The sequence below is a fragment of the Gymnoscopelus braueri genome (genome assembly GCF_963280865.1).
Source record: "Gymnoscopelus braueri genome assembly, chromosome: 9".
In the NCBI taxonomy this organism is placed as follows: domain Eukaryota; kingdom Metazoa; phylum Chordata; class Actinopteri; order Myctophiformes; family Myctophidae; genus Gymnoscopelus; species Gymnoscopelus braueri.
The window spans coordinates 40,922,080-40,994,168 of record NC_137610.1 but is presented as its reverse complement, the minus strand read 5'-3'; the positions used below and the strand labels follow the sequence as shown (position 1 = coordinate 40,994,168).

General features: G+C 41.8%; 6 protein-coding genes across 7 annotated transcripts in view; 4 read left to right on the top strand and 2 right to left on the bottom strand.

The window, feature by feature from the left end:
• The first annotated feature begins 2,584 nt into the window (after positions 1-2,584).
• pthlhb (parathyroid hormone-like hormone b) lies at positions 2,585-5,093 on the top strand. Its single transcript, XM_080437745.1, has 3 exons — positions 2,585-2,843; positions 3,162-3,280; positions 3,997-5,093. Exons 2-3 carry the CDS (start codon positions 3,177-3,179, stop codon positions 4,409-4,411), a joined length of 519 nt encoding a protein of 172 aa, XP_080293871.1. The 5' UTR covers positions 2,585-2,843; positions 3,162-3,176; the 3' UTR covers positions 4,412-5,093.
• A 2,532-nt stretch (positions 5,094-7,625) lies between these two features.
• On the top strand, positions 7,626-8,558 carry LOC308092320 (galanin receptor 2a; the record flags this gene model as incomplete). The annotated part of the gene is made up of 1 exon (XM_080438170.1): positions 7,626-8,558. A coding segment is annotated over one exon (933 nt), but the record flags the coding sequence as incomplete, so codon positions are not given.
• Positions 8,559-17,508: 8,950 nt separating this feature from the next.
• Positions 17,509-22,077, bottom strand: LOC308092319 (cytosolic carboxypeptidase 3-like; the record flags this gene model as incomplete). The annotated part of the gene is made up of 10 exons (XM_080438169.1): positions 17,509-17,646; positions 17,752-17,821; positions 18,016-18,113; positions 18,194-18,294; positions 18,408-18,534; positions 18,786-18,945; positions 19,049-19,837; positions 19,937-20,087; positions 21,134-21,244; positions 21,855-22,077. The coding sequence occupies 10 exons, from the start codon at positions 22,075-22,077 to the stop codon at positions 17,509-17,511; spliced, it is 1,968 nt and encodes a 655-aa protein (XP_080294295.1).
• Positions 22,078-29,085: 7,008 nt separating this feature from the next.
• On the top strand, positions 29,086-32,631 carry LOC308092631 (shaker-related potassium channel tsha2-like). Its single transcript, XM_080438645.1, has 2 exons — positions 29,086-30,782; positions 32,261-32,631. The coding sequence occupies exon 1, from the start codon at positions 29,316-29,318 to the stop codon at positions 30,750-30,752; it is 1,437 nt and encodes a 478-aa protein (XP_080294771.1). The 5' UTR covers positions 29,086-29,315; the 3' UTR covers positions 30,753-30,782; positions 32,261-32,631.
• Positions 32,632-35,823: 3,192 nt separating this feature from the next.
• LOC308092630 (potassium voltage-gated channel subfamily A member 1-like) lies at positions 35,824-37,296 on the top strand (the record flags this gene model as incomplete). Its single annotated transcript, XM_080438644.1, has 1 exon — positions 35,824-37,296. One exon carries the CDS (start codon positions 35,824-35,826, stop codon positions 37,294-37,296), a length of 1,473 nt encoding a protein of 490 aa, XP_080294770.1.
• A 20,957-nt stretch (positions 37,297-58,253) lies between these two features.
• cnot4a (CCR4-NOT transcription complex, subunit 4a) overlaps positions 58,254-72,089 on the bottom strand; it is a 19,933-nt gene continuing 6,097 nt past the window's right edge. Inside the window, exons 7-14 of one of the 2 annotated variants that reach the window (XM_080438702.1) lie at positions 72,016-72,033; positions 71,513-71,637; positions 70,616-70,825; positions 70,439-70,499; positions 69,423-69,681; positions 67,187-67,684; positions 65,218-65,451; positions 58,254-60,341 (exon numbers count right to left, since the gene is read on the bottom strand). In XM_080438702.1, coding sequence (XP_080294828.1) covers positions 60,010-60,341; positions 65,218-65,451; positions 67,187-67,684; positions 69,423-69,681; positions 70,439-70,499; positions 70,616-70,825; positions 71,513-71,637; positions 72,016-72,033 — 1,737 coding nt within the window. In that variant the 3' untranslated portion in view covers positions 58,254-60,009. The remainder of the gene's footprint in view (positions 60,342-65,217; positions 65,452-67,186; positions 67,685-69,422; positions 69,682-70,438; positions 70,500-70,615; positions 70,826-71,512; positions 71,638-72,015; positions 72,034-72,089) is intronic. The other variant, XM_080438703.1, reaches the window with a different exon arrangement.

The window sequence follows — 72,089 nt, the reverse complement described above, 5'->3', positions numbered from 1 at the left end:
CATTATTATAAAACATAACCACTTCAAACCTATTCTTTTGGTATTTGAAAACAGCCGATTTATAAGCTTACAATGCGTTGCGACGTGTTGTGAGCTTGTAGATCTGCTATTTTCAAAAGATTTGTTATACATTTAGAAAACTTGAAATGGGACATTTCTGCAAAATTCATATTTCTACATTATGGTATTGATACTTTTACTTAAGTAAAAGAAAATTGAGTACTTCTTCCAAAACTCAACTGCTGTCCTGTAATTAATTTACAAATGTACTAATGATTTAGGAACAAAATACATTTCTGACCTCTACGGTTGTTTGGAACAGGTCAGCTTTATGTCCCCAGAACGAAAATGTGGAGTACCAGCGTTTAGTTTGTATGTACCCATTAAGACCTGCGGCGATTCAACAAATGCCTTCTAAATCAGTAGTTCTCAAAAGTTTTAGTGCCAAGGACCCCCAAATTGATATGTATTTGGCCGCGGACCCCCCACCTGAAAATGTTTTGTGCCAGGGACCCCCCCCCCAGAAGAGAAGATTTGAGTAAAAAAAATGAAAATCATTCAAAACACTTTAAAGATTTTTTTTTTTTTTTTTTCAAAAATAGCAGATGTGGCATGAAGTGACGCGCTGTGAGCTCGTATATCTGCTATTTTTGAGAACAACTGTTGTAAACTGTTGTAAAATAGTTTTTTTTTAAACTTATGTTGCTATACACATAATATCAAAGCTTTTACTGAGGTTTTTGATTCTTGAGCTGTACTGTAATTATATTTTCTTATTATTCTGGTTTAACTCATTATTTCTTATGCTTTTAACTCTTTAATAACAATTTTTTACTGTATTCAAATGTCCTTTTATACTGTGTTTAGTGTGTAAAGCACTTGCCTTGATGTTGAAATGTGCTGTATGTATGAATAAACTTGCCATGCCTTGCCTTGCCTAAGAGTATAGTGAATTAATATGAAATCACAGAAGAGGAAGGAGTAGGATTTCATTGAGTTGCAAGTTACTTCAATAACTCATGAAACACAAGGTCCAAAATAAGACCAAATAAAAGCTACTGCTCATAAAACGTTGACAAAACATTTGTATTATGTGTTTTATAAAATGTCATGGCAAATAGCTCATCACTGATATATTAAAGAGAAGATCCAATAAATAGGATCTTTGTACGGTCCAACTGCCAAATGTATCATAAATGTTGGCTAACAGTTGGACTTTAAAAAGGATGAAACATGTTATTTCTCAATACATTTTACTCAAGTAGCTATAAATATTGTACACCGATTACGCACACAAAAAGGATGTGTAAAATCCCATGGTTTGGACAGAACACATAAGCTTTAGTGGTGTAGCTATGCTGTGGTTTATGTGTGATTGCAGCCTAGCCCTAAATGCATCTTCAAATGATTAATTATGCTGGATAATAATAATTAAAAAAAGGTTGTTTTTTGTTTAGTGATTCAATTTACTGCCCAATTGTAACCAGCACATGGTCAAATTTTCATTTATTTATCCAAGGATCATATACTAGCTCGGGGTCGATGCATAACTGCCACAGTTATTAGCGGAGTATAGGAGATACCTCAAAGCCCACTGTAACCATTCCGTGGTGAGCTGGTTTGCTGAGGCAGAGTGGAATTGAATTGAATGGTCTGCAGTGAGAGCCTGTGGGTTGGTTTTTTCTGAGGTTATGGTCATTTTCCCCTGGGAAAGTGGTGAGGCCCAGCTGTTTACCTTGGAGAACCCCTATCCGCCCCTTATGTAGCCTGGGCTTGGTACCCTGTCATTGCATCCACTGGTGCACACACCTGTCTGCAGGGTTAGATTTGCTGGGGGGGGCGGGTGCTTCTGCTTTTGATACCCCCCCCCTGGCCGGTGGGCATATGTTTTATCCATGCTATTGGTCAGACTGAATTAAATACATACGTTATCTTTTGGGAAATGTCTGTCTCATATGTTTGATAATATCACATGGTCCTATTTTGGGCAAATTTTCTAAATGCATCAACGTTTTTTTCCCCTAAATTTCAAAAATAGCAAAAAATAGCTGATCTAAAGGAACGCGTCATGTCATGACAGCTTGTGAGCTTGTAGATCGGCTATTTTTTTCCCCTTTTTTTTAAAACCCTGCCTGTCTGTTCTGACCATTATACTTGTAATGTACATTAGATTATGCATGCAAAGTTATACTGGCACTTAAAATGTGTGTAAAATAATTTAATAAAATAAACTGCACGTTCTTGTCACTGCAGGTGTGTGTTAGGGTTTGGGAGTGGGGGGGGGGGGGGGTGGGGAGGGTGTCAGGATCAGAGTTAATGGGCAGGGGCTTAGAGAGTGCCTGCATCTTCACCCAAAGAGGAGTTCCACTTTCTCTCTCTGCCTCACTCAGACAAACACAGATTTGTCTCACAGTGCAAGACTGCTAGGCAAGCTAGACACATCAACTCCCATGCAAGAGCTGCAAGAAATGATGCTTCAGTATCCTTCTTCCTGAGACTATCCCGGGGGCCAATTGGTGTGGCAGCACTGTAGCTGATGGGCTGTTGCTGCTCTTTCTATCTTTATCTCCTCAACTCCCTTTTCATTGGGACGTTGGGGAGAAATAAATAGCTCAACACACACTGTTGGGAGGCAACTGAATGGAACAGACTCACCGGGGGTTTCCCCTGACTGCTATCACACCAATGGATTTGGATAGAGTTTTTAAATTTGCCAAATTGTTGTCGCCTGTGTAATTTTTTTCTTAGATTTTTTTTTTAAATGTACATTTGCAAAGGGATCTACTCTTAGGGATTTGTGGACTGAACATTTTGTGGATTCTCTTTCTAAGGAGTCGACACATGTAAGTCAACTATTTCTAATTGCCATTTTTATTGTGGGGCTGGGAAATGCATAATGCGAGTGTCTTTAAATTCCCCTTTACTTTTCATTCATAGTCTTATCAACACAGTGGGAGAGCTGAGATTTGTTAGTAGGAATAGAAGTGTGATTTACTGTCTGACTACATTAGGCTGCAAGTAATCCAGTAAATCCAGTAAAGTTGCAGATTGGCAGGAAATCATTTCCTTCTAAAGCAAAGTCTTGATTCATGAATGGATAGCAGTACAAAGTTCTTGCCACTGAAATGGATGTTAGAAGTATGGTTCTTGTATTTTTGCAGATCTTTGGCTCCAGGATGTGTTCTATAGGCATGCTCCATCAGTGGAGCCTCGCTGTGTTCTTGCTGTGCTCTCCCGTGTCTTTGTATGGGAGGCCAGTTGATGCACTGAGTAACAGAATGTGAGTGCCTTTAATTTTTATTTAAACTCCCCCCCCCCTTTTTTTTTTTTTGTTTACCCCTGAGCACCTTTTCTTAAAAATATGAACCTCTTTTATTCTCTTTCATACCTAGTAACATCCATTTGGTTCCATTTGTACACTCTCTCAGTTGAATTAACACTGAGGATTTGACTGTGATTACTGTAAAGTAATTTTTTGATTCTTAGGTTGTATAGCATTGCACAGATGAGCAACTAGAACTCTTAAATTATGAATTATAAATATAGATAGCCCAAACAGTTTTATGGCACATATAAAAGTGAGGGACACAAATTAGTTGCGTTGCAGGGTCATGAGTCTAAGCTACTAATAGCTCTCACAAATGTTGTTTATGCTGCCATCTACTGTACCGAGGTCTCCTGGAACCTGACCTTGAATTTCTCTAGCCAACACCTCTAAAATAGTTTGAGACAGAACTTTTCACTGCGGCTGGTGTCACGTGAAATATCACAATAAAGGCATATGAAAAATGACCTAAAGAGAAACATATAGATCTTGACGATATACGATCCACCTGTATTTAGGTTGCCCCGTTAAGATTAAGAATATCTTTTTCCAGGGATATTGTGTCTAAAGGTCTTGTTACCAAATGAGGCCTTTGTAGAACGTGGAGAGCTTTTCATCTTCACAGGATAGACAGCATAATGACCCATGACTTTTCTGCTCCACCCTTGCAGGAAAAGGTCAGTGAGCCATGCCCAGTTGATGCACGACAAGGGGCGCTCCCTGCAGGAGTTCAAGCGTCACATGTGGCTCCAGAAGCTATTGGAAGAGGTGCACACGGCCGACGAGCGAGCCCCGCCCCTTCAGACCAGAGTTAATGGCCATAACTTGAGCGGGGGCGCCCTGCGGCAGAAACCCCCAGGTGGCACCAAAAACCTCCCCCTCCGGTTCAGGCTGGACAGGGAGGGGGGAGCAAACCTGCCCCAGGAGACCAACAAGGCATTGGCCTATAAGGACCAGCCACTGAAAGTGGCCACCAAAAGGAAAAAAAAGGTAAGGTTAGGCCGGCGGAGGGAGACCGAAAAGAAGCGGAGAAGGGCACGATCTGTCACAACAAAGGAGTCACAAAGGACGCAATACCCTGGTTGACAGGTTCTGAATGGCTGTTGGGTGGTGCCCTACAAAGACACTGACTGTGGTCTGAGACTCAATCCATGGCTTGATCAGTCAATTCATATTATGGCCATGGGGCTTTGCTTGTATGATTACTGTATAATCTGCCATGTTGATAATTCTGTGCTTTAATACAATTTCATACAATTTTATACAATTTTATGAAATATCAAACTAAGTTGGTTTTAAATCCATATTTGGGCAATCAATGAGCCTTTGTAATCTTGATTTACTTCAAAAACAATGCCATATGGTTTAAATCTCTTACCAAGTGTGTGCATGCATAGGGCACAGACAGAAAATATTTATTATCTGTACATAGTGTAATTTCACAAGATTCACAAGTGGTATGCTACTTAGAGGGCTCCTCTTGTATTGACTGTTGTGGATATACAATTGTTCTGAACTGTTCACTGAATACATCTATAGAACTGTTCTGCCATAATTTATTTCATTTTATAGTGTGTATTTATTTGTGTGTGTGAATGTATCATGGCGCTGCTGACTAAATTCCATAATGCACTTTAGTTATATCCTGTACATGTTCTCTTGTGGTTGATTTTCAATTAAATGCTGATGATACTTTCTTTTCCCACATTTTATAATTTTTTCTTTTATAACTTATTGTGTGTTCCATCAAACCCACTCTACTTTCACATTATGGTTTATTTTTCATAGAATTAAGCCCTAGTTGGGAACTTTTCGTCTCATTTAATGTTCATCACTTGCACTGAGGGCATAATGTACATGTTTCCAAATAATCCAAAATTAAAACTGTAGCCATTAGAAACAACTTGATTTGTGGTGTCTTTGTTTACAAGTATCAGGTTGGCTGAGGACAACAAACATTTGACACAACCTAGCAACCTAAACTATGTAGCAATCTAAACTATGTAACAATCTAAACTATGCAACAATCCAAACTATGTAGCAATCTAAGCTATGTAGCAATGTAGCGTACAGGTATAGCAGTCTAAATGTGTCTTCCGTCTCGTAACAGCACTCTGTAAACTGCACTCTGTAAACACCATACAAAAACATGACAAACATTTGACCGAGATACGTACACGTTAATATGTAATGACCTATTAACTTATTTACTGGATCCTTGTCTATCAACGTGAACGTGCAAACATTTTTAAACATACTGTACATGCGGCACTGCTATGACAGCTGGATTTCCCTTATGAGTTCAATAAAGGTCTATCTATCTATATTCAAAAAATATTCTCATAGACTAATTAACCACATACTGTGTTGACCTTGGTCCCCCAGGGGTCTGTACTTGGGCCCATGCTTTTTTCCTTCTACACCAAAAGTCTCCACTGAAAATAGCCGATCTACAAGCTCAAGCTTGTAGATCTGCTGAGCTTGTAGATCTGCTATTTTCTAGGGTTCATGTGGTTAAAAGTGGTTTCAAATGTATGAATTTGGTTGTTGTTGATGTTGCACTTGAGAACGTGGTGTTTTTCACAGCCACTGACTGAACCTTATAGACATGGTAATGGAAGGAGAGACGAGAAAGCAAATGCATCAGTGGCAGCTATATCCTGTACTAAGAGCGGCAGTGTAGGCCATTAGTCGGCATGATGTCATAAACACTGTGCAACAGCCTGATAAAGGCCTACCGCTCACACCAAAATCAATCTAACAATGGGAGAGACATTAATAACTCACAGAGCAGGGGACAAAGTGGAGAATACAATCAATGAAATGGTCATTTTTATGGTGGTTAAAGATGCTGATTGTTCATACAGTACAGGTGCATCTATACACGCCATCTCTGCAGCAAAGGAGACTTTTCAGTCTGATTTCAGTATGAGAATTTTCAGTAACAGATCAGTAAAACGTCTCGCATCTCAACATAGTTGCAGTCCAACTCCATGAGGTAGGTGTGACACAAAGCAAAAAAAACAAAGCACAATGTGTAGAATACAAACACGAAAATCCTAAAAGCACAAATTCAGCATAACATCAGATCACAAGTTAAACACAATATAGAAGCACTCACCAACATTGTTATGAAAGGGGCGTCACTAATGATGGGTTTTACACATCTCAGCCACTGTGCTATCTCTTTAAACCTAGCCAACCAGAATAAATCTGACCCAGGTGATGTTTGCCTTGGCTTTCTCCCCTCCACATTTAGCAATCACCGTGCTAATGAATCCTGAGAGGGCTAAGACCTCACACACAAGACAATTCTCTGGACAAGTTTGTAGGATGAGATTGCACAGATTGCACACCATTCAAAGAGAATGAACGAGCGCGAAGGTACTTCAGTGAAGAAAGACCATGGTGAGTATGTTCAAATTAAGGAAGTGCCTTTTAAATACCACCATTAAATCTGACTAGAGTTTGACAGGTGGTTTGAAATGTACATTTCTGGCAAAAATGTAAGTTGTTTTATCTGGATGGCCTTTCAGGTTTTTAACAGATATGCAGTTTGTTCATACAATATGACTAAGGCTTTGAACGTATATGCAGTTTGTTAATACAATATAAGTAGCACATCTGCAGTCAGTGGTTAGAGGTGATCTTCCTACTCTTCTATTGAGAAATTTAGATCCTGGTGTTGGGTAGGACACCTACTAGTTGACAATGGCAATCAAGTTATTTGAAGCAGACAGTGCACTGGATTGGATTCTAGATGCGCTGCCATCTTTATTGTAGTTCAGACATCGTTGCAATTACCTCTCTCCATCGGGAGAGATATAAAACCTACGGACTGTAACCTTTAACAGATTCGCAGCTTGACAGTCCATCAGCTGCAGGGTGCAATGTTCACAGCCCCTGTTATTTCAACCTATGACAAAGTATAAAACGCTCCAAGCTTCTTTTAAGAAAATGCCACTATCGATACAAGACTTTCTACACCCGGATTAAAAGCCTAAAAGCAGGTGCGTAAGTGAAACGGTGAACATCAACAATAAAAGATAACCCACACACTACCACCGGCGCTTTATTAAAACAACGTTTCGGTCACACACGACCTTCCTCAGGCCTGAGGAAGGTCGTGTGTGATCGAAATGTTTTTAATAAATTATCCTACGTGTACCTTGATAGTGGCAGTGTGCGGGTTATCTTTTATTGTTTATGTTCAAGAAAATGCCACTAAAACTCTTCTATTTCACAAAGAAGGCTCAAGAACATGATGATTCTGATGTGAACATGTGGTGTTTGGGGTGGGGTTGTCACACAGGCTGTTCCCAACACATACGGGCTGATCTTCGCTTGCACCTGCGGGGTGATCCTGGGCATTGGGTTCTGTGCAAACATACTGGTCTTCTCGCTGTTCGCCAAGTACAACACCCTTCGCAAGAACCGCCTGGACGTCCTACTGCTAAGCATGGCTCTGGCCGACTTCCTCACCCTCCTCCTCATCCCGCTCACCCTGCACTCTGCCGTCAGTCACTCCTGGCCCCTGGGGGACACCTCCTGCAAGATCTACCAGTTCCTCCTGGCCTTCAGCTTGGCGGCCAGCACCTACTCCCTGTGCGCCGTCTCAATGACGCGCGCCATGATAATCACCAACCCATACCAACCGCCCACCATGGACCTGGTTATTCTCATGTTTGTCGTGGTTTGGGCCCTCAGCTTTTTCATCAGCCTTCCGCTGCGCATCTTTGCCACTAAGGAGAGCCTGGGCCCGAGCCTGGCCGGCTTCACCTTCTGCCTCCCGACCATCCACGAACATCACTACCAGGTGGTCTTAAGCCAGTTCATACTGTTCTACTTTGTCCCGATGCTGGTGATAGCCTTCAACTATATCCGCCTGGCGCTCTTCCTCCACAAGAGCCCTGTGATGTCGGTGGCCAGTGCCAGGAATACGCGCCGCGCGTCGGTCATGGTGTTCCTGGCCGCGGCCACCTTCTCTGTCTGCTGGCTGCCTGGCTACGTGCTGGAGCTGTGCGTGTACCTGGGGCTGTACCGCCACGGCCAGGCATGGGAGATGTTCTACTTCGTCTGCACTGTGCTCCAGTACCTCCACCCTTGTGTCAACCCAGTGCTCTATGTGCTGCTGTCCAAGCGCTACCGCCACAGGAGGGCAGCGTGGCTCTTCAACTGGAACAGGAACAGGGTGCACCCGCAGGTCATAAGCGTCACATCAGACAGCTGCTAGAGTGACTATGGCACCAGTGTTCCGGTAGGGTTTTAAGCACTTAAACCGGTTGACCGCGGTGTCCCCCAGGGGTCTATACTTGGCCCCTCTCCTTGTTTCCCTATACACCAAAACGCTTCGCCAAATATAGCAGATCTACGAGCTCACGGCACGTCATGACGTGTAGTGAATTTGTAGATCGGTTATTTTTCGGTGAATGTTCACCTATTATAAACACTAAGGTTCATGTGCTTATACAGTGTTTTGTTTTTGATTCATTCGACTGTTTGTGCACAGTATTTGTTTTAAGGTTTAAAATACTGTGTGTACCATGTGAATAATATACTGCTTATACTATACCGCATATACATATATGTACATAATATAACACTGAAAATCTATCTGCTGAGCATAATATGATGCTGTAATAACACTGAAATTGTATCATTATATAGTCAAAAACCTAGTTATACTTAGTACTATTTTGAGGCACTAAGTGTATAGTGGTTCTCTGGTTTAAGTCTTCTTTTTATGCCCCAAGTACCTTAATGCTTTGTTTCTTTTCAGTGCTCCATCTTTTTTTTTCTTCGTTTGTTTCATTCCTTCTTCCTCATTGCTTTGTGAAAAAAGGACAAAATTGCTCACAATTACTTGCTATTGTTTGATATACATGGTTAAGAACTGTACTATAATATTACAAATACAATTACTATAATACAACAATAATGATTAAAATATGTGCAACATAATTTATATTTTGTGAAATGTATGTTTTCTATCATTATTAACCAATTAAGAACTTTTTCTTTCCTTCTTTTTTTACATTTTGAAAATATTTGCCTAGATAATGACCTTTCCCAGGTTGAAAGTGGTTAAGGACCTCTTTCAGAGGATTGTTATGCCATCTGTTCTCATACTACACCTACAAGCAGCTCACCTTGGAAGATGTTCATCTTCTCCAGTCACCAAACTAGTGAATAAGGGACATGAGGGGAGAAAAACCCAGTCCATCCCTGCTGAGCTGGTACTGATGGGTACAGCAAACTCCCTCACAGGCTCTAAAACCTCCAGTCTTTGAATAGAGTACAATGCATCTTTACAACCAAGCAGTGGTGGAAAATGTACTCACATTTTTTACTTAAGTAAAAGTATCAATACTGCAGTGTCCGGGAATCAAAGCTTACTTGAGTAAAAGTACAAAAGTATTGACATCAAAATGTACTTAAAGTACTCATTGTGCAGAATGTCCCGTTTCACAAGTTCAAAATGCATAAACATCTGTAGCAGATCTACAAGCTAAAAGGCATCGCATTGCGACGCATTGTTAGCTATACAGTAGATCGGCTATTTTCAAATGGCCGAAAAGTATATAGGGCTGGAATGGTTAATGTATGTTTGTTTTGTAATAATAATCTAAATATACAAAGTAACTAAAGCTGTCAAATAACTGTAGTGGAGTAAAAGTACAATATTTGCCTCTGAGATGTAGTGGAGTAGAAGTAAAAGTATTGAAAATGGGAAATACTCCAGTAAAGTAAAAATTCCTCAAAAGTGTACTTAAGTACAGCACTTGTGTAAATGTACTTACCACTGCAACCAAGTGAACCAAACACACAACTACTACAACCTAGTAGTAGTATGTTCCACCCATTCATTCACTGTCTGAGTCTTTTATCTTGTGAGGATACATGGACTGAAATGTGTACTCTGTACTGTGCCAGAAGGGCCTCATGTTTGCTCATGTTTGCACATAGTAAAACCCTGAAGTGTTAATTTAACTCTGAGAAGTGTTGAAATGGACCTGACGGGTCTGAGGATTTTATGGTGTATATTGTGCTGTTAAGTCCTTGGAAAAGAGCTCTACTTAATCAGCTAGTTGTACTTTTGGCAAAGTGCAGTGACACTGGTGCAAGCATCTCAGGGAGATTGGAAAAAGACAACAATCTTTGGAACATTCATCTAAATCCACCATGACACACAGGCACGTGATACTGTAGATGCCCCTTCATTTACATGTGAGATGTAACCTTTAAGTGGAGTAAATAGCGGGTATATCTCTGGAGATCATCTGATGAGATAAAAGACATGGTTCGACTGGCTCCAGTCTTCCTGAACGTAAAGAACTCGCTGTATTTCAGTTCTGTTCCAGGAAAAACCTGATATTCATACCGTTGACCCTGACATTGACAAGTGGTTTCTTTGATTGACAGACATTAGTTGCAAAAACAAAAAAAAAGCAAATGTCAAAATTGCCTGTATGATATTCCTGTTCTTCATTCTGAGCATGAACAACTCCTCCTCGAAACAGAGGTTAACCCATTCAATCCGGGAATGCATCCGTGTCATTTTAAGATTTATTTGGCTATTCAAAAATAGCAGATATGCAAGCTCATAGCGTGCCGAGTGCCACGCTATGAGCTTGTAGATCTGCAATCTTTTTTGAAAAAACGTGGAAAATGTGTGCAAATCTTGAATATATATATTTTTTTTTAAGCGAACATTTTAAACTCAAATCTTTGTGTCTGGGGATTCTACAAATGTCTTCTAAATCCTAACAGGTTTTTTTCCTTAAAAGTATGTTGATATAATCAGTGGTTCTCAAAAATGTTCATGTCAAGGACCCCCAAAATGATATGACTCCCATCTCAAAATATGTTCTTCAAGGGACCCCCAGAAGCACAGACCAGAGTTAAAATTGTTTGCTTTAAAACATACACACATAACACACATGAGCTTGTAGAACTAGCAGTAGCTATTTTCGAAAATGTTGAAATTGTTTGTTTTTAAATGTTTTGCCTATAATGCCCAAAGTAGGGACACCAGGTTGAAACTGGTCAAAGTCTGCAGCAACCAAGTATAGCCCAATTTATACTTTTTTATACTATAAATGAAGCACAAGTGTCCATGTCTCACCTGTTGGACTTAATCTGCAAACAGTCTGGGGAACAGTGGGACGGTTTGCCTGTGGATGCAACATAATTCAAGAGTAATGCAACACTGCATAGCACTATTATAGACTTAGGCACAAATATCAAAAGTCACGTCATGACATTCACAGAATCTGCTGAGGACTATTAAAGACGAGCTGTAATGGTATTTTGAGAGTATTTAATTTCCGTTTCGTGACGTATTTCCTAGCGAAATGGGAGCTATGCACGTCTCAGCCAATCACAGTGATGGGGGCGGGGTTGGACCGCACCGGAGCTTTCCAGCCTCCAGACGCCGGCTGTCTGCACGTCTTCCATCCAACTATGAGCTGTGATTTTGGCCATTGGCAAGTACCATGACCCGCCTGGGCGTCACGTCGGTCCACAAAGTAAAACAATAACAAAAAATGGCAGTGTTGAATCAAGTTTCTGTCACTGATTGAATATTTCTCGCCTCAAATGTTTTCAGAAACATATTTGAGTGGACTGCTCACATTTAAAAAGAGATCTTTTGCAACGCACGGCAGTCATGTTTTGTTTACATTCAACATGCAGCACTGCCCTCTGGTCTAGCATAACAAATAGCTCTGTGTGGACAGGTGCATGTCATGATATTTGGTACAGGTGCATGTCATGATTATTGGTTAAAACTGGTTAGTATCTGCTAATGTAAGCATGTATGACATTCTTGTTTGAGAAGAAGTTATTAAGACTGGACTTTTGATATACAAATTCACAAAATAAATATATATATATGTTTTGTATTATTGTACTATGTCTAAACTAACTAAACTATGCCTCCATTATAACTGCAGATAAAAAGGGTGAAAAACGTTTTTTCCAGCTCGTCTTTAACCACTTAAAGGCCAGCATCCGTATTGTGGGGAAAGCTTTCACAGAAAATAGCAGATCGACAGGCTCACTTGTCGATCGTCTATTTTCAACGAAAGCTTTCCCCACAATAACAAAAAATACACTAATATAGAGCCCTGAGGGACTACGGTCAACCATATAGGGTCTAAGTGATTAATTTGGAATAATAATAGTGGGATTTTAGATGGACAAGCATCTGAGACGCTTACACTGGACATGGGACAGCATTTGGAGGGACAGCTCCTGCTGTCTTGTCAGCTGCTCCTTGGGGGGGTGAGTAGGGTACAGCGTGGGCAGAAGAAGGGCGGAGGGCATACAGTGGGGAAGCAAGCGAGCATCGCTGTGGGATTGGGAAGACCCCCGGGCATTGTCTGGAACACACACACACACACACACACACACACACACACACACACACACACACACACACACACACACACACACACACACACACACACACACACACACACACACACACACACACACACACACACACACACACACACACACAATAATTGTACTTTACTTGAGTATTTACTTGAGTATTTCCAATTTCCAATACCACTGGTAATTTACTTGCCCAAGGATATAACCACTTAAACCCGATAAACTTCATTGAGGGGTCTGTACTTGCTTCCCTCCTTTTCTCCCTCTATACCAAAATCGCCCGAAAATAGCCAATAGAAACCTGCCTACAAATGACAAAAATCATCGGCCTACAAATCCTCGACGGGATTCCAGACTAATAGATACTAAAGCCGTCTCTTACTGCAAAGTTAGCATGCTGAAATAGAAGTGCAAGAAGTTCTTGCGTTAATTAAAAACTACTAATGCAGTTTCGTTCAGAAACCTGCCTGCCTGGCAGGCAGTCACTCAAGTGACTTTATTCACAGAGGTATAGTGACTCTTTAGTCTGGAAAGCTACTACTTTATGAATGTTCTGAATGAAACAAGGTATAAAGAATCTGTGTTCATGTGAATAAAATGTATTTCTCCATGACTAATGTGTGTTTGTGATTAAAATGGTATTTTATCTCTTTATTTCTATTTTATTTAATACTCATTTGTACTAATTGCTGGTTTACCATATGTGAAAAATGAAACGTTTATAAAATGTCATTATTAATCATAAACAAAAAACACGGCTACACGGACAGGCAAGATGTGTGAGATCATGAACATTCACAGATAACAGGGTTAAGTTGCTACTGAGCCTACCATTGACAGTCCGCCCCAGGCTTAACTGCATCCTGCTCCGCATGTACTCTTCCATTAGATGCTGCAAGCGTTCTGGCTGCGGGCCAAAGAAAAGCAATCATACACTTAGCTTTATGTTTTGCATCATTCACAATGTGCACCTATTTATTTAACTGCACTATGGAGGGACAAAGTTCAACTGACTTGAACAAAAAATTAAGGAATTAAAATCAAACTCAAATTTCAACTGCAAATACCAAAAAGCAGAGTACTCAGCTGTTTACATGCTCATCACTCATGGACAGAAGGAAGAATATCTCTGTCAAAGTCCCAATCTCTGTGTGCATCAAAGACCAAGTAAGGGAGAGAGAGAGAGAGCGAGAGAGAAAGCAGAGAACACCAAGACATTGCATGCAGAGATCATGCATTAAACATGATCAAATGATGCCACTGAAAACACAACAGAACACACTCTTTAACCACTTAAGCTTGAGCTTAATAGATCCGCTATGTGTGTTAGTTTTGAAAATGTGTAAATAGAATAAAAATACAAAACTTTTATTCTTACAAAACATTAACCAAAATAGGCACAATTATATATTAAAAAAAAGAAAAAAGAGCTGATCCGCTCCGGCCGAGCGCACAGCGAGTCTTGCTAGGCTTATCACACACATTTGCATGAAGGTAATTTCTGTGGCCAAACTATAACCTAAAATGGAATATTCTTTATTAATTTGTGTTCAGTATGTCCTGAGCTTTAAAAGGAGTGTAAAAATGCATACATTTATATAAATATACAACAGTTAACAAACAAGAATTTTAAGGAACCACATAATCTCTTCAATCGGACTGTTTTCTATCTAAATAGGCTTCCTCTTTGATCAAACGGATCCTTAAGACCTAATCACTGAGAACCTGTTTTATCTTAACTAATGTAAACATCTTTACCAGGATGTTTATACTTTAAAGGAAAATAGCTCTGTGTTCAAATCTAATGATTAGATAGGTCTGTGGCCTACAGTAACTTATGCTATGAACATCAGATTACATCACCGCTGTTGAGTGTTTAACTATGTCCATTGTCTATCTAATCCTGAGAAGTTTTGAAAGAATGTGTCTTAGTGAAGAAAGCACTTCAATTCAGAGAAACAGTTGCTGGTTAAGTTCCAGGCCAATCACTTCGGGTGCTGTTATTCTGAATGAAATGACTATGTTATGTAAAAGCCCATGTATATCAATTTTAGCATATATGATGGTCTGGGAGATACTTCACTAACTAATGAATAAAGGGAGTGTGTTGAGAGTCATTTTGTGGGTGCGCAGAACTCCTGCGCTGTACTATTGTTGACAGATGGATGATGCCCACTGTAAACAACAAATCTCTGTTTGGCTTCTATAAACCAGGGGTTCTCTTTTTTTTTTCATGTCAAGGACCCCCAAACTGGCCGCGGAACCCATCTGAAAAGATTTTGTGACAGGGACTCCAATAAGAGTAGATTTGTGTAAACATTTTCAAAACAATGCAGATTTCGCAATTTGTCTAGATTTATTTATTTTTAAATCAAAAGATTGTAGATGTAAAGTATAAAAGTATAAAAGTATAAAATAGGGTTAAAGTGGTTAAACCGATTGTGATGGTATGCTATATTAACTAATTTTGCTGGAGATCCCCTAGAACCCCCTCAAGGACTTGTGGGGTCCCCGGACCCCACTTTGAGAACTGCTGTAAACAATGACAAAGTTTAGTACCTTCTTAGCAACAGCATTGGGCCCTGTGGGGGATGCCCTACCATCCCTGTTGGGAAGCTCAATCCCAGGAAGGTACTGAGAACCTGGAGGCGCCTTTGGCTGCAGCACAAAAACAAACCAAGAAATAAAAGTGAGAAATTAAGATAAGACAATACCTTAATTGATCTTGCGGGGGAAATTCACTCACCAAAGGCAGCACGGCAGTTAAGATTCAGTTTCAGGGCAAGAAAAAGTACTGTAGAATAGATACAGTTGGGTAAAAAGAAAACATCACACTCAAAGAAACACCACCAGTAATGAACAAAATATACAATATACAACTTATACACCCTCAACAGTGCAGGATGAAAGAAATACAAGAGAACGCCCAGTAAGCAAGAGAGAGTAAGAAAGAGAAAAAGAAAGAGAGTGAAAAGATGTTACTGTAGTGAGTGAAACACGTTGGTGTAGGCGAGGACGCGGGGTTGAGTGAGTGTGCGAGTCGAATAGTGCACGAGAGAAAGAGCATGTCAGCAAAAGACAGCAAGTGTGAGGGAGAGAGAGAATGTAAGCGAAGCGAAGGAGAGAGAAGGAGGGAGGGAGGGGTGAAAGTGACACCATCTCCATCACGCCCTGCTGGGGAGCGTGCGTCTGCCAGCTCTGGTTTCCCCTGACATGCATTGCTTTTCATCAGGCCTGTGAAAGGAGGGAGCCCCGTGGAAAGCCTCTCCTGTGTCGCGCTAAATTGCTCCTAATGGCCATGGATACTTGGGCCTAACAGATCACTTTGAAAGTGAGAAAGTGTGCTCGCCCCCTCCCTCCCTCCCTCCCTCCCCTCCCTCCCCTCCCCTCCCTCCCCTCCCCCCTTGTGTCAAGGCAGAAGCTCTGTTATTATAATGTCTGTTATATTTAGAAGTTATGACAGAAGTTGTGTCACTATCATGTTTCCTCACTGTTGTTTTGTCCCAGTAACAGCATAACTGTGAAACCGTAGAGAACGTTAGGAGGACCAGCACTGTCTGGTTACTGACTGACTGTGGACTACTAACCCTCACCCAGCATGGACTCTTTCACCTGGACTACTAGGATGTACATTGCCGAACTGACAGATGCCCGTTAAGGATAACTGTTGAGAGATTGTAGTTATATTCATTCATACTGTTGATAGTTTGTACATATTCATCCAGACACTCACTGTTCAAGGTCTGTTGAGTGTTGACAGCGCATGTGTGTGTGTGTGTGTGTGTGTGTGTGTGTGTGTGTGTGTGTGTGTGTGTGTGTGTGTGTGTGTGTGTGTGTGTGTGTGTGTGTGTGTGTGTGTGTGTGTGTGTGTGTGTGTGTGTGTGTGTGCATGTGTGTGTGTGTGTGTGTGTGTGTGTGTGTGTGTGTGTGTGTGTGTGTGTGTGTGTGTGTGTACACGCATATACTGTTTCCGCTCTACACTAAATATCTTTGCAGACAATTGCTGATTTAAAAGCTCACAACGTGACACATTGCAACGTGTTGAGTTTGTAGATCAGCTATTGTCGGAGAATGTTAGTTGCAAGTTGATAGTCTGTACATAATTTATATATATTCATTGTTGATAGACAATGCGCATTCATCCACCTGTATGTTCATTGGTGATAGGCTGTACATATATTTATTCTGAATTTGCTCAGGATTTATTGAAAGGATAGTCCCTTGAGATGTACTGAGCATCTCAGTTTCAAGGGGGTCCCATAGATACAAGAAAATTACAGAAATACGAAGAAATCATTACATAACCTACACTACAACTACACAGACAGCATTCATCTTCAATAGCAATAGACGTAGTATATTAATTCATATATTATTCACTGTACATTTATATTTATTTATAGACTGTACATGTCCGTTCATTCATTCAGAGATCTAGTGTAGATTTCTAGGGCCAGCAACTAAGTATTTTATATTATTATCATCATCATCATTATATTTATGTACCACCTGTACCACTCATTCTCACTGCTGTTGCTGCTATGACACCTGAATTTCCCTCCGTGGATCAATAAAGTTTTACCTTATTGTATCTATCTTCTACAAATAAAAAGCATGTGTCTGTCAAATCAATTTACAGAAAAACGTACTTGTAGATGGTCATATGGCATTGTGCCACTGGACTCAGGTGTCAGTGTGTTGTTCTCCAGTGTCCCCTTGATACTTGCGTACTGTAACAGAAATAGAATATCACATTTACTAAGAGCAATAAAAACAGTCTAACATTAGCGTTTTGTGAGGGCAGTATGAGAGTTAGATAACAGCCTTCGCACCTTGCTGTCCTGCATCTCTAGCGTGTTCAACAAGTGAGTTCTCCTTCTCTTCTTCTTCTTCTTGGTCTTCGAGTTTTTCTGTGCATTTTTCTGAGGAATACAGAGTCAGTCACACAGAAACCAAACCTCATGACAAACACTGTTAAATGGGAATTCAGTTAAGCTAAGTGTTAGAAATACAAAACTGTCAGTGACCTTGGCAAACGAGTAGAGGTCAACTGGTTGCTCATCAGAATCTGAGCTATTTCCACTAGATCCGCTGGTGCTGAATGACAAAAAAAAGAGAGAACAAAACAAAAATCCAAGTTTTAAAATGCAATTAAAAGCCTGGTGTTGTCAAATGGTCTTTATAGAAATGTTAGATTATCAGAAATTGTAAAAGACAAATATGAAAAAAATAATGATTCATTCAATTTGATTAAACTTAAATTTGAAAAACAACAAAAACTGTAGACTTACCTTGCCTCATGATCAATATTGGCTGGTCCAGAAGACTGATCAGCAAAATCAACACAAGACCTAGCAATCTCCTGCAGCTCTCTAAGACATGCAATATACTGCAAAAAATAAGTTGTTTAAGCTTTGTGATCCATCTGTAAGATTTTGAAACAAACAAAAACATTCAATGGAAACCCACCTTTGACCTGTTGGGGTCACAATAATCTAACAATGTATCACAAAAATGAAATCCCATCATCTCCAAGTCCTGTGTGTTGAAATGAGTTCCTGTCCGTTGACCTGCAAAGGGATCAAATACAGTAAATCGTCCACCTTAATCACTTCCAGTGATGAAATAAAACAACTCAATGTGGAGTATAGTGAGTTAAACACAGTCATGCTGGTCTCTGCACCAGTGCTGGATCCACAGAAAGAGATCTCCAGGGTAAAGCTGTTGAGGACCCCAAGTCTCCATAGAGCCACTCTGCCAGTCCCCTCTTTACTGCGTTTGATCTTGAACTTACAGTCCTGGAAGGAGAACTGAAACACAAATACAGACCTGTTGAGTTTATTGAGGTGTACTCACTCTACAGAACATGTCTTTTTGACAGTACTGCATGCATGGGGGGGGGGCTATAGGAATTTCTCTGACTGTTAGAATTTACAGTATCCATTTGTTCATGATAGGGACAGGGACATTTTTTTTCAACACTGATGTTGTTGAACGTATTGTATTACTCAACGTATTACTTTGTGGAGGAAAAGGTGAGCGAGAGAGTAGATAAACATACCAGGTCTGGGCAGTTCTTGCTCAGCATCAAAGGGAAGATGCGTTCATGTGGGGGATTCTGGACCAGCCCCAGGTTCTCGCAGCCATATGTGAAAATATTCTGCTTGCGACTGTGACCATGGAGGTCACAGTATAGCAGCACCTTACCCTTCTCACACAACCTGGAGAACAGTAAAAAAATAAATAATGCTGTGGGTTTCTGAACCAATTGTAACTTTGTTCTGAAAGGCAAAGCTGGTTGTCCGATTGTTCAAACATTAGTACCTTTGGACCATGGAACGTGTAGCCCACACAGTGGGAAACAAGTCCTTAAAGCTGGACTTGTATTTGCGGTTGAGATCTCTTCCTATCAGAGAACATCTGTTATTTCCCACAATCACACCATCTGGGTTGAGCATGGGCACCACTTTGAACACGAAGGTGTCTCGGAGCATGGCCGCATCAGGAGAGTCCTCCAGCAAGAAGTTGAGGATGCCCTTCATCACCCAGGAACTGTTGGTCTCCCCTGGATGGATCCGGGCTGTCAGCACCACCGCTGGCTTCAGCGTGCTGCCATTGCTTTCCTTTTGGCTGGAAGGGTTTGTCACAGTCAGCACTGGGACCAGGTTCCCTGCCAGAGTGCGACACAGGGTCCGGACTTTACAGTAGCGTGAGCGCCTGGCGTCCCGCTCAATTTCAGAAAGCTGGGCCCACATGTTGGAATAAGTGTAGGGGTAGCAGTTGGCCAGGTAACAGGTGTCCTGGTCATAAGGAAAGCGAAGGCACCAGGAGAGGGAGTAGCAAGGCCGGTTGAAGTTCTGGCGCCCATTGCGGTAATAAGAGACACTCTGGCCCACCCTGTGCCAGCCAACTCCCTGACTTTTGGCCTTCTCTTCAGAGTACAGCAAAGGCAGCTGGCCCAACTTGTACAGACTGGTCATCTTCATCAAGTTGGTAATGGTGAAGCGATAACGCACATGTGCTCGGGTGTTCCTGACCTGGAAGTAAAACCACTGAGTGTGCTTCTTGGTATAGAGGTCAGTCCGTAGAAAGAGTTCATAATCAAATTCACCTCTGAAAGAGAATGAGTTTACAGTAGGCTATATGAGACCAAACAGACAGATATTGCAGTGCCTATGAGTATACTGTGAACTGCTAGCTACATCATCTTACAATTTGACAGCCTTTAAGAGGTTGCCACTTTCAAAACGTCCTTCAAACAGCAGGGTAGTGTCATCAGGCCCAGTTAGGGGTACAGCACCAGGACTCAGAGCTGACTGACGGCTCCCACCAACACAAGCCCCCGAAAAGTAGTTTTCCTTCTCTGTAAGACAAATACATCAATTACACAGCGACATGATAAGAAATGTGTCATATGTCTTCAGGGAATTACTGTGAGGTTGTGACCATAAAAAGATGACAAATAATTACTAACAATTTGATTCTTAAGATTGTAAATGCACTGGAAAGCTTTTTTCACCTACAGGTTACAGCAGGAATAGATATACAAAAAATAATAATGATATGTTATATGTGCTAAAAGATTTGATCGCATACCCAGCCTTTATTTTCCCTGGGTGAGGGCCGAGGGTGATAAAAGGGCAGAGAGCTTGTGCTGATTGGGCAGCTGCCATATCATCCCAAGGGAAAATACTGACCAATCAGGGCACGATAATGTTGCATTATTCCTAGGGCTGATACGGCAGCTGACCAAAGAGCACAGGCTAAGGTACCACCACACGCTGAATTGTCACCGTGAGAAAGACCTTGCTGATAAAAGAATTTAAGCCTGAGATATACCGGTACTTAATTGCACTCAGGTGTCACACACTGAAAATAGCTGACAGCTTTACCATGTTACACATGGATGAAACTCAGCCACCAAACATGGCTGTTGTGGATTGTTTTGTCAAATTCATGGCTCAAGAGGCACAGAGGAGCCACAACAGAGTGGAAAATAGCGACCTTCAACATTTTGCTGCTTTATGGCAAGGCCTGCCATGTTTTCAGCCAACTCCGTCCCCACACTGTTGGGAAAGCCTAGCAAGACTACCATTCGTTTGCAAGGGCATTTCCTCATTGCCAGTAAAGATAAGCCATTTAATAAATTAAACTTTTGACCAAATATCATTTTGTCATCTTGTGAATTAATAAGGCATTGGGTATGTGAAAAATAAAAATAATAATAATCACCTGGAATTCGTTGTTGCATTGAGTATTCAACCTGGGGCAATGACGAATGCCGAGTGATTATCACACTGCATTATTATCTTTGGTGTTTCTTTATAGCAATATGTAATCTGAAAGTACTACACACAACACATTTTGCCATCAGGCTTTGTCGGGTTTTCTCAGTCAAATGCTGCATACCTTCTTCTGTATTGTAGACAATTATGCCGTCCATGTTTGTTTCTACTTGTTGCTCAGTAATAATTGTCTTCACCTGTTCATAAAGAGGCTCTGGGATGGAAGGGGCCCACTCTGGAAAACAGGAGAATAAAGTCCTCACAGGAGGTGTGTTCAGTGATGCACCAAACCAAACCATGGTACCAAACCATGGTACCTATGGCCAAGACTCCACTAAAAATAAACAATCCTGTCATTTTGTCTTCAGTCAGACTAACAAACAAACAGATCCCAACAGATACAAGCTGCATAGTTAAACTATTACTTAAACCAGTGGACCTGTGGGTCGGGACCCCCCCACATGATTTTGGGGGGTCCCCAGATGATAGTAAAGAAAATAAATGAAATGAAAAAAATACATAAAAAGTAATCAAACTATAGCCTACTATAAAAACTGGTCAAACATTGGCCAAATTGTCAAATAATATAAGAAAGAGGCAAACATTTTGAAAATAGCTGATCTACAAGCTCACAACGCCTCGCAACGTCAGGCGTTGTGAGCTTGTAGATCGGATATTTTCACAATATTTATTTGTGGAACCGAGTCAAACTAAATGTAATGCCTCAACTCCTACAATTACAAGTGCTTGTCAGGGTGGGGGGTTCCTTTTTGGGGGGGTCGCAGCCTGAAAAGGTTGAGAACCACTGACTTAAACCACCAGATTTCCTTAATATTGTGTCTCACCAATGTGATGAATCTGCCTGGGTATGACCACACACTCTTGAGGCCAGCGCGGAACTGTTTGAGACATGTGTCCAGACACACCGTACAGATGGCGGGGTTCTCGCAGTCGGGCCACGGCTCTCCCTGAGTGGGTCTCAAACACCACCTGGGTGGTTCTGGGTAATGACTGAACACTGCGTAATGCTGTGTGGAAAGATAAGCTACAGTGAGTGACTGACTGCATATTCGAGATAATAGTTTGACTGCCTAATTGATGCCCTAAGGAATATTTAGTGGAGTGGAGGGGTGGGCTGATGATATTGTTAATGTAACGTATTAGCAACTAATTGTTGGAAATGTAATCGGATAATGTTCTACACCGCACTACATAAAACAACCAATTAATGAAAATATGACATAGGCCTGCTGTATATTCTGCACATACCTTCATTTTTATGTGATGACTGATCCTGATTCTCGCATATAGATGACATCAGTACCATTCTTCTATCTCTGACGCATGTGACATTGAGTGCTTCCACTGCAGGTCGGCATCATATGATATCCTTGTCCTTGTAACTGTTGGGAGAAATGAATATTCTGGCCATCATGCCTAGACACTGACAGCCACCTTCAGATTTTGTCAATCCAGCGTATTTGCTGGGAACATTTCTGCAATGATGCGTCTTTCCACCTCAGGCCAGGCTTGTTCCAAGTCTTATGAGTCAGGGAAAAAAAACGAATGTAAAAAACTGTAACAAGGGCCTATTTCCAGAACACATGCAGTGGTGCTGCCAAGAATGCAATCCATCCAATTACCCTCTGTCACTTAAAACTCTGTCACTTAACACTCATTGACCTGGTCACATGCATCTAGCTTACTATGCTTCCCAGACAGATGTAATTAATATGATAGACACTACTTCATAATCATTGCCTGTAACCCATAGATAACCAGACAACCTTGTTTCCATGACACAGACACACAGATTCTTAACTAACTACCACCAGATGCACTGTAATGCCATGCTGAAAGTAGATCCTGTACATTGTCAGCGTCTGAAATGTTGTTATGGTATTCATAATAGACTATAGCCTCTGTCAACAACAGGTGTCCTGCATTCAAAGCACCATGGTAGCTATAGCGTTATTGTTTTCTCATCATCAGCCTCGCATGTTATTATGTGTAGAACACATTTAAGCCAGCGGGAGCTCTGTCGTTAACGTTATGATTTACATCCTTACATGATATAAATATCGTATGTATGCCATAGCTAGGACTTGTGTTGCCAACCTTAGCAGGAGAGCTACAACCACTCAATTTAGGTCTTATGTTTCAGGTGTGTAGCCATGCTCTTTATACAGTAACCATGACAACCCAGCCTATCCATTATGTTTCAAATATAGGTGACTACTCAATTATTGTCTTTGCTTTTCTATTAGTTTGTTTTTTAATCATTTTTGCGAATATTTTTTAGCATCTGTGAAATTAGCTATAGCTATTTCATTTGTGCTTCTTCCATAAAACAGCAACACAATTTGGATTTACTCACATGTTTGGTGGGCTTCTCCGACGCCTTTAAAGTTGAATAATAATAACAAATGCATGAAAAACAACAACACAATTTGACGTTTACAACAGACCTACATTAAATAAAAAGGCTAAAACCCAGAAACAGTGCTTTCTCCTGTCGTCCTTTCGAGAAATGTCTTGGCCGACGTTAGTAGCTCATCACCTGGATTCAATTAGGCTTCTGGCTGCCCGTCTCATCTCTGCGTCCGCATCAGATGCAATCTACTGTAACTTCTCAACCGTTTACCTCTAGGGGGGGACATTCATTATTTAAAGGCTCAGGGATTGTGAGCAAATTAGGGTTAAATTCACATAGGAGATAGGATTTTGAAAGAAATTTAAAATAAAACTTGTATTTCTCAGATGGAAAATATGCTATTTGGAACTTTCTTACCCCATCATAAAGAATACAATAAAAATATTCTATTTTACTGGCCCCAAATACAGCAGATAGCCTACAGTTAATTGACAAATAATTTATCTTTAAGTGTTAGTGCTTCTATTAAGAGCTGAAGAGAATTAAAAAATGTCTCCACCGTTATGTATTTACTTTAGATGTTGGGACTATGATTTTTTATCACTGGTTTGGCCTTCAACAATAAACAACAACAACAACAAAGGCCCATTATCATTTGAATTTGGTTCTATGGCCAACTACAGTTATATTTTGCTACAATATAGCATTTATTGTAGATGATATGTATAATACATTTAATAGGCTATCTTGCTGATATGAAAGCATTTGAAGTAATATTAGTGATTAGCCAACCTAGCCTATGCTATAACAGTTACAGGCCAACCTGACAGGACCTAATTTCTTGCCAAGTGAAATGTGAAAACAACATTGTATAGCTAAGTTTTGAACCTACAGTAAAATGTACAGTCTATATGTACAGTATACTGTTAATAACCATGTGTCATTCTGAAAAGTAGTGGTGGGTACACACTGTAGATCAGACGGTTGTTGCCATGAGCTAATCATTCCATGTGCCATATAGCCAAGTGTTGAAGGAGTGTTGCCTGTTTATTTATAGGAGTCTCTAAGGTTCCATAGCAAAGGGTTGCTCTTTGAGCTGGTTTCAATTACAGGTCTGGTGAAAGCTGAAAATACAACCTCTATACACACAGGCATATAAATCCATGAAGCGGGCTTTATAGGTGGGGTTTCGTGAGAAAGAATGCACTATGTCTGGGACTCTAAGGACATGTTGGTGATGAAATGTGATCTCCGGAAAAATACATGGGTCAATGTACAAAATGACAACACTGATAGTTATTGAGATGTGTGCAGACTTCTTATTCCCTCCCTCTGAAAACGTTGAAACCCAGGCTTCAACTATAGAGACCTCATGTTGACAGTGGCTGGAATAAATAATATGCAGAGGGGTTTAATTTATAACCTAACAATGAAAAAAGCTATAAGCAATGATATTTAGTTGGTTAGTGCTGTTGGTTAATCTACTGCTGTTGGTTAGTCTACTGTTGGTTTAGTCTACTGTTGGCATTACACTCAGTGCGTCTGGTGGTAGTTAATTAAGAATATGTGTGTCTGTATTATGGAAACAAGGTTGTCTGGTAAGGTTATCTATGGGTTACAGGTATAATGATTATGGAAATGGCTTATTTTTGGCAATTAGAGTACACACTGTATAGTACCTAATGTCATACATCTAGAAATGTTGTATTCTGGCTGAGGTTCAGCATGAGTATGAAGACTGTTTACGCAGGTGAATTGATACTCACAATTTGCTTCTCACAGATTAGCTCCTCTCTTCTGCAGCCAAACACCTACTGTATCTGTATTACTGTCACTAAACTTCGCACAGCTATTAGAATTAGAGATACTATACCATGATAAAAATGAAAGGTTCGTGTTAGACCTTTGATGTCATGCTTTGATTAACAACCCATGTGTGGCTCTCCTTTGACACCGATCCCCCTGCGGTTGCCGCAGTGTGAATTTCGGACGACGCTGTCGACTAAAAAAGGGAAAGGCTTGATCAAGGACTGAAATGATTATCGGGAAGGGGGCGTGGGATTGGACATGTAGAGGTAATTCCAAGGAGGCCTAAACCTCCAGAACTGGGGTATCCAGTTTCATGTCTCACATGCCTGCTTTACCTATCAGCAAAATATACGAACATCAACTTCAGATGACAGCAGTCTAAAATTGGTGGCTATCAAGCTCTAATAACTGGCATAGTGCTTGGGTGGAGTATCTTATACTAGGGTGGAAGCCCTGGGTGAAGGCACTCCTGGGTGAAGACACTTCTGGGTGAAGATGCCTGTCCACTGCTCACATGTACACTGTCTAATGGGAATAGAATAAACACATCTAAGGCTTGTTTAGCACAACAATCTTCACACTCTTAATTAGTTTGGATTAGTCTGGCTTCTCACATTTCACATAGAGTACGATGAGTGCTGACTGAAATGTATGGCACAATCCTTGAATGGTTCACCTTCATATTTCCAAGTTTGTAATTACTGTGTCACTGCAGGCTACTGTGCACAGTAATTACAGCTACTGCACATAGTAGCCTAGCTGCTACTTTTTGTGCACAATTTTACTCAGAGAGTGTACAAATGGACCCATTCACCCTTATGGGGCAGCAGTAGCTAGGTAGAGTGGTTGCTTGGGAATCAGAAGTTTCCTAGTTTGATCCCCCGCTGGGTTAGTGTCCAAGTGTCCTTGAGCAAGGCACCGAACCCCAACTGCCCCTCAATGAGCAGGTTGGTGCATTCCATGGTTTCCTCCATCATTGGTGAGTGAATGTGTGTGTGAATGGGTGAACCATTTACCCAATTCACCCAATAATTTATCCAAAGCGCTTTATAGTGTGCATTACATTCAGAAAGTATAATGAAGGTGCTAAATAAATGCACCATTTGCCATTCATGGGTCCATTTGTACTCTCGCTCAGTGTACACTACTCCAGATGTTGCAGTGAATGTCAAATTCTTACACGGACGGTGCAATGCAAATTTTGCTCTCTGTTGAGATTTGTTCTTGGTAAAAATGCCACTTGTAATAACTGCTGGTGATGGTGTATGTAAATATTTTATATTATAGACCAATGTGTTGATGGAAGAGCCGTCTGCCATACAGTTTGCCCTACATCTATAGGTTCATTCCACACACTGAGACGCTGTCAACACTAACCCTACAGAGCATTCATCAGTCCAGGTCAAATCCCCCCTATTCCATTTACAGCAGCATAGTTGGCACCACAGTGATGGGATCCAAAAGAGCTGTTGACTAGCTGGACAGACCTTCTAAAAATCTTCTTTCAATTATATATAACATACACACATGCACTGCACATGTGTTCATTCACCAAACACACTAATAGCGACTCCGGATACACACTTACAGAAATACACACGCTTTGTAAATACTTGGCCTGGGTGTTTGGAAGGAGGTGAAAGCCAGAGGGAGTCCACTGAAACACGTTACCACTGTGGTGACCTCATGTCTGTAACGGGTAAGGACGGAACCTCGGCTTGTCTATATTTAGACAAAGACAACCTCGGGGGATGATGCACAATAAGAACGCATTTGACTGTGCTTAATTCTTTTTTAATATATAATAATCATATATCATACCACAGTGTGGTGTTTTACACACTATAATCAATTACTAAATTATGATTGATAACAAGGCACAATTATTTCACAATAATAATATAATGACATTAGATCATTGCTTAGTATATTATCTGCTATTTGTAGCTGATGATGTGATATACAGTGATAGCATAGATTTCTGATAATGCTGTGATCAATGCCTTGTGTCATAGACATTTCCTTTTGTTAGTAAGGATGAGGAACCCCAAGATTTATTACCTTGTGTGAATGACTTAACAATATCTTGTTGCCATGGGCATGCCCCGGATTCAAAGGTCATACACCCTGCAGCTTCAGACTTGTAAAACGTATGTTCTAGTGACTATATTCAATTATAATACTTTAAACAAATACAACATCCAAAAGTATGGTCCAAATATTAGGTATTATTGACACGCACTGCTAACCAATGGGAAATCATGACGACTGAAAAATGTAAATTCTGTCTGGGTCGTGAATCTTGAATTCTAAGAGCCTTTTTTTATTGTGACTCATCTGTCAACGTGATGTGGACATTCCTCTCTCTGTTTGTTATTGTTTGTTTCCTTGGATACGGTCAAGGCCTGACACCTTAGCTTGACCCAGACATTCGTTTGGTCACTGCTGATACATTAGCAGCAGGACGCCCGCTGCGGGAAGCACCATGTCCTGATTGACACTGACATTTGATTCTGACATCCAGCCCAGCGGCGAGATCAGAAGGTTGTGGTCTTCTGTGGGCCAGCCGGTTGATAAATCTAAAAAAAGTGAAGAAAGAAAACCTTGTTTGTTCAGATAAAAGATCTGCTAGTAAGTTATGACAACAGAAGTCTGCTGACAACCAACTAATAACTGATAGCCACACCATGTATTATCCATGTATTATTATTAATATGCTGCTTTGTCTATAACAACAAGATTTAGGGAACCGATACTGCTTGATCTGTAGTGGCATCGTTTTTTCTTTATAGTTAGTTTTAGTTTGTCTATATAAGTGGATCTATATATGTAGACACATATGTGTCACATATTTGTATGGATAGAGGTTTATATGTGCACATTTGTGTATATGGGTAAATATGTAGTTATTATATTTTCTTAATCTTTTTCTCTATTTGTGTCTGTGTCACCAGGTGTATAAAATGTGTTAATTGGGACAAACCTAAACTGGACAATTTATGAATGATTTGCAATAAAAGTGTGAAAAAAGTGTGGAAAGCAGAAAGAAACTTGTTTGTTGCCACAGTGGTATGAAATAAATCAGACCTTGAACTTGGGTGGGGATAAAACAGAAGTACCTGCTTTGTCTAGTCTATATTGTGTGGGAACTGAACAGAATCCAACTAGGATTAACATATAATTGACTGTAAGTGTAGCTGTTTTTTACACCTCAGTATCTCGGTGACCCCAGGCCTAGGTTACATGTCTTTGGGGGCCCCCATGTTCCAAGTTGTAAAATCGAACCCTTTAAACGCTGTGAACGGGGAGTGTTATTTTGGCAGTGGCTCCCTCAAGAAGACACTCTCCCTCCATGCCTACTCAAGTGTCAGTCAAGCCAGCAGTTTCCACTGGCATGGTTCAGGAGGGCCCCAGGTTATATGGCTACATGCTTCAAAACACATTAAGAAATCACTGCATACTCACCAAGACAGCTCCAAGATAGCCACATAGCCTACTAATTTGTAGGGTGGATCACTAATGTGGTATTTTATTCATGTTAGACCTGGGATTTCCCCGGACTGGAAACCATTAGTACCTAACAGGTGTTAACAAGAGTGAGACTGCAGGGGCTCACTCACTGTTAATAATATTTAAAAAAGCTATGCCATTCAGGGAAAGATTTCAGTTCATTTTCACTCAATGCTTAGGCCTACTTAAACTGCACGCCACAAACAGAGTGCACTGACTGAGCCACAGAGGGACAGACAGCAGCAGCAAGTGTCATCACGTCAGGATCGTCAGCCAAGTTGGGGAGGGCTTTGGAGTTTAAACTGGTGTGAATATGATAGCCACCTCTAGCCACTGGGTAAGCTTATGCAAGTGGTGGTGATCCATGCATTTCAAAGTTGATCATTCTAAAGGACTAACCCAACAAGAGGAGAGTTATAAAAACTAGAGCAACCGTTCTGGACATCAGTCAACAACTAACGGTGGCAACCTGTTGGGACTTTCAGAGCAAGGATTTTGCTTTCTAATATATATAGCGTCGGCCTGTTCCAGAAAGAGTGGGGGCGACGCACAGTCAAAGACCAAGGGTCGGGGACGAGGAGGTGAGTGAGGGATTACCCTCGGTGGGTCAAAAATGACCGTGGTGTCCCCAGAGAACCACGACGAGCCTGTAGTCCTCGATGTGGCCGATTTGGAGCGAGCAGGCCAAGAATGCAGCGAGAGGGTCGTCATCAACATCTCAGGTCTACGTTTTGAAACACAATTAAAGACACTCTCTCGCTTCCCGTCCACACTGTTGGGTGATCCGCGTAAAAGGATGCGCTTTTTTGATCCTTTGAGAAATGAATACTTTTTCGACAGGAACAGGCCCAGCTTTGACGCTATCCTTTATTATTACCAGTCAGGGGGGAGGCTCCGGAGACCTGTCAACGTGCCCACTGACATATTCATGCAAGAAATCAAGTTTTATGAGCTCGAGGAGGAGGCTATAGAGATCTATAAAGACGACGAGGGCATGATGAGGGAAGAAGAACGTCCAATGCCTGATATGGAGTTTCAGCGCCAGATATGGCTGTTGTTCGAATACCCCGAGAGTTCAGGACCCGCGAGGGGGGTCGCCATAGTATCTGTTATGGTTATTTTGATATCCATTATCATCTTCTGCTTGGAAACATTGCCCGAGTTCAGAGAAGTTGCCACGTGGAACGACAGCCCCGTAAACAGCTCGAGTCCTGGGAAAAAACCCAGCCTGTTCTCAGATCCATTTTTTCAGGTTGAGACACTTTGCATAGTGTGGTTCTCCTTTGAATTTTTGATGAGGTTTCTCTCGTGTCCCAGCAAACCGGCCTTCTTTAAAAACCTCATGAACTCGATAGATGTCGTGGCAATTGCACCTTACTTCATCACACTGGGCCTGGACCTGGCGGACCACCAGGGCGGCAGCGAACAGGCTGCGTCCTTGGCCATCCTGAGGGTGATCCGTCTCGTCCGAGTCTTCAGGATCTTCAAGCTCTCCAGACACTCCAAGGGTCTCCAGATCCTCGGCCAGACGCTCAACGCCAGCATGAGGGAACTGGGACTGCTCATATTCTTCCTGCTGATAGGAGTTATTTTATTCTCTAGCTCCGTGTATTTCGCAGAGGCCGAGGACCCCGAGTCCACGTTCTCCAGTATACCCGATGCGTTCTGGTGGGCCGTGGTGACCATGACCACGGTGGGATACGGGGACATGTGTCCCTCCTCCATTGGGGGTAAATTCGTTGGATCTCTGTGCGCCATCGCCGGCGTACTGACCATAGCCTTACCTGTCCCCGTAATTGTGTCAAATTTCAATTATTTCTACCACAGAGGAAACGAGCAGGAGGAAAGCCATGAGTACGTACACGTGACGTGTGGGCATCAGCAGCAGACCCCCTTTATTGGTGAATTCAACTCAAACTCTAACGGCAGTCACTCTGACTCGACTGTCGCCAAGCTGTCACTCATCGACGATGACGACGAATGTGACCGTTTGAAATACGTTAACTTCAGTCCATGTGAGCAGTACGCAGGACAACTGACAGATGTATAGAATCACATAAAGCACGTACATAGTGTCTTGGTGAGTGTTCTGGAGAACATAGACAGAAGCTGCTGAAGGTCTCTGTTGTAGGCCTACAGCCTAGATGTGTAGTGTACTGCAGTGGTTCTCAACCTGTGGGTCCCCACATGATTGGGGGGGGGGGGCTAGATGACAGTGAAGTGACAGTTTAAGGACGTTTGTTTAAGACACATTTTTAAAAATGAAAGGAAAAGAAGACCATTACTGCATCAAAAGTAATCAACAAACTATAGGCCTACTATAAAAACTGGTCAAACATTGGCCAAATTGTCTAATAACATAAGAGGCAAAAATTGTGAAAATAGCAGATCAACATTGTGAGCTTGTAGATTTGCTATTTTCACAATATTTCTCTGTGGAATCAAACTAAACGTATTGCCTCAACTGCTACAATTCCAAGTGCTTGTCAGGGTGGTGGGTCCCCAGTTAAAATATGATTTATTATTATTATTATTTTATTTTTTGGGGAGGGGGGGCGTCCCCAGTTCAAATATGACTATTTTGAGGGGTTCCCCAGTTCAAATATGATAATATTGGGGGGTCCCCAGTTCAAATATGATTATTTTGGGGGGTCGCGGACTGAGAACCACTGGTGTATCGTGTATACTGTAGAGTTGTACTGTATGCTGCGAAAATTATAGGCCTAATGCACGTTTTTCTTATTTTCTCTAATCATTGCCTTTATGATAACAAACTTCTCTCGGCATTTCTTCTTGTTGTTGGACCAATGGTTTGTGCTACGCCTGAATATGTGAGCTTCGAGCGCCACGGCGTGGTTGATTAAAAACGATGCAGACCCTTATATCTACTATTTGCTCGAGATTAACAACAGTGTGTGGAATATTAACATATAATATTAATTCGTAGCCTACTACTTTGTGTTGTAACTGTAGCGCTGAGGAGTGTTGCTGTTGATTGTGCGTAACTGTGCGTAATAGATGCCTGGCTGCCTGCCAGTAGTGGAAAAAGTACTCAAATGTTTTACTTAAGTAAAAGTATCAATACTGCAATGTATTCTGTTCCAGAATTCAAAATTTACTTGAGTAAAAGTACAAAAAAGTATTGGTATTAAAATGTACGTAAAGTGCCAAAAGTAGAAAGTACTCATTATGCAGAATGTCCCATTTCACAAGTTTTCAAATGCATAACATTTATAAAAATCTTTTGAAAATAGCAGATCTACAAGCTCACAATGCGTCGCATGGTGACGCATAAGTTTTCAAATAATTGTAGTGGAGTAAAAGTACAATATTTGCCTCGAGGTGTATTGGAGTAGAAGTAAAAGAACAGAAAATTGGAAATACTCCAGTAAAATAAAAATACCTCATTTTACTTAAGTTAAGTTACTTTAAGTACAGTACTTGAGTACATATACTTAGTTACTTTCCACCACTGCTGCCTGCATTAATTGCACTTGATGAGATGTTATATATACTTATATTGTACAATAGTGAGCTTTGTTTTCTCCCTATTTGCAGGAGGCACAGGGTAAAATAACGTCAGAAGCAACTCCCCAAAAAAGTATCTGCCTGTAAGAAATGGAAGTGGACATTGCTATATCATGGACAGTGCCATCAAAACAACATTCTTTTTCTTAGGCCCTATAGATGACCATGCTTTCTTTCTATAAGTGGCCTGGCCTTATGTACATAATGGTGCTTTTTGTATGAATTTGATATTTTTTTCCGTGTTGAGCTTTTTTGATCTAATCACGTCAAGTGGTTTAGATTGTGTTAACTTAATTGTAACTTGCTGTTCTAGCACTAGTTTTCCCAGAAGACCTTTTTGTTATGACGTCTGCATGAAACAAACCAATTGTAAGTCACACAAATGTAAGGAAAGATATATATTTTTCTAATATGAAGATGTATGTGAACTTTTAGTCCATATTCTTTTTTTTTTATAAATAAATTATTTTCAGAAAATATTGAATTTCTTATTCCCCCTCTTTATATCAATCAGATTAGACCCACACGAATCTATAAAACGAATTTGCCTAAAATAAGCTGAAATGCCGTTTAATCAGTTCCATATGTAGCCTACCTTGTTTATGTTATGTGTATGTTTTAATTGGGCTACAAACCTTTGGTGCCGAATAGGGAAATGAGAGAACTGCAATAGCCTATAAATGGTCTTGCCACAAATTCCATTAACTAAGTAAAATGTCTGATGAATAGGCTATATCTATTTTTATAGGCTTTTATATTACGGTATGTGGGTTCATTTGTATAGAATTTGAACGCGAGGAACGGTTCAAGTCAGCCCACAACAACGGTAACTCAAACCCAAGTTGTGGTGGAAGAAAATAAAAGCTAAACATACAGGTATCCTATTAAAATAGTGCTTATGAAAAAAAAAATAGCCTACAGCTATTAGCTACCTGGGTGGTTGCGTTCTAATTTATCCCTGGAATTTAAACCAGGGGTCTCCAACATTTTTCAGGCCAAGCTAAGCAAGGAGCCCTTATAGCTGAGAGAGAGAGAGAGAGAGAGATGAAGCAGGGACCCCCCACTACATTGGCTTCATGTTAAATGTGTGTTTTTAGACACTTAACCATTTAAACCTAGCCTGGCTAATTCAAACCCTTAATACTTTGTAAACTTGATCTTTGATTCTGCACTTGGTCTGCTCTTTTCCCTTCTAAACCAAACCTCTTTTCCAGCTAATGTTCTACTCGGAATAGGGATGCTAGGGGTTCAGGTGATTAATGTAAATACATCTTATCACACAAAGATTTGGTGTACCCCCTGTAGTAACTCTGGGGACCCCCTAGGGGTCCCGGAACCCCTGTTGAAGACCCCCTGATTTAAACCAATTGACACGCGCTTTGAGGCGAGTCAATCAGGGACAATCGCAATCACGTGGTGCTGTCCGTGGTGCTGAAACGGTAACCGGAAGACTCGCCCCAAAACACGCTCACCTCCATTTTTCTCGCGGACCGCTCGCCCCCAGCGTTTCTTGTATTTGTTTTACCTAGGATAAGGTTAGAAATAAGTTTAGGGTTAGACATAGTTTTACTGAGGTTAAGTTTAGGATAGGAATAAGGTTAGTTTTAGGCATAGTTCACTGAGGTTACGTTTAGGAATAAGGTTAGGTTTTAGGCATAGGCCTAGTTTACTGAGGTTACGTTTAGGAATAAGGTTAGGTTTTAGGCATAGTTTACTGAGGTTACGTTTAGGAATAAGGTTAGGTTTTAGGCATAGTTTACTGAGGTTACGTTTAGGAATAAGGTTAGGTTTTAGGCATATTTACTGAGGTTACTTTTAGGAATACCTGGTGGCAACCGTTCGGAGGTCGCCGGATTTGCCCCCGGGCGACTGTGTTTTGGGGCGAGCGTTCTGGAGGCTTCTTTGCAGTGTCGAGCAGAGCAGCAGAGACAGGCAGGCGTGAAGAAGCATAACCGTTGTTATAATAACTCTCCCACCTATAGTAGCCATGTGAGATTATGTGTGAATCCTGAGATCCAGTGGTTGACTTTCACCAACTGAACATCTGTATTGTAGAGATATACATTATGCTATAATGACATGATAGTCCTTGTAAAGTTTATCCCAAGCTCTCCCTCTTAGATCAGATATTTGCGCTAATGCTGGCACACAAGTGCTCTTGTTTTTGTGGTGTAGTAGAGAACTTCTGGCAGCGTGCTTTAGTACAGCCCGGTCTGCATTGCGTCGAACCCCCCCCCCCCCCCCTGCACCCGCCTCCCTTCATCCATCCTCCACTCCTTTCCTCTCCTCTCCTCTCCATCACCTCCACCACCGCTGTAGCTATACTTCCAAGTGAAAAACACAACAACATGATTGATATGAAAAAGAAAAAAGAAAAGCATGTGACCCTCCACATGAATTGTTTCTCTCTCATGTTTAGACACGCCAGGTCTCTATTATAATGCTCTTATAGCTGAAGTGAAACACATTCTGCCCGTCATCTTGTCTACTCGCATAACCGCGGATTTGTGCTGATGCAGTAATGTCTGGAAATGTCAAGGGCTGCTTATTGCCCCTTAATGTATCTCCCCTCTGAATTGCAGCATAAGAATTTCTCCTGCGGTAGGAGGCTGGCTACAGCCATTCACACTGACTGAGGTGCCGCTGCACCGACAAGACACACACTGCGGCTCTCTGATGATGCACGTTTTCCTTTCGTTTAGCTTTTTTTCTCCTTTATTGTCACAATTTGATCTGTGGCTTGCCTAATGATATTTCAATGTAGAGAACTTAGGAGTATAATAGTTTATGGGTTTTTATAGGTTTATTCGATTGTGACGGACATGGTAGGATGTGATCTGCAGCACAGGAAAGACTCCAGCTGTTTTCTGGTGGGTGTAATGTAAAGTGTTAACGCCATATGACAACCACGGGGTGACCCTGTCGGTGGATGACTTTACACGGGAATAAGACGCACTCCTCGGGACCCTTCAACGGTCAACCCAAGGTAAGCCTATAACCTGATAACATTACAGAGAAGGTTTAATCTTATAAACCTTTGTTAAGAGACATTGTCTAAGAATGTAATTGTTTTCAATACGCTTGTATGCGTGTTTGTAGTGAACATGACTGGCTTTGCAGATTCAAATCTTATGCGTCACAACATAGGCTAATTGACACTGATGAGAGTATCAATAAGTGCCCGGTGTCATTAGCACTGGCATGGTGGCAGGTAATGGATTACATGTTCCTATAGTACTGAATGTTTCCACTTGTATAGTGGGCTAAGAAAAGCAAATATATAAATAAATAAATATATGGCAGAAATCGCTGAGCTAGCAAATATCTCGGCTGTTCGATCCATTCTTTTTTCCTTTTTTTTTTTTCTTCCTCTCTGACTGGGTGACAGAGGCAGCAGCAGTAGCAGATGCAGCGGGGAACAGCAATGGTCGAGTCAGCGAGAACCGCAGTGGAGCCGCACTGAGGCAAAGCCAGCAACCCCCCTATCTGGGGACTACAACAACACATTTGTGGGAGTGGGGAGCACTACAGTGGAAATTTGATCAAAAACCCGAATGCCTGCTTGATCAGAACGACCGGAACCATCCTTCAGAATGACCGTAGTAGCAGGAGATAACATGGACGAGACAGCGGCCGTACCGGGACACCCGCAGGACACTTATCCCCCGGACCATGACGACCACGATTGCTGCGAGCGGGTGGTCATCAACATCGCCGGCCTGCGGTTCGAGACGCAGCTGAAGACTCTCTCTCAGTTCCCAGAGACTCTGCTGGGCAACCCGAAGAAGAGGATGCGATACTTTGATCCCCTTCGAAATGAATATTTCTTTGACAGAAACCGCCCCAGCTTTGATGCCATCCTTTATTACTACCAGTCCGGGGGCCGCCTGAGGAGACCCGTGAACGTCCCGCTGGATATGTTTTCGGAAGAGATTAAGTTTTATGAGCTGGGAGTGGACGCGATGGAGAAGTTTCGCGAGGATGAGGGCTTCATCAGAGAGGAAGAGCGACCGTTGCCCGAGAAGGAGTTCCAGCGTCAAATCTGGCTGCTCTTCGAGCACCCAGAGAGTTCAGGCCCTGCTAGAGGGATTGCCATTGTTTCTGTGATGGTCATTCTGATCTCCATTGTAATATTTTGTTTAGAGACTCTACCAGAATTGAAAGAGGACCCAGCTGGTCGGATGGTCCAAGTTGGGAACAGAACTGTTTATTACAAGCCAAACATCCTCACAGACCCATTCTTCATCATCGAGACCCTCTGTATAATCTGGTTCTCCTTTGAGTTGATAGTACGCTTTATTGCATGTCCTAGTAAACCGGCCTTCTTCAAGAACATGATGAACACTATTGATATAGTGGCCATCATTCCTTACTTCATCACACTAGGTACCGAGTTGGCTGAAGATCCGGAGAAAGAGGGGGTGGGGGAGCAGGCGACATCTCTAGCCATCCTCAGGGTCATCCGTCTGGTCAGAGTCTTCAGGATCTTCAAGCTGTCACGACACTCAAAAGGATTGCAGATTTTGGGGCAGACCCTCAAAGCCAGCATGCGGGAGCTTGGATTGTTGATCTTCTTTCTGTTCATAGGTGTCATCTTGTTCTCCAGCGCCGTGTACTTTGCAGAGGCCGAGGAGCAAGGATCCTATTTCCATAGCATCCCAGACGCTTTCTGGTGGGCTGTTGTGTCCATGACAACTGTGGGCTATGGGGACATGGTCCCTGTTACTATAGGGGGCAAGATTGTAGGCTCGCTGTGTGCCATTGCCGGAGTGCTGACGATTGCACTCCCGGTGCCTGTCATTGTATCCAACTTCAACTACTTTTACCACCGGGAGACGGAGGGAGAGGAGCAGGCCCAGCTGCTCAATGTTGACCCAAATATACCCTCCGAAACTAATTCTAGCCGCCGTAGTTCATCGAGCGTCAGCAAATCAGAGTATATGGAGATCGATGGAGATATTAACAATAGCATCGACAATTTTAGAGAAGCTAACCTCAGAACTGGCAACTGCACTATAGCCAACCAGAACTGTGTAAATAAAAGCAAGCTGCTTACTGATGTGTAGACCCCCAGTTATAGGCACCATACATGGGATCTCTATGAGACTGTCATATTATGAGGAGTGTAGACTATCAGTTAGGAATGCTTTCATTTACCTCCCCAAAGCGCTCCATGGCATTAGGCCAATAACCATGCTCAGCTATATAGAAAGGAAATCGAAAAAACAAAGCTGTTAAAGTATATGACAGGTAAATAGAGTAATTAATGCTTATGATCCTGCAAATAGGCCTATATACATATTCTGAAAAAATAAAAAATAATAATACAAAAAAAATCAACTATTACGCACATGACGCGGCGCAACCGGAATCGAACGCAGAGCCATTCACGATGACTTATCAGAGGACAAAGCGTGAGAACTACAATGTTATGCATGGATTTACAGATAACATGTCCGCGAGTTGCACATGATCGCATCATAAAAGTCTACAGAGACCAACGCGGGCATCTACGGCAATGGTTCTCAAACTTTTACATTTCAAGGTCTCCCCTCAACTCTGACAGGATACAAATGGAACCAAATGGACCCATTACTAGGGTCCATTTGGCTTCATCTGTATACTGTCAGAGTTACAGACTTGTAAGGGTCAATTTAGACCCCTCTAAAGGAACCCAGAGAGTCCCTGGAATCCACTTTGAGAACCACTGATCCACAGACCAGTGGTCGGCACGTGGAGGTTATAGGCAACACCCTCTCAAAGGATCTACTTATTCAGCAAAGCACCTTATAGGAAACAGACTGATCTGTCCCGTTTTGGATGTAAAGAAATGGTGATACTCGCTTCACGGACATCCGCAATGCTGCTATTTTCCAGCAGATGCTGTAATTATGATATGATATCACCAAGTGATTCAATGCCATGCCCTTTAGATGCAACACAGCACAATGATAAAAGAAAAGAGCTTCACGTGAGCATGTTTAGAGACTTTACATTTTGATATTGGCATGCATGAGACATACCTCATAATGGTAAAGATGTTCTTTTGGATCCCCGCCACCATTCCAATCTTCTCATACATTTTCACAACGAGTGCACTGGATAGTTTTTTTAATTTGAAATGCAAATCATTTAGAAGTATAGGAATTGAATGTTAATTCTTAAGGGAACAGTACATAAATGAGATCATAGCATGAAAAAAGTAATCTGCATTATGGCCTATTGACTGAGGTACATTTGTATCCTGGTACTGTATATTTAATGCATGACATCAGTATACAGCTTGTTGCAGTTCAGGCACTTTGTAGTGCCATATTGTCAGGGAAACTAAGGAATTTAACCCTGGATGTTTTCTGAAACGTGACAAAATATATCCAAACCCAACTCGGGGATGCAGAATTTCTAATTTAAAGAGTAGTCGAAGAAGCTGAAGAAATAATATCAAAAATGCATATAATCATAATAAGCACCAATAACAGTATTACTTCAATAGTGCAGTGCATGGACCTTCTTTGAACAAGAAACGTTAAACATATTATGAGTCATGCTTCCATTTTAACACCAAATTTTAGAACATGTTGGTTTTGAAACCGCAGAAAATAACTATACCAAAATTATCTTCATATTGCAAAGAATTGTTTTGACATTAGTTGCTAGTGCCTTTACCCCCCCCCCCCCCCCCCAGGCTAGGCGTCACAGGGGGGCGTGAGGGGGCAACTCCCCCTCAACCGGACCATCTCGCCCCCTAAGTCAAGACTGCCAGTTTAAAAAAAAACCTTCTGGTACTTTTTAATTAATAGCGTTTCGGCGTCAAGCCTTCCTCAGCGTGTTAAGAAAGCGGTTAGTGTTGTTTTGTGTACCAGGAGGGACTGATAGACAGACAGACATGACCAGGACTTCAGCTGCTTTGCGCGTGCGCCGTCCGTACTTACGCACCCTCCCCACTACCGTTGTCGGCTAGCGGCGCGCCGGGCCTGTTCCCCTCTCGCCAACAGTACCGGTGAAAGTGCCTCTGTACTTTGGATTCCATGAAGTTGAGCAGATCTGGTGTAGTTCCTGTTTTCCACAATTTTATGCTGTTGATGATATCATGAATGATGATGACAATGCTGATCAAGGTCTGAAACGGCAAGAGAATGTTTTGTTGACAAAAATGATCCACGACTGTCATGCACAACCCCGTTCCCATGCTGTCATGCACTTAAAAATGCCCTTAAGCATCAGCTATATTGTCACATTTCAACAGTCCAGATAAGAAGGGAATATTCGTTGCTTTTAACATGTTCTGCCTGTGTTCTGTTCCTAATTGTTTATGTTTGTGTTTATGTGCCATGAACCTTTTCAGTCTTTCTACCTCAGTGAGGTCATTGCTAAACTAACTGCAGAGCTGCAAGCTTCAGTGCAGTCCTTCCTTTGCCAATGTAAAATGGATCCTTAGGTGTAAACTGCAGTCATGCAATACTGAGCTCGAGAGTAGTCCCAAAACATCACCTTTACACGAGCACTTAAGACAAATAGTGTACCAACCCTGCTCCTTTCCTCTTTCCCTCTAGCTACGCACAATCAAAAACATGCATTTGTAGAGCATCATTTATAGAGATTGCCTGACTCTCCAAACTAGATGGGATTGACTGTTTTGTGTGTCATTTGCTAGGAAATAATGGCCTATACCATTGTGCCCTAGAAACATTAGCTTGAATGTGTTAATACAGCTGTCTGGAAAAGACAGTTGGAAATGTTTGACATAAATCTGTCACATTGCAATCCTTGGGCATTACAATGCACATCACGTGCAGTCTCTCTATTTTGCACAATCATTTTGTTAAGTTGATCCACTAAACCTGCTTGTTAGACATTATCATATAGTATAGTATACAAGTAGTAGTTTAATATATTGTTACTCAACATTTAAATGTACAGGTAGATAGGCTGACTGCAAGGTGACAAAGCATAATGACACTACTTGAAAATGCTTCATCAACATCACTCTATGCTTACGCTGAAATCAGTTGTGTCAAATATATTCATTACAGTCATTGAATAGAAAAGTATTTTACCCCTTTTTCTTCTTTTTCAGATTTTAAGAATCACAAAGCCCTGTAAAAACTCACCAAGGCAGTGTTTCCTGAATGTCATTTCTGTTGGCTGCAAAGGCTACTCTTTGCGAGCACTATAGGACCCATTTATTGTACCATCATGCATTACCTGGGGAAGCAAGCTTACATGGACAGTTTGTTGGGACAAGATTATTTTGATTCTGTGAATCTAGATCAGATGATTTGTTATTGCTAGCTGGTTGGTTAGCATAGGGTACTGTATGTGCTTTTCATAATTGGTACTAATCATTGTACTGTATTGCTGAAGAAGAGAATTTGCCTCAGGCTGGGCAATTAAGCCGAATTCACCCTTGGTTTTATGACGGTGTCGCTTGCCGACAATCTGCTGTTTTCAGCAAGTGACACCATCTTGCAAGAAAGTATGAATTAGGCTTTACTCGAGAGCCATTCTAGATGTCAGTGACTTATCATGAGTGCAAAAAAGATAAACCTCCATGTCAGGGATCCTCAACAATGGATACTCATTAAGAAGGGCATCAAAATCTACATAAAAACACCCCAATACCACATATTATAACTCTACATTGAGAAAGACCAGAACAAAATTATAGCAAACCTATAGTATATCATACATACTATACAACTCACTGGTAATTCAGGTAATTGATATCTTGGCTTTTGTCATGTGAGTTTCTCCAATGACTGAGGCTTATGTGTTGGACAAGTGCTGATTTGTGGAACATGTCCTCCTAGTTACTGTACACCCCACAGTTCAAAGCGAAGTTAAGAGAATACATTTGATTACCCCTCACAGTATAAGTGTAGTGGCTTGTATTGTTATGAGGGCAATCTATGTATGGTGCTATGCATTCTATGACCCAACAGAACGTGCATTGTAACAGCAATAGAAAAGCAGATACCCATTTCTTAGATGCTTTTTTGTGAAGTGGGGGAGGTCTTGTTTTGGACAGAAACTGCGGATCACTTGACAGCTACTGACAATATGGCTGTTTATGTACTAACCTCTCTTACATTCTGCTCTATGATTCTGTCAGCAGGGGCTCAATGATAGAGGAGAACATCTACCCCCCATCTTAACAAAGAAGCCAAATATGTAATAGGTACTGCAATTAGTGGCAGTCCTCGTTAAGCCAGGTTTATACACCGTCATACAACGGAGCATGAATTAGGCATCATCCTCCTCCTGACTGGACTAACTGGAGTGGTTTTCCAGTCAGATCCAAGGTTGCTGAAGGCGGCTATAGGTGAACATATAGCACAGTCCCAAAGGAACAGCTCGTAATGCACTTAGAGGATGCTAGCATCAACCCATTGGACTGAATGGATGTGTGCTGATGTGTTGTGGGGGAGTCGGAGAAGGTGCCTATATTGTTTCACGTATATGTTTATTTTTTTGCAATGTTTAGCCTAATGTTTCAGAAATGATGCTCCTCTAAAAGAAAATATGAGTGAGAAGGTCACCAAAAAAAAAAGAAATCAAGATATTCACCTAATTAAACTATAAGGGAAAACTATTCTATCAATGTATTAAGAACACAACGCCATTTTAGCTACAGAAAATAGAAAATAGCAACTACTATATATTGCAATTATGAAAACCAATGATGAATTTTAATGTGTTTCCTTGTGTGTCCTATTTTGTTCTTGTGGCACTGTACTATGACTGATTATTTTAGGAAGAACATGCCATAATACTGAAATATCAAAGACTCATTACGTTCCTTCGGCAAGCCATGATGATGAACCTATTATGATCAATTGTACACTGTACACTAAATGATATGGCCAAATGGACAAAACGTGTATTAGCATTAATACATATGGTCTCTCTCTTTGTTGCTTTTAAGAAGAAAAAAAAAGAAATTTCATTCTGACACCATACTAACAATTCAGTCACCAAAATCTACAGCTAATGTATAGATACCTATCTCTACAGCAACCTACTGATCGCAAAAACTTGCATGATCAATGGAAGACTGCATGAGCTTTGCCTTTCAAACTGTGGATCAACTATAATATGGTTGCATCATTTAAAAAACCCTTGCTTTCACCCAGGCGTCCACAAGGCCCTGTTCAGAACTTGATTTCAAATGTCTGGTTGTAATGTACAGCTTATGATCGCCAGACTCTGTATGTGAGCAAGGTCATTAAAGTCAAATTTATACTTCTTCACACAATGGTGTCGCTTATCCAAAATAACAGATTTATAAGCCGACAATGCATCAGATTAGATGCATGATCAGATCTAAATGATCATTTAGATTAGAAATCTGTTATTTTCTGCCTCCTATTTACTGCCTCCCCCTGGTCAGCCGGGGCGCCTGATGGAGGGGAAAGGAACTGGTTGGAATAACGTGTTCCTTCCACACGCTAAGTCCTACCAGGGAAACTCCCCCCTGTCAGGTGATAAAAAGCGGCCTGCTCACTCCTCATGCATTGAAGAAAGCATCAGTGCAGGGCTACCAAAAAAAGGAACTGGTTGGAATAACGTGTTCCTTCCACACGCTAAGTCCTACCAGGGAAACTCCCCCCTGTCAGGTGATAAGAAGCGGCCTGCTCACTCTCCTCATGCATTGAAGAAAGCATCAGTGCGGGGCTACCAAAAAAAGGAACTGGTTGGAATAACGTGTTCCTTCCACGCGCTACGTCCTACCGCGGAAACTCCCCCCAGTCAGGTGATAAGAAGCGGCCTGCTCACTCCTCGTGCATTGAAGGAAGCATGAGCTCAGTTCGGGGCTCTCCCCAGGCTGGCAGAGGGAGAGTAGCGCCCAGGATTACATGCTTAGGGAATTGGCACTGGTTGAAAAAAGGGATTACAAAATCGTGGGATAAAAATTTGAAAAAAACAAAAAACAAAACTGATTTCCAAGCCGACAATGCATCAGTATAGATTAGAAATCTGTTATTTTCTACGAGCAACACTGTTGTGTGATGGACAGTAAATTATGCTTTAGGGCTAGTTTGTCACAGGTTATGCCTATTCTAGGATTGAGGTGTCTTAAAAGGGCAAGATCCATTTATAGACATAATCTAGTCTTGGTTTAGGCTCAATCTGTATTCAATCTGGGAGACTAAACAGGGCCTTTTGTCACAGACCCTACTTTACACAGTATTTCTTTTGAGACATTCTAGTTTGCTATAAAAGGTCTTGACAAGAGTTTGCATATTGTTGGGAACTTGGGATTGTTGTGTAGTAAATTGTACCTCGCTCACCTCAAGCCTCACTGCACTAAGCCTAGTGACAAAATGGTAACCAGAAGTGAGAAGATCATGTCTGTGGCAGTAATGCGACAGAAGTGTGACTGATGTGAGTTTGTCTTCCTGTCAAGCATGCACATAAGAATGTGACTTAAGTGCACTATTAAGGGATGCTGGCCCAGTTGGGAGCAGCTCAGAGACACAAAGGACTGTTGAACTCCTGCTTTTGTTTTCATCCATATGCCTATATATGTACCAAACTCTCTGATGTGTTGATCTTGATCTTGTTTTTGTCGCGTGCCGGTGCCGTGCACCGGAAATAGCTGATCTGCGCGTTGTGAGCTTGCAGATCAGCTATTTTCGGCACACGACATCGTCGCGCGATGAAGTTTAAGTCAAGCCTTACTTTGATATCATGTCCATGTTGTGTTTTCAAAGGATTATGCTTACAGTGTGTTCAGTTTGTCAGATGACGACAAAGGCATGGTCTGTGATCTATGCAAGGGTAATTTTTATTTTTGTTTCTTATATCACTTATGAGTTCATCTTACATTGACTTCAATAAATTTTTAAGGATCTGGTGAGTCTGTGCTCATTTGTGCTCGGGTGTGGAAGGGGTGTCTGAACATGGTGCCTAGTTAACATGTATAGGGTTCAAGTTACAGACTGGGCTACTGTCCAGCTCTGACCTTTAAATGATACAGTCATTTAGTAATCTGATGACCTATATCACAGATTTGTCAGTATTAACCACCCTATATACTCACAAGCTCAAAACACATCACATTGTGATGCATTGTAGCTTGTAGATCTACTATTTTGGCTATGTAAAAAGACATAACATTTGAATTTTGTTTCTACATCATTTTATGTTTTGAAATTCTTTGAATTAAAAAAATAAAATAAAATTAGCTATAAGATAAGATCAAATAAACCTTTATTGATCCCAGAGAGAGGGAAGTTCATTAAATCAATGAAAAGTAATGACAATAATAATTAATTAAGGAATATCATTTATTTGGTTTCTCAGAAGTTACACAAACAATTTGTCACACATTGATTGCACATATTGTTTTGCAAATCAGCATGAACAGTTACAGAAACGGGATGGCATAGCAGTTACTAAATATTTCAACAGCCATGACTGCAATGCTTACCCATCAAGGGCCATTATGTTGAACAAACTGTCCTTGAGCATGCTCAGATCCTCACTGAGCCAAAAACTGCTTTCTCTTTGAAAGCTGCTCTGAAATGTACAGATAAACATAATCAGTGGTGTAAAGTAACTAAGTACATGTACTCAAGTACTGTACTTAAGTAAAATTATGGTATTTTTTACTCTACTGGAGTACTTCCAATTTTCAGTACTTTTACTTCTACTCCACTACATCTCAGAGGAAAATATTATACTTTTACTCCAAACTTTAGTTACTAGTTACTTTGTAGACTTTGATTATTATTGCAAAACATGCATTACCGACTTCAGCCCCATATACATTTCGGCCATTTGAAAATAGCCGATCTACAAGCTCACAATACGTCACGATGCGACACATTGTGAGCTTGTAAATCTACTATTTTCAAAAGATTTTAATACATTTTATACATTTGAAAAGTTGTGAAATGGGACATTCTGCATAATGAGTACTTTCTACTTTTGGTACTTTAAGTACATTTTGATACCAATACCTTTGTACTTTTACTCAAGTAAGTTTTAAATTCTGGACTTTTACTTGTAACAGTCTTTCTAAATTAGTACTTCTAAACTTCATTATTTCTAAATTTCAGTATTGATACTTTTTCTTAAGTAAAAAATTTGAGTACTTTTTCCACCACTGCTGATAACTTTTTGAACTGAAAGCAGACATGCAGAAAATAGGTTGAGCATGCACGAATGAAAGCATTCTGCACAGTAACAAGTCACATAAGGTTAGACTGCCTCTGATAAACCACTTAAGCGCTATTTTACACTTCGTCTATTCATAAATAGGCTCACATCATAGTGAATTGTAGATCTGCTATTTACAATTCAGACATCTTAATCCAGAGCGATTTACAGTGAGTAAGATAAACACATGGTAATACATTAATGCTATTCAATACTGAAGTAATACGTTTGAATAAATCTGTATGCCTAATACACCCAAATACGGATGCCAGGGTTAATATGATTAAGAGCTTCGCCTTCAGCAGACCTCAAACTTTACACTACTAGCCACTCGTAGTAACCAAAATACATGGTGTCACATGGAGACAGATTCTCAATCTAAATCTGTCCTTCCACCGGGTTGTACTCTCTGAAACCATTAATGGTGTCTCATGGTGCTAAGGTAATGGGTCCACACTAATCTCCTCTCCCAGGAGGGGACCTCTTATCTCTGTCATTCTCTTGGAGTTACCCACAGCAGTCTTAGGCCTGAATAAAAACAGTCCTCGCCACTTCCTCCAACTTATTCCGTCATTCATATGAGGGTGGTCATTACACTAAGGTGATTCTAAGTTGTTATGCAACCATGGAGTCAGAATCATAAGGTCCCTTCTCTGTTCACAAATTGAGATATCGAGCCTGTCAGGCCTTTTATTTATTCATCTCTAACTTAGATAATACAACTAGCTTGCATATAACCATGACAACCATTTTTATTTTTTAACCCACCCACATTAACTTTAAAAAAAAAAACAATCAAGCTAATATTTGACTATATGTTAGATGAAGACGTGTTGCACACATTTCCGAATTCCTGGCTGTGTGGCGTGAGGACAATGGACAGACAACAGTCTGATCCAAACACAGAAATCTAATCTTAGAAGTGTCTCTGGGAAAATCAAAGTGATGTAAGACCCTGCAGTGGAAATGATTCATTCCCACACCGTGTCCTCTGAGGGCTGGAGAGAACACTGGACAACATGGGCACCACAGTGTGAATGCTGCATCTCACCTGTCTGTCTGTCTGTCTGTCTGTCTGTCTGTCTGTCTGTCTGTCTGTCTGTCTGTCTGTCTGTCTGTCTGTCTGTCTGTCTGTCTGTCTCTACATCTCCCTATCTATCTGTCTCTCTCTATCTGTGTCTGTCTGTCTGTCTATCTGTCTTTCCATCTCTCTATCTGTCTGTCTCTCCATCCGTCCGTTTGTCTGTCTGTCTGTCTGTCTGTCTGTCTGTCTGTCTGTCTGTCTGTCTGTCTGTCTGTCTGTCTGTCTGTCTGTCTGTCTGTCTGTCTGTCTGTCTGTCTGTCTGTCTGTCTGTCTGTCTGTCTGTCTGTCTGTCTGTCTGTCGGTCTCTACATCTCCCTATCTATCTGTCTCTCTCTATCTGTGTCTGTCTATCTGTCTTTCCATCTCTCTATCTGTCTGTCTCTCCATCCGTCCGTCCGTCCGTCTGTCTGTCTGTCTGTCTGTCTGTCTGTCTGTCTGTCTGTCTGTCTGTCTGTCTGTCTGTCTGTCTGTCTGTCTGTCTGTCTGTCTGTCTGTCTGTCTGTCTGTCTGTCTGTCTGTCTGTCTGTCTGTCTGTCTGTCTGTCTGTCTGTAGGTCTCTACATCTCCCTATCTATCTGTCTCTCTCTATCTGTGTCTGTCTGTCTGTCTGTCTGTCTTTCCATCTCTCTCTCTATCTGTCTGTCTCTCCATCCATCCGTTTGTCTGACCGTCTGTCTGTAAGTCTATCCATCAATCATATCATATGTCTGTCTCTCGGTCCCTTTAGCGTAATTTTTACTCCATTGCACCGTCGTACTATGGAGTAGAAATCGGACTTTTCCATTCACCATGATCTGTGCCTATCTCCCTGCCCTACGTTTGGGATCCAATGACCCACAGAGACGAGCCTCCTCTTCCTCCTCTTCTGCATTGCCCTCAGGAAATGCAGCACTCCTCACTCTGCAGGCAGCAGCAAGGGTGGGGTGAGCTGGCGCTGGTCCCGCTGCTTCTCTCTCCCTCTCCTTTCTCTCTCTCTCCGCCCTCGTAGTCCTCTCTCTTTCCTCTTCCTCCCCTCCCTCAAACATCTTCCTCCCCCTCCTCTCTATCTCTCCACTCTATCACAATGCTTGCTCTTACATTCCTTCACCCCGTCCTCTCTGAAACGTTGTGATCGGTTCCAGAGCCTCCTGCCTGGTATCCTGTAGTAGCAACACAGCAGCGCACAGCATCTAATATCACCTCATGCCATCACTGCCTCCGGTTGCTTTCAGCAGCATTCAGTCTGTCCTAATATCCCTACATCTCTCTCTCTGTCTCTCTCTTTAACTCTCATTCACCTGAACACACATGGACTCTTGTATATATATATAGCACGCACGTACGCATGTACACAGACACGTACGCACGCGCACGCGCACACACACACACACACACACACACACACACACACACACACACACACACACACACACACACACACACACACACACACACACACACACACACACACACACACACACACACACAAAGAATCAGCAATTACTCTTTTTTTCTCTCTGAATACTGCATTACCTGCTGTTTGCTGCCCACTGGATGCTGAGACAACTGTATACATCAGTTTTCTGTTTTAACCCGTTGTCATGGTGACTGGATGCCTAAACGGTCCTTCGTACACGCTAAAGCCATACGGTGTATTTTGAAATGGAAAAACCTAAACTAAACCAAACTGATGGTGCCAACCGGCCCTCTCACAACAAACTGCAGTTCTTAAGCGCAGCCCTCGTTTCCTTTTCAAGGCTTTTGAAGGTCTCTGCATACAGTACATGGAAAACTGAGAAATAGGGTTGATTGGCTGTTCTTTTAAGTCTGACAGGGGAATCAAGCCTTCACACCAGACCTGTGTGCTGCCCTTTTGATTCTAGGCCCCATTCCGTTTAACCACTTGAACCCCAGCATCCATATTCTTGGGGGGAACATTAGACATAAATAGCAGAGTGGCAACGCATTGTGAGCTTGTACAGTACATCGGCTATTGTCGGTGAAGAGATTTGGTGTAGACATTTATTTTAAAAAAGCGGTCCAAGTACAGAGCATCTCAGGTCCAGTTTACTACGTCTAGAGCAGGGGTCTTTTTCAGGCCAAGGACCCCTTAGCTGACAGAGAGATGAAGTAGGGACCCCCACTACATATTGTATAAAATTGTGTTGCAGATTAAACTCATAGATTTCATAGGTAGCTTCATATACTTGTTTGACAGCACTGTCATCAGTGTATCTTGGATTCATGTTAATTATTAATGTTAATAATATATTAATTATTTTCAGACATTTTGACACTTAAACCGTAGTATTTAATACTTAGTGAACTTTCACTTTGTACTTGGTCTGCTCCTTTTCCCCTCTACACCAAACCTCTTTGCCGAAAATAGCCAATCTACAAGATCGTAGATCTGCTATTTTTGGCAAAAATTCTCCTCAGAATAGAGGAATGCTAGGGTTCAAGTGGCTAATGTAAAAAAAAGAAAAGAAAAATCCTATCACACAAAGATTTGGCGGCCCCCCTGTAGTAACTCTGAGGACCCCCCCTAGGGAGCCCGGGCCCCCTGTTGAAGACCCCTGGTCTAGAGAGTCTAAGTGGTTAACCCCCGGTCACGCCCGTGTTGCTGCCCTTTTGCCTTTACGCGCCGCTCCGTTTAACATGAGATGAGTACAGTGAGGGCCGTCCCAAAACATACACCCAGCCATCTATCTTCACCGGGAATGAGGGAGCAGCTGCACAATAAACTCCTCCGTGTTCATTTAACCTATTCAATCCGGGAACGCATCTGTGTCATTTTAAGATTTCTTTGGCTATTCAAAAATAGCAGATATACAAGCTCATAGCACGGCACTGAGTGCCGCGCTATGAGCTTGTAGATCATTTGTGCAAATTTGAATACATATATTTTTTAAAGCGAACATTTGTCAAATGTTCATTTGTCAAACATTTGACAAATCTCTTCTAAATCCTAACAGTTTTAAAAAAAAAGCTATTGTTGCTATATCAGTGGTGCTAAAAACTTTTTCATGTCATGAAGGTGACCCCCATCACCTTCATGACATGCAGACCCCCATCTCAAAATATTTAGTTCCAGGGACGAGGGACCCCCAGAAGCAAAGATTTGAGATAAAAATGTTTATCTCTAAAAATTCAAAGATTTGCACAAATGTTCAAGATTTTTCAAAAATAGCAGATCTACAAGCGCGGCTTGTATATCTGCTATTTTCGAATAGCCCAAAGAAATCTAAAATGACACAGATGTGTTTCCGGATTGAATGGGTTAACTCAGAGAGAGTAGTAGTAGCCTACAAGTGAAAACAAGCGGACCCTTGCGGAACCATTTGGTTGAATGGGTTTCCATGTGTACCATCTCTGAGTCATTTGAGACTGTGCTGCTGCAATCCACTGCAGTCTTGGTAATCCCCTATCCGTCTGCTGGACTAATTGAAGGACTGTCGGTCAGTGGTGTAGCGGGATGCCGACGAGTTTATCACCTCCTCCCCCATTTCCTCCTCCTCTCACTCCTTCATGTCCCCTCCACTGCCCTAGAACGCGTCTCCTTATGGATCAGTGTACATTTCGTCGACTAGAACTATGACGAAAAATGTTCGTCAACTACGCACGTTTTTCCACTGACGAAAACCGAATAAAAGCTATGATGAGTAAAACTATGACTAAATATTGACAATTTTGTCAACAATTAAAAACTAGACTAAAAATGTTAGGGAGTGAAGAAGAGATCCAGAAAAAGTAATTTTATGCTGTATGTTGAAAATACAAGCTAGACTGGGGCGTCGCCCCTGAAGATTCTTGCAGGGGCCCTCATTCGAGGTCATTATGATTATGCGTGCACTTCATGGTATCACAACACCTCCAAGGCCTTAAAAACAAGGCTCCAAACATCCCAAAACAAACTTGTAAGGCTACTTCTTGGCCTCAATCACAGAACCCATCTAACCCCTGCTCATTTTGCTAGGATTGGATGGCTTAGGGTTGAGGACAGAGTACAGCAACTTGCTATGGGCCTGGTCTTCAAGATACACCACAACATTGGGATCCCCCTGTATTTGTCAAAATACTTCCAAAATGTTAATGAAGTCCATGATCATAACACCAGAGGCAGCTCCACTGATCATGTTCAACCCAGATTTGGCTCAACTAAGGGTATGAACTCGTTCTCATGCTATTCAGCAAAAATGTGGAATGCCCTACCAAAAGGAGTAAAGGAGTGTAAAACCCTACTCACTTTCAAAACTGCCCTAAAGATACACCTTCAGGAGGCTGCAATTCGAAAATGGCCCCTGTCTAAGTCTTAACCTACCCCCCCCTACCCCCCCCCTCCTTCATTTTCCTCTTTTGTATATATATATATATATGTTTTTTCTCTCTCGTCATACCAGTAACCTGAAAGCTGATTGTATGACATTCTGTATAGTAGTGTGTATATCTGCCTGCCTCTTATATTTCATCATGATTTGTGTGCATGGGGTTCTCATCTTAAACAAGCGTTATGCTTAATGAGGGTTTCCAGTTTAGTAGACCTTGTATTGTGAATTTGTACTTCCATGTACTGTTATGTACTGTCATGTACTATTCTCATGTCTTTCTAAATAAACTACATCAATCAATCAATCAAAAACATGTTGTGAGCTTCTAGATCGACAATTTTTCGGTAGCCGGTCTACAAATCAGGCATTACGACGCCATCAAGGCCTGTCATGACATTTTACTAAATCAAATGCAGATTTAGTCAACTAAAACTAAAACATTTCAGATGACTATTGATTGATTGATTGATTGATTGATTGAATTCTTTATTAACAGTTTGCAAAAAAGGTACAGTGGTACAAATGTATACAAAAGGTGCTAAAAGGATAACACAAAAAGCCCTTAGGGCTTATTTTCATTGTGGTCCTGTGTATTCAATTCATAGAGACATTTAAAGACAAACAATAATAAAATATAAAACATGACTAAAACAAAATCTGCTAGTTTGCTGTCAAAATAACACTGCCTTGGATTAGCCGGGAAACCATACGAATCTGCCACAGCTAAAACAAAACAGCCCTGGGCAGTGATATTAGTATGGCCTTGCCAGGCTAATCCTGGCCTTGGATAGTAGTCGGACATTTGTTGTGCAAATGTTTTTTGTTTTGTTTTTGTGCTGATGTCCAGTTGGCTCGCAAGCATACAGTGGATTCTTTGTCTCTCCCTCTCAATTATGCTTTCACACACAATCGACAAACCACACATGCACGCACACACACTAGTACACCACAATGGAAACAAGCCCCACAGGCTTTCTGTGTTATCCTTTTAGCATAACATTTGACTGTACTACCTGTACTGTTAATAATGTCATTAAAGTATTCAATCAATCAATCAATCAATCAATTAAAAACGCATGCGTGTTGGTTTTGTAAACTTTTGGGGACATTGCATTGACTTCTATTCATTCCACATCCCTTAGGAAACTTCAGTAAAATCCAATTCAATCAATTGGTTTGATATCCAGAATTTGTCCCAAAATGTGGCCTACGGTATGACAGGAACACGCAAACGCACACGTGCAGGCACACGCACACGCGCACGCTCACACGCACAGGCAGAAGGGATGATCTGATTCTCCTGAGTCAGATCTCTGGCTCACTGAAGACACTCTTATCCCTATTAGATAAAAAAAAAGAAATACCATGCCAGTCCTGTTGATATCATCCAAAAACAGGATATCTGACATGATAGCTATGCATGCAAAGTATGACATTTTATAATAAAAGGCAATTCAGTTTTTTTCTTTTGTACAGCTTTGTTGCTACAGTATCTATGCCTCCAATCAGCGAGACTCTTGCTTTAATGCCTGCATACAGTCCACCTCTAACAGACCCATATAGACTCATATAGACATGTTAACAATATACAAATCTGCTACGGCAGCAATATTGCATCTCTTATGCTTGAGCCATACTGTACTATTGCCCCTGGGTCTCTCTCCACCCATCCCCCAGGCCCTAGCCCCCCCACTTGAATCCCCCCCCATGCCCAATCCCCAAGGCCCCTCTCTCAGGCCCACTTCCTTTCTGCATTACCTCCATCAGACCAGGCTGCTGACACACTTGTTTAATAATTAAGGGGCACGTCCATAATTTGCTCGTCCTTGTGGAAGTCCACAAATGGTCTTTGTGAAACTCAGGCCAGTTAAATGTAACTCTTTATCGTTTGGCCACTGACAGCCCTACATCACTGCAGTGATACAGCAAAGAAAATATGAGCTAAGGCTGGAAGGAGGGGGGGGGAGGGGTTGGAGGGACGGTGGTGATGGAGGAAGGAAGAGTAAGATGTGGTCATGATTGCAAGGAGGAAGTGGACTTTCATTATGAGGGAGTTATTCGTCCATCTGTGGGGCAGTTTATCCATTGAGAGCTGATAAGGGCTGTTATGCCTGATGTCTACTACTTGTGCGGTGGTTGTGCTCACAATGTGTCTCAGCACGATGCATTGTGAGCTTGTATATCGGCTATTTTCGGTGCGTGACACAGGCACGCACCAAAAATAGCAGATCTATAAACTCACAATGTGTCTCAGCAGCACAATGCATTGTGAGCTTGCATATCAGCTATTTTCGGTGCATGACACAGGCACGCATTTAAGTATAAATCAATTCCACACATTCAGTGTGCAGAAGTATGTACAAAAGTCTCACTGTGCATCTGTCTGACACAAGTCTCCAGGTCTGTCCAACCAGGCCATCAATCTGTCCAACCCTCCATCCCTCCATCCAATCATCCATCCATCCATCCGTCTATTGTTGTGAGATCTGATTCTGTGCCTCCAGTCTAGATGTGTCCTTGTGGTATCTGGGATGTGAATCTCAGCTTACACTCTCCTCCTGTCCAGCCTGCAGTGTCAGCTCACTTGTCTGGGAGGGGGAAATCAAAAAGCTAACATCATTGCACCGAGCACTGTGACCTTCCCGTTTCAATTACATCACCGCACTGCACTCCAGCAGGTTTGGCTGATGCAAAACCACAAAGGTTAACACCATGTGAGCTGTGCTGAGATGTACACAACTTGAGAATCCTCATAAACAGTGAGGAATCCACACCTCTGCTGAAAAGGTGACTCAAAGCATATGTATGTAGGGCTTAAGCAAGGCCTGTGATTTGTGTGTAGTGCCTACTTCTTACCAGACAGGCAGACACCATGGCTTTACACGCTGGTACCACTGGTTTTCCATCCTACCAGGTCTTTAATTGTGTTCACCATCTAGTAGTATAGAACAGTGATGTCAAGGACCCCCAAAATAATATGTATTTGCCTGCGGACCCCCCCAATCTCAAAATTACTATTTTGTGCCAGGGATTTTTCAAAAATAGCCAAAGTATAAAATATGGTTAAAGTGGTTAGAATGATTGTGACGCTATATTAGCTCATTTAACCTGGGGGTCCCCGGACCCCACTTTGAGAACCAATGGTATAGAAAACCTGTGGTCCTGAGGGATGGGAGTATAGGGAACCACTGCTAGACAACAACTCTTGGGTGGGAAAGGCAATAATCCTTTAAATGTTATAGATCCTGTCACTGGACCAATCCCCCTACTCCACTATCTCCACCCCCCCATAGCTCAGTCTCAACGGCTCAGCTCGCCGTCTTCGCTCCTAGCGTCAAAGTCATTCATCTAAGGTCTCTCCTCCACTCTGCCCCTCTATTGATTTGGTATCACTTCTCATACTTCAGTAGGAAAACCTCTGCATTGGGGTGCTTTTTGGACAGACAAATTGGCCCTGACCTTACCAAGAATACTTCTTGTTGTGGTGTGGAAAGGTAAGCTGGCATGTGTCTGCTGTAAGTGTTTTGGCTCCACTGTGATGTTCAGGTAAAATATTGATGATTCAGGAGGATAGTGTGACTCAGTATGACTTGGTGAAACTGCAGATAAAGTAGAACACACAAGTATAAACTGCTGCGGATGAATGATATGACCAGCAGCTGTGGCCATTCTTTGTTTCTTGTTGTAATAAATAAATAGATTTTTTTTTAATAATCGAATTACCACCCATATCCCCTGCGGTACCCTGCATCAGATCACATATCTTCATCAAACTAATATTCCCATGTCTTATTATTGTTTTCTTTAAAAAAAATCTTTGTCCTCTATATCTTACTCTTGGCCATTATATCTTGTCCTGGCATGTTGACAAGACCTCTCTATGATCATAAGCAGATTGTGTCATTACCACGGCTCTGACCCTTGCTCTCCTTACTATTGATTGCTTTTATGTAGGAACTTAGGAAGTGAAGCTTGCGCTCTTACACTTGTTTTCAATTACTCTGAATAAGGGGATCGAATAAAGCCCTAATATTTAAATGTCATAATGCCGATGAACAAGTGTACATGGTGCACTATACCCACCCATATAGCCGTAACATAGTGTCAGATGATGAGGGGGCATGCTAGTTTTTCCTTTTTTTTCATGGGGCACATTAACCACTTGAACCCCAGCAACCATATTCTGGGGGTCAACATTAGCCACAAATAGCAGATCTACAAGCTCACAATGCATCGCAAGGCTAGACATTGTGAGCTTGTAGATCGGCTATTTTTGGCAAAGAGATTTGGTGTGTAGACAGAAAGAGTGGTTCAAAGTACAGTTGTAACTCAAGTCCAGTTCTCTAAGACTACAGGGGTTTAAGTGGTTAACTGGACTGCTGGAGGGATTTACTGTAAAGAGTAAGACTATAGCGTGGGTCAGAGGAGAGTTGTGCAGGCAGTTCTGCACAGAGAGAACCAGCGTCTCTCTCCTCCTGCAGCCATAGAGCCTGTCAGAGGATGACAAATGGACAGAGTGCTTTTTGCTGAGAGACGTCCCAACAGGCAGCTAGACTGGGGGTCAGGTAATCATATACATACAGACCAGCATAGCACTGTTGTAGTGGGAGAAAACAGTAACGTGTATCTGAAATGTTCTTTTTAAAAGGAAATAAAGAAATTAATAAACTAATGCCTGTGTATTCTGCTTTTTTTTGTATTAGCGTCTTTAAAGTAGCTATAAGAGATCATTAACCTTGCTCAAGATGCCTGATGATACAGCGCACACACACACACACACACACACACACACACACACACACACACACACACACACACACACACACACACACACACACACACACACACACACACACACATCAAAGTTGTTTTCTGAAACAGTAGCCTAATTTATGCTTAGTCATAGCCTATGCTCACCCAAAAAAAAGAAAAGATTTTCAGATACGTCATTATGACAAAGCTTAAGATGCTTTGGATGGAGTAGTCTTAAATTTAGGAACTGATCAACTGATCGTGGAATTCTGTGCTTTTCGGGCAAACAACACCGTCATACTACGGCGTAGGCCTATAATGAGTCTGTAAAGGACCGTGAAGGACAGTCAGCCACTGCAGCCTCACTGTGCCCCCTCTCTCTCTATCTCTCTCTCTATCTCTCTCCTGCATGCTGGCTGCAGTCCTGGAGGAAAGCTGGATTTCAGCATTTTAAAACCCTAAGCTGTATTTCATCGTACAGCTGTGTCGTGGGCCGAAAATAGACAATCTACAAGCTCACTACGCCACGCGTTGTGAGCTTGTAGATCGGTGATAGATAGACATAGATAGATATGTGTCTCTATCCTGCTTGCCCTCATGTAACAACATCAGACCTGGGTCAAATACATATTTGTAAACACAGGTGATTGGGTGGATGATAATCTTTTTCCATACTACACAAAGGAAAACAGAACGAGTTCCAGAAAGTCACAAGGAAGACACATTTGAAAGACAAATTAGGCTATTATAATAACATATAGCCTAAGCATAACATGAAACATGAAAACAATAACTGTCATTCTAGTATAAACCATGCTTAGCATTACTGTCATGGACATTACCTATATCATCCCTTCTCCCTCACGCCCCAAAGAGGCCATATTATGGTAATGAGCATGAATATGCAGCCTCAGCATTGCAAGCAGATCAATAACTTAATCATTCGTTTGAGGCAACACTGTTTGTCACAGAGCACTTAACAATTAGTTCTAGCATGCTTTTAGGCAATATGTTCACCAGTCTTTCCGATCAAGTGTTCCAGTTAAGCTAAATATATTTGCTCCCAAGCATAGCTGTATATGTAAGCATTATATATATATATATATATATATATATATATATATATATATATATATATATATATATACATACAGTATATACATATATATATATATATATATGTATACGTATAATATGCATATATACGTGTGTGTGTATATATACATACTGTATATAGGGTGTGAAACCTATATATATATATATATACACACACACACACACAGTATATTATCTGTAGGAAGGCTGGCTGTCCTTCACGGTTCATTACTGACTCATAGGCCTACCCCGTAGTGTCGCTTGCCAAAAAAACACTGATCTCCAAGATCAGTAGATCAGCGCCTAAATGTAAGACTCTGTACTAATACGTGTACACAAATATTTATGTAGCCTATATTTAAACCCTACCTGAATGTGTGTGTTGGTCCAGATACACTCTCAGCAGCAGAGCCCCACACACATACCTCCCCCTCCCATTGTGTTGTGTTGTTGCTGACTCATTGTCAGTGCCCCAGAATCTGCTGCCAGTCTGCATTATTCACATACTCACCTTCCCTCTGCTAGTGCCACCTCAGCACCTGAGCATGCCATGGCCCTCCGAGCAGGAGGCAGCGGGTGGCTCCAGCCCCCGACCTCTGGCCATATGTGCCGGACACCTCCCCCTAGTGTCCTGGGGGAGGAGGGGGGTATATGTTACACCCAGATGAGCAGTGTGCCCTGAGGTAACATTTGGCCAACAAGGTTGGTTTCACGTCCTGGGTTATTTATTGCACATGAGAAACGCTATATTCCAAATGAAGTGTGAACATGACCGTCGGCCCTCTGGTACCGTGTCTGCAGGTTTCTAGGTCTGCCTGGTGCAAGTAGTCTTCCTCATGCAACATTACACAGCTAAAAGGGAAAAAATGCCCGACTTGTACTTGGCTGACTGTGCGCCGTGTCGCACACTGAAAATAGCAGATCTACAAGCTCACAACACGTCGCACTGCGACAACGTGGCAGGCGGTTTAATGTCTAATAAAGATTTGAGCATATGTTCATATTTGAGTGTCGCAAAATGATCTCTCTCCTGCTTCCTTTCTTGTCAGAGGTCATGGAGGACATAAAGCTCTCCCCTGCTGCAGGTACAGTAGCGACTGCTGCATTGGCCTGGAACGCAGAACTGAGCTGCAACAAGAGTGTGACTGCATGAAACATACTCCTCTACACACACACACACACCAGTACAACGCTGACAGTATGATTTGCTACATATATCCAATTAAGAAATGTGAATTTTAAGATCTCAGGATTCATATCCAAACATAGATTTGACACCATCAACTAATGCACTTGCCTTTGAAAATCATAAGGGATCTTAACAGGGAAGCTGACGCTGCATATGTGAAGGACTCATTTTGATATTCTCTGCAAGCTCATGTGTACTAGATGGGAGTTTGACTGCAGAGCTTTATCACTGACAGAGAAGTGATCTGCCCCCTAGTGGAAGAAATCCAAATAACAAGCTGAACAAAACAGACTTTTAGCTTAGAAAGTCAGTAGTTATGATTTATATAGTTACCAATGACTAAATAGGTACTGCATTTTTGTCATTTAGGCCATGGGATAAAATAACACAAATGAGGGTATATGAAGAGACAAAAGAGCCAACAACCAAACCAAGAGTTTTAACTTTTAATTAAGATTTGTTGTTTCCAGACCTGCAGAGGACAGTTCATTTCCTTTAAGCGCCTTGATTTGTTTCTCTCAAAATCGTGTTAAAACCCAATGCAGGACCCAATGTGTTCGGTTTGTTTCTCCAAGATGAGCTTGTTCATCTGGTGAATACTGTTTAATAAGGGGTTACAGCAGGGGATGAGAGAGAGGAGAGAGAGAGAGAGAGAGAGACAGGGAGAGAGAGAGAAAGAGAGAGTGATAGAGAGAGAGGGAGAGAGAGAGAACACGGATCAGAGTTAAGACTTCACCAAAGAAAAAGGCTGCGATAGGTGGTTTTCATGACTCCTTGAATCACTTCTACAGTACTTTGTAATGTCTTGCAGCACCTTCCTTTACATTGTGCACTCACATACAACTTCCGATGTTACATTATTCAGATATTTCTCTTTACAGGTGCATCCCCCCCAAGCCATCATGATGACACTATTCCCCTTCCAATCACTCTGGTTCCTTTCTCTCGTCTCTTCACGTTAAGGCCTCGTTTAAGCCCTCGTGGGTTGAACGTTAACCCTATTGCTACCCTCAGTTAATATGCTCTCCAGTCTATTTGCTGTATCTAAGTCATTCCACAACCATGCTGCTGGCTGTCCAAGTCAAGGCTACCTACTGTAGGTGCCACACAGTGGCACTTTTAGTATTTTGTATAGCCCTAGTGCTCAGGATGTGCCACAAACTCCCAAAGCCCTGGCTCCCTGCGGTTAGGCAACGCTCCATCCTCTGATACAGAGGTTCAGCGAGAAAAAAAACAACAGAAAAATCTTCCCTCTATAGGGATGGGCCGCAGGGAGCCCTCTCCACTAAAGGGAAGTTGGGCCAAGTGGCGTCTCAGGCGAGCCATTTGTCTCTACCTAAGAAGGAACCCATGCATAGCCTGTGCCCTCAACTCCCCTTGCATCGTCTAGTTTCTCTCGCTAGCCAATTAGCAAAGTTAGCTTCTTTAAGAAAAAAAGCCTTTTTTCATAACGGCAAGTGTCAAAACTTGCTATCTCTCTCGCGCATACGCTTGCTAACCTCTCTCTATTCGTAACCATCGTGGGGAACTTTGCTGCGAGGGTTAACCGTTTCACAGTCTCCTGTTTCAGTGGGGAGGATGAGGGTCTTTGGGACAAAGCTTCAAGAGCAGATTCACAGCTTGCTTCATTCCTCAAAAAAGGTAATTGTGACTTCAACGACTTCAAACCATTATATTTTGTTCATGCTTAAATCATCTGAATCATTAGTTGCTTAAAAAGACCTCACTTTAGCTAATTCTGTTTCTTTGCAGTTTCTCACTCCTCCTGATTAGACGGTTTTATTTTTGCACGCCAGTTAGCTACATGATTCCAAACATTTCAACATGATTCCGAACATTTCAACCTCGCACCCATAATTTGGTGATGATGGTCTAAGGACTGGTGATGGTAGCAGACATAAAAGGGTACTGTGCCACGAATGAACAAAACCCAGAAAACAAACAGGCCTTCAGAGTCGACAAAAAAGGAAGGATGAAGGGGGGCGGGGTTTGGGGGAGAAAGCTTCTTTGTTATTTTTGTTAATAATTTTCATAATCTGCAGATTGGTGCATATTGCGTCAGGGGAGGGGAGAGCAGAGATGGGGTATTTGGGTGGGTGAACGGGGTGGTTTCGGGGTATACAGTGGTGGTGGAGGGTAAAGAGGATTGGGCGTCTGCTGTAAGTCTGTGTGTGTACGTGTGCGTTTCCTAGTGGCGGTCCACGGCGGCGCTCTGTAGCAGCTCTGTGGCGGGCTGGCCAGCAGGTCTGAAGGCCGTCTGGAAGCCTGGGGGGGGTGTGTGGAACTGACTGGCGGGATTGGCCGTGGGTGGGGGCAGGTAGGGGGCCCAGCCGCCCGCGGCTCTGTGGTGGGAGAGGGGGAGGTGGGCGTCGAGTAGACTGGCGTGGTGGGGCTGTGGGGGGGCTGCCACTGTATTTGCGGGACCGTCCATCTCTGTGAGGGCCTGCAGTGACTTGAGCCAGTGTGGTGGGTTGTCATCTTGGAGACAGTCTAAACTGTTGCCTGCCGAGGCAGGGATACCTGGAGAGGAGCAAGATGGTGGTGAGAGAGAGAGTGAGAGAGGAGAAACTGTCTGGCTGAGCGAGCAGCTAACAAAACAGTACTGGAAGGATGATGTAAGGTCACAGTAAGCTATGGTATTTAGTGTTAAATCCTAATTTTGTGATTGCCGAAATCATTCACAAAAATGGTTGTAAAATATTCGTTTTTCGGTGTGAACCCATCTCACAAGACATTATGTGCTGTATAATACTCATGTTGCTGACTAATCCAAATGCAATCGCCTAGCTATAAATACATTTTAAACAAGACTAGGCAAGCCTATGTACTGTAAGTCAGACAGACAAGACACGGATACACACCAGGGGGATTAGAGCTCTCAACTGAGCTCAGAAATGCGTTATCGCCGATTGTCAAGAACAAGCCTACAAACGGCAATACGAATGTGAACTAATGTTTATTTCATGTCTCGAAGTATAAACAACTGCAGAGCGACCGATTATTTTACCTGGGTTACAACCTCTGACATTTATACTTGAATATTATCAGACATTAAATAACGGCTCATCTAGCCCAGTAGATCTCAAATCTTTTCAGGCTGTGACCTCCAAAATAATCATAGTTTAACTGGGGACTGGGAATGTAGGAGTTGTTGAGGCATTCAATTTTGTTTGACTCGGTTCCACAGATAAATATTGTTAAAATAGCCGATCTACAAGCTAAAAACGCCTCGCATTGCGAGGCGTTGAGAGCTTGTATTTTAAAACATTTGGCCAATGTTTGACCAGTTTTTAACACATTGGGTGCCAGCATTTTTTCATAACAACTTACGTTGGGTGCCAGCATTCTCCCCATTGACTGCGCTTTGCTGTTTAAAGCTCTAGACTCCACGAGGAGCAAATCCATGTAAAAAAAAACATCCATTCATGTTGCGCGATGACCCTGGCTACAACCTGGAACGATAACATTTCACTCGCGAGTTACAATGGGGGGGGATCGCGCATCGCGCATGACCGGTTTTCCCCACCGGAAACAGATTCGGAGATATAGGTGTTTTAAAGAAGGAAATAGACAGGAAGTGGATGGCAGCCATGTTTTTGTTTTTCCGGTGATCTATCTGGCCTATCCTTCTCAAGATCACAATGGGTACTCCCAGAGCTGCTCTAGCCCCGCCCGTGTGGAGAAAAACGAAAAAAACAAAAAGACATATTTCACGGTCTGGACCGTGTTCGGCACCGGACCGCTACTCTGCGCAAACACGGTTCAGACCGTGTTTGGCACCCGATGTGTTAATAGTATAGTTCGTCTTTTTCTTTTCGAGGTATAAAAAAAAGGTCTAAAAAGTCATTAAATTGTCACTTCACTGTCATCTGGGGACCCCCCCAATATCACGTGGGGACCCCCAACCCACAGGTTGAAAACCACTTATGTAGCCTACCAGACTGGTATCATTAAATCCCACCAATGTTTCAGCGGGACCGTCAAAAATACCACTTGTAGTGATAGCAAGCTCAGGCATGGATGTATTAATGCTCGAGGCAGGTAGGCAAAAAGGCTAGAATATAGGATACAAAGTCATCAGTGATGTCACAGTGTTTAACCCATTCAATCCGGGAACGCATCAGTGTCATTTTAAGATTTCTTTGGCTATTAAAAAATAGCAGATATTCAAGCTTATAGCTGCAAAATTATCTGCAATTTTTTTTTATTAAATCGCGAAAATGCTTGCAAATCAAAAAAATATAAAATAATAATATTATACACACACACACACACACACAGACATTTTGGATTTAGAAGACATTTGTAGAATCCCCCAGAAGCAATTGATTGCAATCGCAAGTTTACACCTAATCGCCGATAATTCAACGTTCTATTATTTATTGGACAGCTCTAGTGGGGATGTGTGTTGGCATTAAAAAGCTGGAGGGCTTTTGCAGTCAAGTTGAACAGGAAGCAGCAACACAGTAGCATGGGTGGTGGCCAATCAGTAGCGTTGTTCCGATACCGATACTAGTATCGGTATCGGATAAGGTGCCAATACTGGCTAAAATGTGCCCCGTTTTCACATAGCCAAAGTGCAGGAAGTATAGTGGAAATTTTGAAATTCATCTCATGTGAAAACGGCCACTGATGTTGTGTGGCGGAACTTTCGGCGGATGTTAATGCTAGAAATGCCTGCATGTGCCAGCTCAAAGCATAATGGGATGAGGGAGAGAGAGAGTGTCACCTAATGCACGCCGCCGGCGAGAGAGAAAAAAAGGAAAACCTGTCCACTTTCACTTTCTTTGGACGGCCACAAACGAGTATCAACAAATAGCTTCAACTAGATTCCCACCGGATCGTGGTAACTTCAACTTGGCGACGCCCCTAGTCACTGCGTCGTTTAGTTTCAAGATTACTCCTATGGAAAGGCTTTCATATATTAATTGACTTATAATGGATAAAGTTTATGTTGTTTATAGTATAAGCAATTTAGTATAGGTAAGGTTTTGCCCACTAATGGTACCAATATCTGGTCTGGCCCAAGGACTAGCTGTTTTACTCATGATACAATTTGTAACGTACATAAAAATAACGTACATACAGTAAGTAGCCTAATAGATTATTAGTAAAAAATCTGACTTCACTGTAGTAGCCTTTTCATAAATTATATTTGTACTTAGGCTGTCGTGAAAGTTTATATTTAGAAAAACAAAAGTAGTAGTAGTTGTGAATTATCAAACTAGACATTTCTACTGACAAATTCCTGTATCCTCATAAGCGCTAATGCACGCAACTGTTTTCGCCAGGTTATATTTTTGTTGTCTCTCATAAGCGAGTGTCCATTGTCCTTCAACAACACAGCCGTCTGCCCAAGCCTGGTGGAAAAAGCGGGTGCAATTCCTGGAGCTGGGAGCGAAACTTCAGAATAAAACCCCCCATGATGACTAGTCAATAGGTTTATTTTGGAATTCATGTATTTCCTCTTTTCACTGACAGCCGGCGCAGAAAACACACACGCACACAAATTCCACTCTCCGTTGTCCGCTCCTTCCTCGCCATATCGTTGATTTAACGATATGATTTAATAAGTGGCCGTTTAAAAAGCGGTTAAGTTGACACTTCAAGATAAGTTTGTAGTTTTGGACATGAGATTTTAGGCCAGCTAGAAACAGATCTGCCAACTCCACCTGTTAACCCTGCGTCCCCGTGAAAATGAATGATTGCAAGAGAGAGAGAAAGATTATTCCTCGCTTAATCCTCTGTTCTTTTGATTGATTAAATTTAGTCTTGCATGCTTACAGTCACCTCTCGTGCGAGTACAAAGTTCCATACCGTTAGAAAATAAACAAATGAAAACAGTGGCTTATCAGGCAATACCAGAACTTTTGCTGCCAAGGCGGGCATGTGAAAACGGCCTCTCCCATTGCCAGTCCAGCAAGTTATGCTAATTATTTTGCTGGGGAAGATTCTGGCACTGTAGTGAAAAAGTCTATGCCATTCCAATACCATGTAATTTATCACTCACATGATGATATTTCATTTACAGTCATCAATTATTTTTGCACTACTGCTTTATACTCATACTGTACTATTTACATGATTATTTTACTATTTATTCCTAGATCAGTGGATCTCAAACTTTTTAATTTCAAGGACCCCCATAACTCTGAGAGTGTACAAATGGACCCGTAAGGGTCCATTTGGTTCCATTTGTACACTCTCTGAGTTACAGACATGTAAGGGTCCATTTGGAACCCCCTCAAGGAACTCAGATGGTCCCTGGATGCCACTTTGAGAACCACTGTCCTATATTATTTTTAAATTACACACTGGTATCGGATCGGTACTCGGTATCGACAGATACGCAAGTTATGAATCGGTATCAGGAAGGAAAAATTTGTATCGTTACATCTCTACCAATTAGACTGTTGCATGTGACAGGGTAGCAACCTCATAGCAACCATTTCCTCTATGGAAACTCCCAAATATTGTTAACCTTTTTCCATTGTGCAGTAGCTAACCCTAACCTCACAAAAACTATGCCTAAACCTGCCTAATCTTTACCTCACACTAAAATTTGTCGTAACATGCTTTGCAGTCAAAATAAATAAATAAAAGATTTTTTATTTATCCCTAAACGTAGACATTTTTAAAAACATTTTAAAATAGTAAAAAAAAAAAAATCACACCCAGTGTGAAGTGGGCGGTGTGGTCATCACAGTGCTCACTTTAAAAAAAAGTGTTTTTTTGAAGTGCATAGTTCTATTTATAGGTTATTAGTTTCATCATGTGTCTCGCTAGCCAATCACAGTGCTGAATAGAGTCAGCCAATAGAGTCAGCCAATCGCAGTACAGCTAGGGGTGTACTAATGCTAGGGGTGTACTAATTATGAGCCAATCACAGTACAGCGAAGGGTGTACTAATGAGGTGTCGCAACCCCACTTATAGGGGCGGCTACACCGCCCAAAAATGGCAAAGACGTTTAGGGATAAGGGGTATGGCAAGATAGGGCCCCTAGTGTATTAACACACTGAGCTATCGAGATCCCTGCTCCATCATGGTTTTGTATGCTATTTGAGCCTGGCCCCACCCCCTGTCCCCTTCCTGACAGAAAGTCGATCAGAGCCAGGTATGGCGGGATGCTTTCCAGAATGAGGGTGTAGACTACATTTTCCGTCTGTCATTGATCCCATGACCCATAACAAAATCGATTCTCCGGTTCTAGGCTGCACAGAAGGTGGGGAACTCTTTCTTATTTGTTTCTCTTTCTTTTCAGCCCTAAGGTACATAAATGAAAATGGGTAGTATTCACCTTTAAACCTTTGTAAATGTGTTTAATTCTCATTATTTATGACAATATGTGGCGATATCTAACGGTCGATATCTAAATCATGGGTGTCATCACTCTACCTGTGATGATAGCTGGGTCCATCCAGCTGGCTGTGCCGTCCCAGCTGAGGCTGTGCGAGATACCTGCCGGTCCTCCTGGCCCGCCGAGGTGGTTAACACTGTTGGAGGATGAGGACGATGAGGAGGACGAGGAGTTTGGAAGGCCCCCAAAGTTGATGTTGATGTTGGGAAGCAGAGCTCTCAGGCCGTCCTGCCATTCTTTCACATTTAAGCCGTCTATAGAAGCACTGTTTTCTGCAGAGAAAGGCAAGGAGAAGGGTAAACCACTTAATTGGGCATGTCATTACAGGTGAAACGTTTCATCATCTTACTATAAATATACTAAATCTCTGTACGTCTGTAGTTTACAGATCGACTTCAAACTCGACACACGTGGCTGAGGACCCAAGGGAGAGAAGTGCAGCGTCAAGTCGGTCAGATAGGCGGTTGCCCAGAACCGAGGGTTCAGACAGATATCCCCATGTATGGAGATCTGGTTGTCCAGAACCGCCGGCGCCGATCTGACAGACTTCAAACTCGTAGTGCGTAACGCCGCGGACCCGAGGGTGTGACACGCCGAGTGGGAAGTCGGTCGGATCAGCGGATCACGAAAAAATATCGACAAAAGAGCAAACTGGAATACCCGGATGTCATCACTATGATTTCTTAGTACTGACATCATAGACTAGCCTATACTCCAGATTTGGCATTTGGGCATGCCTAACATAGAACACCATATATGGGCATAAAAGTGACACAGATAACACTTATTTTAACAAATAAACATCACTTACTGCACCTTTCAAATGTTTCAAAAATAGTGAAAATAGCAGATCTACAAGCTCACAAAGCAAGCAACGTGTTGTGAGCTTGTACATCGGCTATTAGTATAACATAGGGCTTAAAGGGAGATTAAACCCTAGGCTGATTTAGTAGTTTCTTTTCCAGTTCAGGTTGAAAACTACAGCAGGGTAAAAAAAAACATGTCAGGCTGTATTCAAGGCAGCTGCAGCTAATCTAATTAAAGCTCTACTATTTAACTTTGTTTTAGTGATTACTAATTATTTTTGAGTATATTAATACCTCTTCTATTGAGACATTTAGATCCCGTGTCTGGTTTGACACAATAGTTGACTAGTGATACTTTCTGAAGGTCAAAATTCAATTTCTCCCCTGGGCAAGCAGGCTCTAGTAGCTCAGTGGTCAAAATGTCAGCACTTACGCAGGACACCAGAGTTCGATTCCGGTGTAGAACAGCTAAGTTTAGAGGGTAGCTTTAAATAAAGGGTGTTAGATTTAGCCCAATGTGCATTGACAACACCATTGGCTACTGTCTATGCTCGCACATTGGCTCTGGTCACAACTAAATCACACACATTATTAATTGTATTAGCTGCAGCTGTGTTGCTTACTGTTATATACCCTTTTCTTATATACCTCTACAGTTTTTTTAATCACTTATGTAATTTTAATCTAATTTTTCTGTTGTGTTTCTGCTTTTCATTTTGGATGTTTTCAAAAGGTCCTAGTATAATGTGCTTATTATACTCTCTCTTGATGTCTTCATGCTTGATGTTTTATGTAAAGCACTTCGAATTGCTTTGTTGAAATGTGCTATACTAATAAATGTGCATGCTTTATTAGCCTGCCATGTTTTTAATCTGCTGAACTGGAAAACGAACTACAAAATCAGCCTGGAGCTTCATCCCCTTTAAAGTGGTTATGGGTCAGTCTCCCAAGTTGGTTTGTTCGCCAACTTGTGGCCAGGCAGGGAACTGAATCTGCATTCAGGTTGCGTTTCATTCCCCTGCGAGTGTGAGGGCAATCTAAGTACATCAAAACAAGCCAGCTGGGCCTTTACTTGCTTGCCACATGTGTGTTTTGACATTCAATACTCTGGTGTGCCACGATGGATTAGCTTGTGTGTGCACTGTATAAAAGGTTGTTAATTGATTAACACGGTGAAGTGCGGATCCAGCGGTGCTGGTACCTGAGATGGGGATGCCTCCCAGTCCTGTGCTGTGCTGAGGGGGCAGATTTAGGTCCAGGAAATTACTGTGTGAAGAGGCGCTGGACGAGTGGTTCAAGTGTGTGAGGTTATTGCATGAGGGGATCGCCATCCAGGGGTGTCTGGACCCCTGCTGCTGCTGCTGCTGCTGATGATGATGACTGCCCTGGCTGTTGTGACTGCCGGGGAAGCTGAAGGAGCTATAGACTCTGTGGTGAAGGGGGAGGCGTGGGGGGCCACGCAAGTTGAAGGCGCCATTGGGGTTCATGTTGGGGGGCAGCAGGCTGGGGCCGAGGTGGTGGAACCCTGGAGACAGAGGGCTCTGGTCTTGCACCGACAGCTCCTTCTCGATCAGATCGGCCAGCGCCTTGCGGGTGACGTCGAAGGGGTCGAAACCCAGGTCGTCGTCCTGCTGTTTGGTGGAGGAGCCGAACCCAAAGGCCGCCTGCCAGTCTGTGGAGGATGCCACTGGTATTGTGTCTGAGAGGAGAGAGGAGGCTTTAAGCATTAGTTCAGTACAATAAGTACGATAAGTCCAACAACAGAATAAGCATCCTCAGTCAGTATAAATGCTGAGCCCACACAGTCCATCAAAAGCTACCGATAGCAATGCAATGGTTAAAAGCCACAGTCCTGGGACGATGGTAATCAATCTACAAATATACAGCTGATACCAGAATGAAGATATCACATTTAGCCTGCTTGACACGAGAGCAGTGTTTTCCAAACTTTCTGTGCCAAAGATAAACCAAAGGGCAGGTCAAAATCTCATATAACACGTGTTATCACACTTGTCACTCTGTACATGTTAATGTAGGGTAAGTGATATTTTTTGGTTAAAACAAAAAGTATTTTGTTAAAAGGTTAAAATACTATATTCTGATAGTAATCATTGCTATAGAGTGTTTGTTCAGTAACAGATGTCTCCCTGTCTCTCCAGCTCTTTAATAAACAGAAAATACATTTTTCGGTAGGTGTCAAAATCTCAGCCAATCAGGAGAAAGTACCCATTTTTAAGCTTAATTTGTATAGTGTTCCAGTAAAAAATGTGTCTGCTCATTTCTTAGTGTCATCACTTCCAATTTCACTTGTTTAATCTATATCCTGATTGAGTTCTCTGTCCTGGTTGGATAAAATTGGAAATGAAACTACAAAAAAAAACAAAAAAACTACAAAATACATTTTCTGTTTTATAAAGAGCTGGAGAGACGTGGAGACTCTTTATATGGACAGGACACTCTATAGTAACGAGCACCAGAACATAGACCCATTTTGCAATTATTTGAATAATTGCAAATCACTTACCCTACCTTTAAGTTTGACCACTTACCATGTGACACATTGATAACTTGTAGGTGCAAACTTTGGAAGTCAATCATAGGTGCAAACTTTGGAAGTCAATCATAGCCAATCGGAATGGAATATAAAAAGAATCTGACTGATACATCTTGATCACTTGACTCCGGAGATAATGTGTACCGATTTGTGCGAGTTTTTATTACAAAATCTGTAGTAGTAAAAAGTGTGAGAAGAAAATGCTAAATGGCAGAAAATCTAGTCTGGCACAAATGACGAGGGCCTACATTGCATCATGATCCAAAGACTCCAGGAGGAAAGGAATCGATTGTATAACCTACTGTTTCAGGACAAAATTAGAAGTGACCTCTTAGCACCACCATGAGGCCAATTTGACAAATTTGGGTTTGGCGGTTCTTCCTTGGCCTCCTGGGAGTGTGTGTGCAAAGTTTCACACCGGTCGGTCCAGGATGCTGCAGATTAGCTGTTCACAGGCTGACAGACAGACACACGGACACGGCGAAATTAGGCTGTCCAGCCTGGCGAAGATAATAAGTTAAAATTGTTACATTTTCACCAGTAATGACATACCCAAAATAGGGATGCCAGCTTGTAAGTGGTTAAAATGTATTTTTAGGGTAAAAAAAATTGGTTCTGTATTGGGAAATGAGTGTGCACAAAGTATTGATATATGAAGAAATAAGTTTTAACTTTTTTTTAATAGTTTTTATAGTATATTGCAATAATAATGTGTGGTTGTCAAAAAAAAGGCACACCTGGAACCGTCTCTCGTCGTTTGGGAACCACTGCACTTTTTCCGAGCACGGAAAAGAGGACTATCGTAACACGATGAAGAGATTTACAACAAAATCCCACCCCCCCCCCGCCCCCGTTGCGTTAACAAGCAACAACATGGACGCACCTGACGTGAAGAGGCTCTGTGGTTCGGGGGTCATGGGCCAGTCGGAGCTGCCGCCGCGGGGGGAGCTGGGGAAGGGGGGCAGGCCGGCAGGTAGCGGGTTGGGGTGTCTGAAGTTACTGTTGTCGGAGAAGAGCGACTGGGATTCGGCCGCTGCACCCTCAAAGGGCGAGCGGGCGATGAGGTCTGACACACTGATGGGGACCACCAGGCTGGGCTTGGTCAAGCCCGGAGGAGGGGATGGGGAGTCACTGTTCGATATCTACATGATGGGAGGGATTGACAGAAGAGGAAAGAAAGAAAGAGAGAGCAAGAAACCTTCATGAGAATCTTTCTCTTGACCACTTAAGACCTACTTTACTTAATGCTTTACATAAAATCTGAATAAAAACATGACAAATTAACCCATTTAGATCTGAGACCGATTCTACACATGTCTTCTAAATCCTAACAGTTTTCTGAAAAACGATTGTTGCTATATCAGTGGTGCTTTTTCATGCAAGGGCCCCCAAAATTAGGCCTATATGTATTTGGCCGCCGACCCCATCTCAAAATATTTTGTTCCAGAAGCAAAGAAAATGTAGATCTACAAGCTCATAGCGCAGCACTCAGTGCCACGCTATGAGCTTGTATATCTGCTATTTTTTAATAGCCAAAGCATAACATTTGGATAAAGTGCGTTCCCGGTTTGAATGGGTTAACAAGGGAAGAAAATAAAAGGCCATTTGAGGCCTTCTTCCACTCCACTGAAGGACTTGTGCAATGGCAAGATGCCATTGTCTGAGAAGAGAGTCTACTGTCCTAGTTAACTCTTATCTTGCATCAATTATTTCTGTCCATTTCTGTTATCCTCCGAAGATCTCAGATGCTACTAAATTCCTTCGGCAAAGCTTTTAGAAGAGATATTTTTTTTATTCTGTTCTGCTTGTACACCATTTAACAAACCCGCCCACGATCACCTCTTAAGTTAGATTAAATCAGAGAGACAAGTTAGTAGGTTTAGATATTATTTCTGTTACCTGTTGTAAAGTCTCTAACCCGTTCACCATACTGTGTGATTCTGGAGGTTTATCACTGGGACTGGAGAGACAAAGAAACAAACACGCATGCACACACAGATAAGTATAAAGTGAGGAAAAATGCTATGAGAAATGATACCGTCAGAACGCTTCATGCACAGTTGCGGTTTGCAGTACCTGTTACTGTCACAGTTGGAGGAGAAGGGGGACAAGGCAGTACTCTGTCCCATCCCCAGCTCTGTATCCAGGCCATCTGAAGTAATGCCTTCCTGGTCTAGATAGCAGTCTAGCAGCAGAGGGGACTTGCGGTCGTCTGAAAGCCCGTTGGCCAATTTACCATGCCCCGACAGTGTCGGCCACCCGTCTTTACTGGTGCCGCCGTTGGTTCTGTAGCACAACGCGAGTTTCGTTCATAATTTGCATCGTGACAAAAACATCTAAACATTATTCATTTGGAAAACGATTACAGATATGATGACCGCATTATTTACCAACCACAATGTGTTTGTGGAAAAACGGTTTGTGCTACCTACAGGAGAGACAATGGCGGCGGTGTGGTGTGACAACAAAATGTGACTGTTCAGCTTCAGTTATGCGAGGAAGGAAACAAGACACAATCGTTTCATACCAAATTTTGTAAGTCACCTGATCTGATATTCCAAAATATAGCGTTCTTCTGCACATCAGTGGTGCAGAGGAGTGCTATATTTATGAAAGAATGATTGTAAAGCATATTTCAATCATATCTCAAATAAAGCACTTCTACCGTCTATCGCAGCTCATTTAAAACCGAATCATGGGATCAGTAGATCTTATTCAGGTCATAACTAAGCACAGTTTTTTTTAAATATCTGCATCCAGCATCTTTAAAGTGTAACAGATGTAAGTAAGGTAAACCCTACTGGTGGAAACTTGTATTGCAATATCAGTATCAGTATCGATATCCGTCAATACGAACACAGAAATAATTGGTTATTGGCCAAGATTTCAATTAATTAGTAACGTGTGTAGGTTAGATAGAAATCACTCAAAAACTAAAAATAAGCAGGAATTAAAGAAAGAAGAGTAACATACCTCTGTGTAGCGTTGGATTTACTCTTTGACTTCTCTGTTGCACATGTTGGGGGTTGTAGAAAGCTAGGGTTCATCTTATAGAGGTCTTGGAGAAGCTTCTGTTCGTACTCTTGGTGTTTCCCCGCCTAAACAGTACAAACGGTACATGATCACTGACCATATTCACATGGTGGCCATTTTGTTACCATGTTATACTTGAAAGGTGGCAAACCCCAACCCCAAGGTTTTTTAAGAATGGTGATCAGTTCAAATATGTTAAGTCTTTATTGTTCATTGATTTCAATTAATAAAACCACACCGCTAACTGCCCAGGTGGAGTGAAGCTGCTTTCAACTCATTTAGACCTGAGGCCGATTTTAAAAACACCTTCTAAATCCTGACCTAAGTGTTCTGAAAAACTTCAAATATTTATTAAAACATTAAAAATAAATGTATGTTGCTATATAATGTACATAGCAACAACAACACCCAAAAGTGGTTCCCAGATTGAAAGGTATAGTTACGTATAGGGGGTTCCCGGGCTGAATGGGTTAAATAGGAGTGGAGGAAAAATCTCATTAGGATGACAATCTGTATC

Excerpts from the sequence above, each read along its gene's own strand:
- pthlhb (XM_080437745.1), top strand. The coding sequence starts at position 3,177 with ATGTGTTCTATAGGCATGCTCCATCAGTGGAGCCTCGCTGTGTTCTTG. Across the intron at positions 3,281-3,996 it reads GATGCACTGAGTAACAGAAT|GAAAAGGTCAGTGAGCCATG; the intron begins GTGAGTGCCTTT and ends CCACCCTTGCAG.
- LOC308092631 (XM_080438645.1), top strand. The coding sequence starts at position 29,316 with ATGACCGTGGTGTCCCCAGAGAACCACGACGAGCCTGTAGTCCTCGAT.